Source organism: Hydractinia symbiolongicarpus, chromosome 5, assembly GCF_029227915.1.
Source record: "Hydractinia symbiolongicarpus strain clone_291-10 chromosome 5, HSymV2.1, whole genome shotgun sequence".
In the NCBI taxonomy this organism is placed as follows: domain Eukaryota; kingdom Metazoa; phylum Cnidaria; class Hydrozoa; order Anthoathecata; family Hydractiniidae; genus Hydractinia; species Hydractinia symbiolongicarpus.
The window spans coordinates 2,848,854-2,909,801 of NC_079879.1; the positions used below are offsets into that span (position 1 = coordinate 2,848,854).

The following is a 60,948-nucleotide window of genomic DNA, read 5'->3' on the forward strand; positions in this document are numbered from 1 at the left end:
CACAAAAGAATACTTTCTTTTAAAAAAATGTAAAAAGATAAAAATTGTTATATGTGCGGTGTCACTAAAATTGAACTCACAAGACCCTGGGGACGAGGTTGCTCGCAGTACTAATTTGCTGGCTAACAAAATTCTTGATTGTTGGCGCATCTCTTAGTCAAAGTAAATAGCTACCGATAAAAATACATGGGGTCCGCACACATGACCAGCCAGGTTCGGAGCTTTTTTCAGGTTCTGTCGGAATAGAAAAAAGGATTAACAAAACCTGAAGACGAGGCTGTTAGATAAACGCTTAATGATGCGCTTCTATTTTTGTTTTAACAGATGTTTTATGATGTCTCATGATGTGCACTTTTAATTAAATTTTTTGGCTTCAATTCAAAGTGAAACTGGAACAATGCCCATTTTTTTTAAAAAACAAACGTCAAAGACGTATATTTTTTAAAAAAGACTATGTTTTCACTATATCAGCGATTTTTCAACCTCGACCCCCGGGCTCGTTTTTTACACAAAGTTCACATATGGTTCTAGGAACGACGTTTGCAGCATGATTTTTGTGCCTGAGAGGATGTGGGCCGTTCGATTTTAAATGTGATACGAAACCTATCGGATAGTTTTCTGCAATGGAACGTCCTCTAGTGTGAATAATATTTCAACTTTATATTCCGAATATTTAGTTGGGTTACCCTTTCTTTGTATCTTGCTTGTGTAATGATAAAAGATTTACAAACATCCCAGAAGAATTAAAATTAGATTTGAGCTCTAGGGCAACCTCCAGAAGCAGCTACAACTCGCCGTTTGTCCACAGAAACTTTCTTCAATTTTTTGTCCACAGAAATTTTCTTTTGTAGATGTTTAGTTTTTACACTAATTTTCATCTTCATTTTTTTTATCATTTGTTTTTGATGATTTAGGAGGCATACTTTTAACTTTCTACTCGCTGAAAAACATTGTAAAGTATACACGTTTGAAAAGTGAGGCCATTTTAAAGTTCACTGCACTTTAAATGTGGAGTTATTAATTGTGTTCGTTTTTAAGCTCATATTTTATCCGTCGCTATTGGTGCATCCTTAGCACGAAGCGGTGATTTAACATCTAGGATGTGGCAATTTTTAAAAATTATAAAACTTAATGTGAACAGAGACGGTTTCAATCTATTAATTTGCTGATGTGAGAATAAGAACAGCTATCTATTGAAAGTTAATTATACCACGCATAAAATTTTGAATTCATTGTTTTTATAACTTTAATTAGGTATTAAATCTTGATTCTATAATTAATACTGCATTTACACTTAAGCAAATTTATCCGGAATCAGAGTCAAGTTAATAAAAATAGAATTCGATACGGATTGCGTTTACACTAAATTTGCAAATTTATACGGATTCAGCATAAAAACGATAAAAATACAGCAGTGGATAAGTTTTCGGAATGTTTTCCCGGATTATTTTAATACAGTTATAATTGCTTAATTGCATGTTAATTTTGTACAAATTTCAGTTTTAACGAATAAACCTAAAGAATTGCTATCTTCTACGATTTTTTTTCAACTAATTTGCTTACTATATGAACAGTAATCAATCGCTCAGCTTTTCATTCCGCATGGGGAAATGCACAGTCTGTAATATAATTTCAGAAACGTGCTCCGCAATATATAATAAAGATGAATGCATACGCACACCAAAATCTGAGAACGACTTGCTGAAAATTTCAGCTGAACTTGAAAATACATGGAATTTTCTTTTTTGTATTGGATCCTTAGATGGTAAACACATCCGAATTGAATGTCCACGAATGAGTGGAACCTTATAATATAACTATGAAGGTTTCTTTAGTATAGTATTGTTGGCTATTTGCGATGCAAGATAATCGTTTACCCTTTTTGATCTGGGGCAGTACGGAAGCAACAACTATAGTGGAATTTTGGGAGATTCGGAAATTGGAGATTTGATTGCCAGTAATTCTATAAAGATTCCACCGGCTTCATTACACAGCAACATAGATTCGCTCCTGTTTCATTTGATTGGCGATGAGATCTTTCCATTGAAGACCTGGCTTATGCGTCCATATCCGGGTAAATTGTCAGAAGACCAACGTATTTTCAACTACTCTCACGAGCAAGGCGCACTATTGAAAATCGTTTGGGATTCTCGCTGCTAGATGGCGTATTTTCTACAAACCAATTCGCAGCAATGTTTCTAATGTGGAAAAGTACACTTTGGCATGCATGTCCTTACATAATCACCTCTGTCTCACTGATAATGTCTCGTATTGCCCTGCTGGTTTTGTGGATTCAGTGGATGCAGGGCAGTTGAGGGAAGGAGATTGGCGTTCTGAAATCAATGACAACCGTTTGAATGGTTTAGTTGCCATTCGCTGTTCGAGGTTCTCGATACGTACAAGAAGCTGTTCAAATGAGGAAATATTTGAAAAGCTACTTTAACAGTGAAGAAGGCAGTGTGGAATGGCAAATAACGTATGTTCGTAGAACATCAAGAGTTACAAACAACTGAGTATGATTTTTTCACTCAAAACGTTGTATTTTTATAACTGATAAAAAATCTGTCCGTCGTTTGTCGGTGTAAAGTCTTGTCTATGTTGCATGTTAGCTGCCTGTGCATGTCCATGCATGGGAGTTGACGATACAGGACCATATGCTGTCATTTTGTAATTGAAGACTATTTTTTGTATCCCATGTTGTGCCATGCACCTACTTTGAGGCGGCAATGCTGCAAGTTCCTTTGCAATTTGTTTTTCAAACAGTTCCTCGATCGATTTTTCGCGGCCATTTTCTATTCTTGAATTAATTTTCTTCAATAAAGAAAGTTCTTCATCAGCAGATACAGAAGTGTTGTGGAATATCAATGCCAAAACAGATTCCTCTGGTGACACTATGTTGGTTTTCGTCTCGCGTATTCTGACAAAATCGTCTAACCATTTTAAAAACATATACGGTTGGAAATCTTTTTCCGCTTTTTCAACAGCCTGTCGAGAAGTTCCTGAACGTTGTGATTTTTTCAAATCATTTATCTTTTTTAGGTCACGTTTCTTCAGATTACTGAAGGCAGACTTGGCACGATCAACTAAATATAATATGTAATAATATGAATACATGTTTTGTGAAATCAAAACACAAAAAATATCAGAAAATCTCACAATCTCCTAAAAAATCCAATTGCCCAACCACGTCATTCCATTCTTATATTCCTTGCATGCCTTGTTATATAAACAAGGGTAGTTCCTGGTTACTTCAGCTAAGATGTTATCTGTTTGCTGCCATTTTCAAAACAAAGTTTGAAATGTTCTCTTTCCTCTTTTACAGCATGATAATTATCGGAAATCTTTGAAGTGAGCGTTGATTTTAGCTTTGATTTTAAAACGCTGGATTTATGAGCGTTTATCGATGTTTTAATAACGTTTAACAGGTACCAAAGTAAATTCTCACTAGGGTTTCAATGCTCAAATATTAACGCTCATAAACGCTGTTCGCTATAATCAATGTCACGTGACTAAAAGTTTTAAAAAAATTACAAACAATGAAAGTTTAAAGTAGAAAAAACGGCAGAAACATCAAAAGATAAAAGCAAAAATGATACAGGATATATGAGGCTAGTTACAACTCCTAAGATCATTTATTAGCCACATTTAATTTTCTTTCATACAGAAAACAGTATAGGAAAAAACATAGAGGGTATTCAGTGCTGGTTACCACTTTTACTCTACAATAGAAATATATGGAGAATTATATGCACGCTGTGTAGGCGAAGATGAAAATGGAAGGATTAACTAGTGGAAAAAAAATTAAATAACTCTTCCGATATCTTAAGTTGGTTTAAAGGCTGCAGAAAAAACTACTTCCTTAATTTATACTTTCCATGTAGCTTTGATAATCAAAGTGGTCAGTTGATGGATAATCAAAGTGGTCAGTTGATTATTTTAGTTTACCAAAAGACGATTAAGAGATGTTTTTCATATGCCTCGTAGAGAAAAGGATGGAGGATAGGCTAACAAAAAAAACCTTCCAAAGCCGAAATTTGTTGAGGTCAAAAAGCTACGAAATAAGAATGGTTTCGAAAAGGGTTTGTTGTATTGCATAAAAATGTCGCGGCATTAAAATTTTGCGGTTTGATTCCATATGAGCGAACAAAAACGATTTGATTAGCCACACCAGATATATTAATTATTACTTGTCCGTGATGTTAAATAGAGACCTTCGCCTGTGGAGGCCTTGGTCTGAAAGATGTTACTTAAACAGCAACATGATCCTGGACAACAACTGCAGTGGATGACACAGTTTATATCCTGCAATGCTGCCGGTGTCGTCATAATATAGTAGTCAGATTCAGTTGTTTGAATAACGAAAGGCTGCCGGTGTCGTTCTTTTATCAGCTCAGAACTTTCTACCTCGACCTGAAGGTAGTTTTTCAACTACTTTCTAAGAAAAGTGCAATATAAATAAAAGAGAAATGCAAATAATATGCATTGTAATCAAACACAAGTAAATAAAAACGGTACATTATACATCACGACTTTATATAAAAAACAGCTGCTCAATGCAAATAAACATGCATATAATGTGAAATATATGACAAATTGCAAATTATGCAAATTCCTCAGGTATTATGTATCAGGGTTAGGGCTATTTTTGTTATGCATAATAACCAGGTAATATACATAATTTTCAAATTTATTATAATCTCAACATACACGTGTACATAGAAACAAAACAAACTGCTACCAAATCCTTATAGAGAAAGGAGAAACACGTATACGATGTTATACAGAATAACGTAGAGTCAATCTTCCTCGTCTGAACTTTCTAAAAAATCACTATACATTCTCCACCAGACTCTCATATTTCCCTTTCTTGGATAATACACTAATTGCACTTTTTCAGCATTGCATGTCGCAAACCTGTTACCTCCTCGAATTTTTGTTTTTCCAAATATAGAACCAGCTGCCTCTTTCCCTCGAATTAATGCAACAACGTCAAGAGTGTTGTTAGTAAAATCAGCAGGTAGCTACAACAATGTCAGCATTTGGTAAAACCAGTTTGCAAAATACATCCATATCAATTTCTACTTTACAATGGCATCTAGCAGCTATAGCGTATTTTTCCATGCTAATTTTCGAAACGACCTTGTCGCCCATGCGTCGCCTGTGTTGTTCAAGGGTTAGTTTTTTCTTGTTGCCACATGACTTTAGTTTTCTACTTGTGTTACTGTTGATCGTGTTGGAGAAACTACTTTCTGTCTTTGATGGATCATTCATGTCCACATTTTCTTTTTCAGTCGAATCTTTAACGAATACAACTTTACTCAATCAAATTCTGTTTTTTGGAAATTTCTTTAGAAATTACTGCTTCATTTCTAATGTCAGTTTTGTTGAGATGAATTAGATATTTATCCCTGGTAACTAGAGAACATAAAGTTGTTTAATGAAGATTGGACATATAGTTTATGCTTTCATAAAAAAATATTATGGTAAAAAGATGATTCTTCTCTCCCCTTTTAAACTATAATGGCACATGCAATACAACACACAAGGCGGTCCTTACGATACATGTACACTGATGTTGTTATATGTTAAATAGAATATTTTTACAGCTGTGATAAATTTTTGTCTTTTTAAGTTTTCAACGTATATCTTTTACATGTCTTATTCTTTTGGAATTAAAATTAAACTTCTTCGACTTCTCCTATCCCTGAAAAACATCCCTGAATTTCAAAAGATTAATGATTTTTCTCAATAATTTTGAGTATTCACACCTTAAGATTTAAGCCAGACCGGAAGTTAATTTTTGTTATATGTGACTCCCTAGCAACGTAGCTAACAAAAAATTGATGATTTTTGAAATTGAATACCCTCTTTTTCTAAATGTGATTGAAAATTTTTACACGTAATAATTTTTTACCATTTCACCTATATATATATATGTTTTGTATTTTTTATATATCTTTTTTATTTATTTTAAACATAATAATTATCTTGGATAAAGAGAAAATCTAACCTTAAAAAAGTTAGTTCACTTTCTTTTTCTTTTAAAATTGGGGTGTATTCCTAATATTTTATTAAAGTTTTTTTAAGGGTGTTTTAAATGCTGCAATAATGCTGATCAAAGCAGAAGGTTTTATGAAAACATGCGAATAATTTTTGCGCTTTTTTTTGAAAGTTGATCATTAAATAATACTTTTTGTGTTTTTCAATTATGTTTTGATTTGCATCAAGAACAATAGACATGGCACGCATAGGCAAAAAATATAAACAACAGACTGCAACAATTATGTAAAAAAGAAAACTTGTAAAGTTTTTTAAACAGAGATAATGGCAAAGAAAAAACAATTCCAATGTATTTCAATTTTTATAGGAATATCCACTTTTGCCTTTTTGGTTCCTCTTTTCTTGCCTATCCAGGATGTGTGCGCATATACGGAACTTTGTAAACATTCGCAACTCATCAATATCTTATAAATATTTTTAGAATAACTTATATGGAAATGTGTAGAGGGTAAGCTGTAAATAAGACCATCTAACTACCAAGCTAATTGGTTATTTTGCTTCACTCATATTCAGCTTGACTTGTAGCAGAAATAAAAACGTCACGTAGATTCAACTTCTATACCCAATCACCATTGTTTCGACAAATATTTTGTAATAACTACATATTAAGAAATTTTTCACATGGAGAAACAATTCTTTTTAACCACGTGGTAACCGTGTTCCATTTTGTTTGCATAGCTATACGAGTTACTGGGGGTGCAACTTTGTATAACGGCATGTCTATTCAGTATATGTTAAAAAAATTAAATACACGGATCTTAAAATGAACGCCACAAAAGAATGGGCGCTTATTGAAGAAAATTTCAAAGCCAAATTAGCACAACACTAAGTTAGATTATAGGATTAAATTTTGTTTCTAAAATAGTGTTTTTTAGTACTCTAGAGTACTGAGGAGGAATAAATGAGGAGAATGGAAAATGTAATGAAGTAATTGGGCGAAGAGGGTGTGAGACAATTGAGAAGGAAGGTGAAAATCATTCTTGTCTTTAGAGCAGAGCCCTATGATCAAGAATGGGATAAAATGATAAGCCTGAATATTTCGAGGAAAAGCCTTTGTTGCTCTATCAAGTTAAGTATGACAAGCCAATGCAAAGCTACATTGTTCTTGGCGGTCTCAAAGTCATACGTACACTTTGCACAAATTTTAAAAAAACACAGGCCTAGCCTCGTCCCCAGGGCCTCTTGCATTTTTGATAAAATCGAAATGCGACACAGTCCTGGTTTTAAAAAAGAGACAACAGGCGCTTGGAACGAGGTTGACACATGGGGAGCAAGAGGTTGTAAAAAAGAGATATTTTTTCTAAATAGAATTTTGTCTTGTTTTCGCATTTCTTAACTAACGTCTTCTAGCTATAACACACTTTAAAGTCAGTTTCCAGAAACTACGTTTTCTTTAGACCGATGGAAGTTGTGGGTAAAGAAAAACTTCACAAACCTTAGGGACCGGTCGAGTTTCCAGTTTAAACATTCGAAACTCTCTGAAGTACACCATAGTAGTAAATGTTGACAACTTGACAACATGTGGGACGAAAAATTGTGATGTTAAACGCACTTGTTTTTCCATCAGAATCAGTTTGAAATTGTATTACATGAACAGAGTTGGGTTTGGTTATTCAACAGATAACGAGAACCAACTCCATCAGTTTGCCTGCATAGAAGTCGTCTATCCTGTTTTAGTTGGCCTTTTCCTTTTTACTACGTAAATCCATTTTTGTCTGAAGGCTATTTTCCACTTTAAGAAAAATTTCAGCGGAAAAAAATAGATAAGAGCAGAACAGAAAATTTTCTACTCGAAAGTTCCACTTCATTTTATTGCACACCTTTTAATATAGAAATACACTTTGCCCAATTCTCAGGAAATAAAATAATCTGATTGGCGAACGAATTTTCTACCTGTCGTTTGCGCACAGAAAGGAAAGAAGAAGTTGATATTTTATTCTAGCTTTTTACGTTGCTCAAGGGGCATATATATCGTACAATGATCATCAATGATGATATTGTGCATCTTTGTCTCCATGGATTATTTCTCTTTTCCATATGAGAAATGACGGCGAACAATTCATATCGAGAAAAGGCGTAAAACCATATTGTGATGAATCAACAAAATTCAAGAATATTTTGAAGTGGAAAATGGCTATTAGCTATTGCTTAAAAACTTGAAGTTTGAAGTTCACGATTTCGAATCCTACTCTATTCGAAAATTTAATTTCAATTACCTAACACTTTGTCGGCCATGATACATTAATAAAACCAAAATTATCAGTGCATTTAAAATTAGAATGCAATATATGAATTCGAATTGCAGAAAGAATTTTCTCCGATAGACCTAAAAATTTGTTCGAATTGAGTTTTCGAATTAGTTAGGGAACTTTGAAAAAGGGAAATGAAATAAAAAGATAGGAGATATATCGCAGTGAGCTAAAATTAGGGAGATGTTGGATTGCAGAGATTTTTCTTTTTGATTTTCTTAATAAAATTCGTTGACGGACTTGGTATAACCACACCAAACTCCGTATAGCAGTAAAACTCCATATAATTGACACACTTTGTTGTACGTTGTAGCCGCGTAATTCCGAGAAGTTAATTCTCCATCGTGGGTGTTGGCATAAAAAATGTATAGTTTTCTTCTTTATATCATTATGCCACGCCAGTAATACTCAGATAGCTTACATGGATAAATCAATTTAACTAAACTAATCTGTGATTTACAGTTAAATTAAAAGTTTTAAGTTGATAAATCATAAATTCAATATATTTTTCATATGGAAGGGAAGGTAAATAAACATCTTGCTTACAGGCTGGATAGGCAAGACAAGCGGTAAAACAATCAAAATGGCTTAAAATTAAATACACGATCGTTGATCAGAAGTTAAATTCCAGGGCATTTTCAACTTATTCGCAGTAAGAAAAGATGTTTTTTTATATTTTAATATTTTGTATAATTTAAGTTATTTATTTTCTTAAAATCTCATTTATATTTTTCCAGCTGCCCGTCTTCTAGCTAGAGAGTTTGCCATCCCTCCTACAAATGAATAATTCCAGCGTGACTAACGTTTTTTGTTTACTTTACTACTAGGATTTGGTGAAGAGATGTCTTCTCTTGTAGATTTTTTCTCACAGAAACATTGTTAAGGTTATAAACTATTGTCAAGTGTAGATTGATGACTTCCTTTTTATCTGAATTTGTTTAAAGCCCTAAAAAGAGTGCCTTGGTGTTAATGGACTGCAAATAATAACTTTGCTTCACCTCTAGTGTCCCTATCTTTTTTCCTGCCATGCAAATGCGAAATCCGAAAAAGCTTACTGCTGAAAATGTAAACAAAGAACTTCATCTATTCAGACCTATCAAGTTTAGTGCTTGCAACAAAAACAACTTTCATTACGTTTCGCAGACTTTCCACCAATGACTCGGGATTTAAGCAGATCCCAGAGTACTGTTTTACTTATTTCAATTAGAAAAGAGTTTCCACATAAAGCATTGTTGTTTGACTTTTTAAGACGTTTTATTGTGTGACGTTGTGATGTTTATAGTAGTGGGTATAACTCTCATACTTTGTGCGAGAGACTAGGATTCGATTCCCCTTGACGGTGATTCAATATGGGCATAATTGTAATCATAGCTCCGCGTTAACCCAAGTAATGTGAGGAAGTTGGGGGAGATGGCACAATGTTTAGGCCGTTGGATGTTGCAGGGAGTTGTCTCGTAAAGTGCAGACCCTACCAAAATAAGCGATATATAAATACTGTAGGACTCCCCATCTAAGCCATAGCCCCTTCTGGAAATAATAGACAGAGAATATCTCTCGATATTTGTGAGGCTAGCCATGTAAAATATGCATAAACATTTATAGTTGGTACCCTAATTAAAAAGTAAATGCACTTCAAAATGTAGCTAATTGGCAAAGATTAACCAGTATTTAAAACATATATATTAAAAAGATTTGAAGCCAGAAATCATATAATTTGCATGCTTGGGGCATGCTTACCCAAGTTCAAAATAGCGGTGTAATAAAAAATAACCTGCCTTCTGACCCTTGATTGGTTAAAACGGTATCACACACGATAACGCCTCAGTCAGAATAAGAAGTTTCTGGGTGGGTAGGTTTTGAAGTTTGACATTTCTTCTGTGGTGATTTGACTTTAAAGGACCATTTATAAAAAGATAAAAATATACAAAAAAAAGTTTCCTAATGTTTTCTTCTTTTGGTTGCAAATTTCATCTCCATTCTGAATTTTTGTACTTTCTATTGTACCACCGGTTTTGCATATTTTAGTGAGGGCTAGACACACAGCAAAAATTCAAATCAGAGACGAGCAACAAGGTTGAGGTAACAACATCATGAATGCCTTTGTGTCTGGTACTTCCAGAATAATAAAACTGTTGTGTTTTATTTGTCGCACATTGACATGTTTAGTTTGGGTGGGTTGTTTGGTTTAAGTGGGTGGATTTGAGAAAGAAACATCAAATTTATGTTTCTCATGTCAGCATGGGTATGGACGCTGCTCCTACCGCCAAACCTTCTTGTACAAGGTAAACAACCACAATAATGTGGTGATAAAGTCATCACAATTTTTTTGTTGCACTCTCCTCAGAGATGCCATTTTTCGATGTACATTGTTCTACACAGTATAAATAAAAGTATATTTGTGCCCATTGAGCTACTAATTATCATTTGGGATATATGTAGCGTGTAGGCTGGGTCAAAATCCACATTGTGTGCAGGCCTTGCCATGAGCAAATAACCTCCCGAGCAATTAATTGCTTGCGTCAGAGTGTCTACGCGAGCAATTTTGATCGCCATATTTTTCACTAAAAAAACTTTACATTTAGTCTTTCAGGGCACACACCTAAAACATCTGCCACATTTCCAGTTTGGTCGGACATGTCCGTAGCTCATTTTGAACTTTCGTCGGTTAAAACGTCCGATAGATTTTCGTTTTGGTCGGACCCTTTGATATCTCAGAATTATTGGATAGTCCTGGTCCTTTAAATCCACAAGCAAGCCTATTCATAACCAACCTGATCATTCTAGCTAATTCACTGACTCCTGACTTAGTTAAAAAACTACGTAGACATAAATCTCTTTTGCCCGGCCCCTTCGTCATTGGTAACCAGGTCTTACACAAGAAATTCAGCCATGCGGTTCTGAACTAATGCGGAGGTGAACGCTGACGGAGCACGGATGAGCAAGTCTGCAAAACTGCACTTACAGGCAGAACAGACAATTTATCATGCATTTATTTGTAGATAATTTCTTCATTTGACAAAACAATTGGAAACAAAAGCAGGTGCAAATTTAATAGATTATTTTCTTTATGCCGCAACTGTTATTCAAACAATTTTAAAAACGAAATTTATTAGTTTTATTTAAACCACATGGTTAAAATTTTTTTTAATTTGAAAACGAAGCATATTTTTTCCTATTTGCTTGTGATGACCTGAAAAATAAACAGTAAATTTATGAAAACGACAGTATAGTCATGCATACTATTTCGGTCATGTAGAAAAGGAAGTTAAGATTGAGAGAGTCGCTATACCAGTAGACGCTCGACCATCGTGTTTGGGGTTCACGATTAAAAACGTCCCTCCATTTTTCTACTGCAAAATGAATGCGCAACAAAGATTACCTTAATGCCTGTATCGCACACGTTTCATAAAATGGTGAATGAACTGTTTTGCACGATGGGTGGAAAATAATCACACCAAATATCTTTTCAGTTTCACTTAAAAGACCAATTAATTCTTGAGAAAAAGGATTACATTTATCTCAAAGGGTCTTCTTAAGAGACAAGAGAGGAGTTGAACGTCCTCCACCATACCTTAGTTTAAAGGGGCGATTGTGGAAGTCCCATGAAATGCCACATAGTGATGGTGTCACTTTAAAAAACACCCAATCCGGTCTGTGAACGGTTGGCGCTAGGAAGGGCATCCAGCTGTAAAACAATGCCAAAACTCTTTATTAATGGCCGTAAGAATAGTTAATCAGACAAACTGCGTAAACGGGGCTGGAACTCTAAGGAGTGAAGGTGTCGCGCATGGTAGGACAGATGTCAGATGTGAGCATCGTCAGACCGTTACCAAGCTATCACATCACAAGGTAGATAACACTAGGTTGAGGATGGCTAGTGTAAATGTTGGTACTCTGAGAGGTAGAGCAGGTGAAGTAGTTGAAATGTTAGAACGTAGATCTGTTGATATGTGTTGTGTTCAGGAAGTCAGGTGGAGAGGAGCTTCAGTGAGATTTGTGGAAGGTAGGAGGGCAAGGTATAAGCTTTTTTGGATTGGTAATAGTGATGGATATGGAGGAGTTGGCATATTCGTTGCAGAGAAGTGGGTAGAAAAAGTAATAGATGTTATGCGTGTTAATAGTCGTATTATAGTGATAAAGTTTTTGATAGGTAATAGGATTGTCACTTTTCTGTCAGTTTATGCTCCACAGTGTGGACTCAGTGAGGAAGATAAAGATAAGTTTTATGATGAGTTAATAGCAGTCACATCAAAGTTTGGAGACACTGAACTTGTCATGGTGGGCGGCGACTTTAATGGTCATGTTGGGAAGTCATCTGAAGGTTATAGAGGTGTGCATGGAGGCTATGGATTTGGGAGCAGAAATAAGGAAGGGGAGAGATTGCTTGAGTTTGGAATGGCAACGGACATGGTGGTTTGCAACACATCATTCAGTAAGAGACAGAGTAGGCTGATAACATATGAGTCAGGTGGTTGTAAGACACAGATAGATTACTTTTTGGTTAGAAAGTCAGACAAGAAAGTGGTGAAGGACGTGAAAGTTATATCGGGGGAAGAGTGTGTTTCCCAGCATAGGTTGCTGGTTTGTGATATTATCTTGAAGAGTGTCAGAGAAGCCAAGAGAAAGTACAGGCCCCGTCGAAAAGTCTGGAAGCTGAAGGAAGAGATTGTAGCAAGACAATTTAGTGCAAAAGTTCAGCAGTTAGCCTACAATAGTCAATGTGATAGTGACAATGTTGAAAGTACTTGGACTACTTTGAAGAATTGTCTTCTAGAAGCTTCTGATGATACCTGTGGGTGGACGAAAGGACCAGCTAGACATAGACAGACCTGGTGGTGGAATAATGAGGTTGACCAGTGTATAAAGGAAAAGAGGAAACTTTGGAAAGAGTGGAAGTCAGGTGGTAGTAAAAATATTTACTTAGAAGCTAAGCGTCGGGCTCGTACAGCAGTGTATAAGGCAAAATCAGAAGCAGAGAGAAACAGATTTGCAGATGTGTTAAGAAGGGAATACCAGCGCAATGAGGTATTCAAGATAGCAAAGCAAATGAAGAAGACTAATCAAGATATTGTAGGTGAGAAGTGTATACGTAATGATGAAGGTGTTTTGGCTAGCACAGAGGAGGAGAAAAGGGTAGCTTGGAAGAATCATTATCAGAGGTTGCTTAACACTGAGTTTGATTGGGACGAGGATAATTTGTCTGATGATGATGTCGTAGAAGGGCCAGCCATGCAGATCAAGACAGAATGGGTAGTGGAGGCTATTAGGAAAATGAAGATTGGCAAGGCTGCAGGAGTATCAGGTATTGTTGCAGAGATGGTAAAAGCATCTGGATATATTGGAGTTGAGCTTATTACAAGTCTTGCTAACCAGATTATAAAGGATGGTGCTATTCCGAGTGAGTGGCAGTCGAGTGTAATAGTGAATTGTTTCAAGGGCAAGGGTGATGCATTAGAAAGGGGTGACTATAGAGGTTTGAAGTTGGTTGATCAAGTAATGAAAGTTATTGAAAGAGTGATTGATAAGTTACTTAGAGAAAGAATTGATATAGATAAGATGCAATTTGGTTTTGTTCCAGGGCGTGGCACTACAGATGCAATATTTTTACTCAGACAGCTTCAGGAAAAGTATTTAGGAAAGAGAAAGAATCTCTATTTTGCCTTTGTTGATTTAGAGAAAGCTTTTGATAGAGTGCCACGTAAAGTTATTTGGTGGGCTATGAGAAAATTAGGTGTGGATGAGTGGCTAGTTACGATGGTTCAGTCTATGTACAGCAATGCTAGAAGTCGTGTCAGGATTAACGATTCACTTAGTGATGAATTTAGTGTAAATGTTGGTGTACATCAGGGTTCTGTACTTAGTCCTTTGTTGTTTATTCTAGTCTTAGAAGCGCTGTCGATGGAGTTCAGAACAGGTTGCCCATGGGAGTTATTGTATGCAGATGATTTGGTTCTCATAGCAGAGTCGATGGAAGAATTAGTTGAAAAGTTTAAGAAGTGGAAGAAAGGACTAGAAGAGAAAGGGCTGAAGGTAAACACAGCAAAGTCTAAAGTCATGATAAGTAGCATTACAGCCAAGTGTGACCTTGTAGTTGGAAAGTGGCCTTGTGGAGTTTGCAGGAAAGGGGTTGGTAGTAACTCAATTTTTTGTCAGACTTGCAAGCATTGGGTACATAAGAAGTGCAGTAGTATTAGTGGAAGGTTAAGAGCTGGAATACAGTTTGTATGCAAGCGTTGCAAAGGTGAGATTATAGAGAATGAAGTATTTCCAGCTTTAATGATGTACAACAGTGGCTCGTTAGAGATAGTTAAGAACTTCTGTTACTTAGGTGATATGTTGGACAGTGAAGGGGGTGTTGGAAGAAGTGTTACTTGCAGGATAGGTTCTGCTTGGAAAAAGTTTAGAGAGTTACTTCCTTTATTGACTAGCAGAGTCCTGTCAATTGAGGTAAAAGGTAGGTTGTATGAGGCCTGTGTAAGAAGTGTTATGTTGTACGGTAGTGAGACATGGGCAGTGAAGCAGGAAGATCTTGACCGTTTAGAAAGGAATGATATGAGAATGGTTAGGTGGATGTGTAATGCCAGTCTGAGAGACAGAAAGAGTTCAGATGAGCTAAGAAGCAGGCTAAGTCTCTGTAGAATTAAAGATGTTATCCAGATAAGAAGATTGAATTGGCTGGGGCACTTGGAAAGAATGGAGGAGGATAATTGGGTAAGAAAGTGTAGAGACTTGATAGTTCCTGGGGCAAAGCCCAGAGGCAGACCGAGAAAGACTTGGCAGGAGGTTATAAGGACAGACTTGATACAGAGGAAGTTGAGTTTAGATCTAACACAGTCTAGATCAGATTGGAAGAGGGCCATTAATATACCCCGTCCAACCCATGCTAGCATGGAAAACGGACGTTAAGCCGAGAATGATGATGATGATGATAATAATGCTCAGGTAACGAGCATTTACGCGAGCACTATGCGGGTGCGAGCAATTACTCGCGACTCATGGCAAGGCCTGGTGTGCCATCTCACCCATTTCCCTAACATGGCTGGGGTTACCCCAAGGCTATGGTGTTGTATTGAATCACCATCAAGGGGAATTGAACCCAGGTTTCCTGCACAAAGCGCGAAAGTTATAACGAATAAGCTATGGTGCCAAATTCTAAAAAAAATTATCTAGTACTGGACAAATTGCATGTTGGACTTATATACTTCATAAATTAAGTCCAACACACAATTTGAGCGGTACTATATATATGTATATATATGTCATTATACAGGATATATATGTGCGATATATTTGGATGGTACGTGTATGGTACTGTATTTACGGTATCGCTTAAATGTAACTTTACATGTACACAATAGTTATCACCTTCGCACAAGCTGAAATTTCATTGTCATTGTTAACCTATATATTGTTAAATACCGGAGCTATTTTGCTATGTCAAAAACATTAGAGTTCATGCCTCCAGGGTATTTCTTGAATAAAACTATGCCAGAGCTACAAAAAGCACCCGCTAAAAATATTAAGAGTGCTATGAGCTAAAAATCGCAATTGTTAGCAAAATCTAGTGTGATGTGAATATTTGCAAGTGTGATGCACACTTACTTTTTTTGATTACCACAACGTTAAGCTGTATAGAAATGATGTTTGAATACTAAGTCTTGAAAGAAAAATATAATTAAAGGAAATATTACAGGAAAATTTTGATTTGTCCACTCTCATTGTGTATTAACAAAAATTTTTTTATAAAACAACTTTTTTTAGTATTAATACAATTAATAAGATGCATGCAACTATATCCTACCCTTTGCCACAATTTATTTTATCATGTACACTGCGATTGCTGAGATATAAATGGATAACAAAATTGTATAAACATTAGAAAAGAATGTTGTGTACATCGCTGTTACACACATCATCATCATCATTTATCATTCTTGGCTTAAGGTCCGTTTTCCATGCTAGCATGGGTTGGACGGGGTATATTAATGACCCTCTTCCAATCTGATCTAGACTGTGTTAGATCTAAACTCAACTTCCTCTGTATCAAGTCTGTCCTTATAACCTCCTGCCAAGTCTTTTTCGGTCTGCCTCTGGGCTTTGCCCCAGGAACTATGAAGTCTCTACACTTTCTTACCCAATTATCCTCCTCCATTCTTTCCAAGTGCCCCAGCCAATTCAATCTTCTTATCTGGATAACATCTTTAGTTCTACGGAGACTTAGCCTGCTTCTTAGCTCATCTGAGCTTTTTCTGTCTATCAGACTGGCGTTACACATCCACCTAACCATTCTCATATCATTCCTTTCTAAATGGTCAAGATCTTCCTGCTTCACTGCCCATGTCTCACTACCGTACAACATAACACATCTTACACAGGCCTCATACAACCTACCTTTTACCTCAATTGACAGGACTCTGCTAGTCAACAAAGGAAGTAACTCTCTGAACTTTTTCCAATCAGTGATAATTATGTTGTTTCTTTTTATGCCAAAAAAACTTAAATATACATAAAAATTTTTAGGTTTAATAGCCTTTTTCATTGCTCAATAACATTTTAAAAAAAGAAAAAATTCACGACTGTAATTATATAGCTCATAAACATCGCAAAATCCATTGTTATATTATGGGATCAATAAAAGAAAATAAAAGAAAAAAAAGAAAACACATCTTACAAAGCTTAAAAATCCCTGTATTCCGTTCTAAAATGACAAGAAAGCAGATGTATGATTCTTAAAAATTGTTGTATTTAGTTCTTACATGACCAGAAAACGATCCTACAAAGCTTAAAGATCGCCGTATATCGTTATTAAATATAGCAATGGAAACTACTATTTTTAATTGTGGTAAAAAGTATCAAAACCAAGTTGCGTCCGTTTATTTAAAAACATACAAATTTACATAGCTTTCGTGATCGCTAGCGCTTTAAAAAAATAGCTTGCATGTTACAGTTAGAACAAAAGGCTTTATCATATCTTTTTGTTATGGTTTGCGCAGGATGATGATATAGAAAACATGTAAATATATTCACATACATGTAAAGTTACATTCTAGCGGTACTGTATGTGTATGATTTATTAGATATGTGGCCAGATATTTCTACTAATGTTTATTTTTTATTTTTTAGATGGACAGTGAGTTACGGAAACAGCTGGGACTTAGAAAATGTATCCTTTTTTCTGCTTAGTAAAAATTATGAATGTGAACTACTCATGTCGACATTTTACAAATTAATTTTCGTGGTTTGTTGATTTGCAGAAAAATTAGTTCTTGAACAGATTTAAACTGCTAAAGTGGTGGGTTTTTAAAACATCCTAACAAAAATGACTTTTTTAGTAAATATATTACACTTTCAAAAGCATCAAAGATACTTCGAGCATTACCCTAAAAATCTATGAATATTTGCAAATTTTATCTTTTGTTAGGATTTTTTTATGTTTTGAAACAGATAAAAAGCACAAAATTTACAAAAAAATGTACCTGTAAAAATTATACTTCCCTTAAGTTAATTTGTGTTTTGTGTGCGTAAAAAATATGCCCTGAAATATAGCTGCACAAAAAATTAATGCTTGGATATAAAATATATTAGCTGTTAAGGGAAAACCACTTAATTATTGAACCAAATGTTGCTGAAACTTGACTCAGCAAATTTTCATATTCCACAACATGATTAATTAGGGTTAATGCCTGGCATTGACCATTCGATATATTGTGACTTTTTGTCATAATGTTGTCCTTATTACCTATAAGCACACAGCCTATTGAACATTTAACACATGCAATAACCAAAGCCTTGGTAACATTTACTTTTCACTGGATACTCGCATTTGCCATTCAACAAAATGTGGCTGCTACTTGCTTTTTTGCTTTGATTGAAATAAAAACACAGGCTTTCATGCTGAACTCATGCTTCCTATAAACTATACCTTACACACGTACACAAGTCTACCTAGCCACATTTAGTATAAAGCATTAGAAGCACACATCTGTTGCTTGTTGATATGTTAGCTATACGTTCACCATTAATTAATTAAATTAATAAAATTATTTATTACAGTGACAAATTCGGGTTCTTTAATACCCCACTGTTGAACGTGTGATTTAAGTTCAAAGATTGTTATAGCTCAATTCTTCAAACACAGAGGTACAATATATACCAAAGAGTTCATAAATGTATTCCTGTTACTAAAGAAATATATACATGTTTTAAATTGTAAGCAGAAAACATGGTATTTTCTTAACATATAAATAAAGCTTTACAAATCCTTGAACAAAGTGCAAGCCCAGGGTATCGTTCTGCATCTCCTTTGAAAAAAGAGGCTGGTACACCAATGCCATTTCTACCAAAGAGCAGACTCAAAGAAAGTTTATGTAAGTATAAAGATGTAAGATGATTATTTGTAACCTGAAAGTAATTGCAAGAACATGAAATTTAAAGTGATTGTTTAATTGGAGAATATAAATGCTGTTCTTTTCATTGTTGTTTAGAATGGGGAACATTTAAAAACTGTTCTCACCTTTGTCACCTCTCTTGTTCACCAAATAAACTCCTCCCCTTCTCTAAACACAAAGACACATAGTTGCCACATCTCTTAAATAACCTAAAATTTGGACCGAAAAAATTAATTCCTCCTTTAATCTCCTAATATTGATTCTTGTTTCAAGTTATTTTATAATTAACCAATATTTATTTTATGAAAATCTTGGTTATAGTGTTTATTTCCTTCTAAAATCTTCTAAAATTACCTAACACGTTTTTATAGTGTGTTTGGTGTGCTCTCCAAAAATTTTGAATAAAAAGGCGATTAGTGTTTTATTTATGTATCTTATGATGATTTTACCAACTATATTAAATGAAAATCACCAATATCTTTCCCTCCCTCCATAATTTTTAGATGTCCCCATGTTAAACTCTCGACTCTCGTTTTAAGTAATATGAACAAGGATAGAGAGTTTAATAGTATTTTTATTAAAAAGTAAGATGTAATGTATAGTTCTGTCCTTTTTAATAATTTTATGGTTTTTATTTATTTTTATAGTTGATGATGAACCATCAACATTTCTAGTAAGTACTTTCATATTTGTCTAAAGGCCACTTTTCACCAGTCTCAATTATTTGTGTATAGGTGTTGTTTCTTAAATTTCCCTGTTCATTAAGTGCTTACTTAGGGTGTGGAGGTTTTTTTTAAAGATGTAGTTGCTTATATTTAATGGGTTTGTGGATACAAAAGTGTCAAAAGTTATTAGAGGTTTTACAGAGTTTAGAGAAACTAACTTATAGCTTTAAGAGTAACTCTAATCTTTTTTATATGATAGCGGAAGTGCAATGGCATGAAAGTTAAAAATTGTTTAAAAATAACAGAAGTTTTAATAATGTTCATTACAAAAATCCATGATTTCTTAAAAGAACCATAATGGAAGGAAGACAAAAACCCAACACAGGAATCAAATCTCATTCATTTTACCATATAATCCTATAGTACTGTTGAAATGGTTGTGTAACAGAGCAGTAATGCAATTTTTTAACAAAAGACTAAGGACAAATTTGTCAATAAAGTGGAATAATAGCCTAACAATTTGCATACTTGTAATTTAACAAATTTTTTTATTGATTGATCGACAAAGAATCAAAATACTAATTATAACTACAAATGGTAAACAATGTTTTGCTGTTGGTTTTTAGTTTCATCTCTGTAATAATACAGAGATTATGTGTGTCTGTGTGTCTGTAACAGGCAAAGTGTATGTGTTTATTTTCCTTTGATCTAGCTAAAAAAGTTATGTCTTAAATGTTAAATTTTCTGACGTTACGGCATGACGTCAATAACACTACTTTAACGTCAATATCCTATATTAAATTATTGAAGCCATTACAGTGCACCTAAACCTTTGAAGGCAAATAACTTGGAAACGAGATGGTGACGTCAATGATTTTTCACCGTGTGGGTAACTAGGGACTACCTGGGACCAATTTGGATAAGTTTCCTAAAACTGGGTCCCTAAATCTGTTTCGGAATGGACGGGTTGATGACGTCATCAAAAAACCTTCAAACTCTAATATCTCTGCAACCGTTTGTCAAAATTTAACAGGCCATTGCTGACGTCAACAAAATTTTTAAACTGTGTTATATCTCATTAACCGTTCGTCAAAAGTACATGATCATATTTTCCTAATCAGCAGTTTAAGCTCTACACAATAGAGCAATGCAAATAGAAGGTTCTAATTTCTTTTGTGGGTGAATTGCTGAGGTCATCAAAATTCAAATTACGCTTCTTTTTCATTTTTATCCTACCTTAGTGGATTTTTCCACGGGCTTTATCGACTAGTTGACAAATAATTCTTTCCTTGTTGTTTGTTCTAACAATAAAGTAAATCTAGTGTGGACTCCACAATGGAAAATTAAATTTCAATTGTGTAGACTATAATGGTAGTCTGTGATTGTTAAAAAAAATATGTCCTGTACCATGGACTATCGTGGTCCTTGTGTAATAATGAAAAGAAAAAGAAACACAATGTTAACTGAGCTAAACAGTGTATGCTCACTCGCATTTACCCAGATTCTATAGTTGATTTAGAGGTATGGTAAGATACAATTTTTCCAAAATCTGATTTGACAGTTTTAGTGTAACTATCAAGTTCTATAATTTGTCACCATTTAATTAGAATAAATAGGTTTAGGTGTTTCTGTTAAGCTTTAGTTCTGTGGAGAAAAAAATTATACCAGTTGCGTGCCAGTAATAAGGAAATTTGAAAGTCTTTATAGAGAACATATAGTTTCTGCTACCTTTATTGCTGTGTTATTTATATTCTTTTTTGAAGTAACTACCATTTTTTTGAAGATTTAGAGGAGAGACTATTACATTGTCATTAAAAAATGGCTTCATAACAATTTTTATATTTTGCATGCATATATAGAAGGGTGCGATGTTTGTTGCATGACATGTGATGTACCACGTGCCATTTTGTTTGTCGTTATGCTTAAAAAATATTTTTATGAGAACAATAAAAGTCTAAGTAACAGTCTCCTTGTTCCTAGAATTTTAAATATTTAATTATCTCTCTAGAGAAACACTTCTTTAAATGATTCTGCTAAACCACTTTACAATGACAGTCCAAGTAGCTTTGGGGTAAGTATTGTATTAAGTTTTTGTTTATTGATGTCATTGTCATTGTTCCTTATATAATTTGCCAGACAGTATCTCAGAATCAATTTGTAGCATAATAATGATATATAATTTACTATGTTAATTTATTTTAGAAGTCTTTCAATGTAACTTCACATCCCAATCAAAGTTTTAACAGTAAGAATGCATCCTTTGCAATGGAAAAAGATGCTGGCATTGAAGGTAAAACCTTTTAAATTTCTGCCATTGAAGTTTTTAAATTACTTTTTGTATCTTATTCTTTATGCTTGCAAAGAAGCTTTGTATTGCTGTGCAATGTCCTCTGAAGAAGCTAGCCAACAGTAAGAATTGCATGTGCTCAAGGATGGGTGCTATTTTTGATGCACATATTTCAGACGTGAAATGTTCAGACTAGGCTAGCTAACAAATCAAATTCTGGTGTCATCCTAACTGAAAAAAACTTCAATTTAAATAAAATGCAATTTTGTGTAAACCATCGAGATCATTGGATGGGAAATCTAATTAATTATCTCTGATAATCATGAAAAGTGATCTGGTGACCATTATTTTTTGTTATAGTTAATTCTTTTTCCTTCTATTTTAGGTTGTACTGATATGTTTTCAGATTTCATGCAACTTTATTGCAACCATCCTCATTCAGCAGATGTGTTTGAACTCATTGAACAGTATGAGGAGGTATTTTAATATACATGCATCATATCAGTCCTTAATAGGCCACCCTATCTTAATAGGCCACCCTATATGCATACTGTATTAAAAGTATCGTCAGACGTGATGTTGTATAAAATTGTAACACTTCAATCAATATTTAGCTCTGTAATAACTTTTTAGATTTGTCGAAAAAATATTAAAACTCTAGTATCATATATACACAAGAATGATCCTACAAGAAAAAGGTATGGTTAGTTTGTGTTAGGTGTGAAAAACTATGTTCTGCTTTAAGTGTGAGTATGAACATAAAAAAAAGTTCAAATGATCTCTTAAATTGATTTTACTGAAGTGATATTACACACTTACAAAGTGAGTTGCACTATAAAAAACTTATGTGAACGTTTTTAAAGATCACACTGGTCTGACATTCAACCTGCCTCTAGGTTTGATCAATTCTTACAGAAAAAGCGTAGTACTTACTTAATGTTACAAGGCGACACAATGATTTAATTTAGATTAAAGAAAGCAGTTAATTTGTTGAACCAATTGTACCAAGAGTGTTATACATGGCGCCTGCTTGGCTCCCTCTTCAGGTAGGAGCATATCATAAAAGAGTTCATGTTTAGGTTGCTAGTTTGTGTTTGATTAAAAGGTTTGACATTTTGAAGGCAGTTATGTTCAAAACATTCCAGTGTTTTTTAAACTTACCTCTCTAGCATTAGTGATGACTTGACTTGCATGATAAATTTTTAGAAATACGGTAATGAGTTAAGTTAACTTGCAAAAATATCTATTGTCACTTGGCTAAATTTTAATAATGATGTGGACTCTATAACCTTGGTTTCACTCTGGAAGTTTAATTTAAACATTTTTTTGACAAAACTTCCCATAATTTATTATTTTTTTGTTTATTAATTTTAAAAATGACATTGGTGAAAGAGTGCTTCTCCAAAATGCTGTGTCAATGCAATGAAAATATTGAAAACTGTAAACTAGAATCTTATGAGATTTAATTTAAGATATAGTGAATCCGAATCTAAAATTTCATAGGTGCTAACTTCCCTTAGAGACAAAAACCTTCATTCCAGTTAACTATAGGGCATGAAAAACAACCATCTTATAAAACCAGATAAATATTATCTTGTTTTAAGGTGTGTCACACCCAAATCGTGTAGTTTTTTATATTGCTAGTATTTTTCTTAAAATGTTAATTTTCTCAAAAAACTTGGTTCTAAGCTGTAGGCGGCCAAGATAATACCCAAACGCTCAAGGCCTTGCAAACTAATGTTTATTATAGAGATATTTCTGTCATATGTCTGTACATTGTTTGCTTTCAGTAAAGTTATTAAGTAAACCAGTTTATTGCTTTACTCATCTTATAGTTAAAGAATTATAAAAAATCGCAAATATGTATGCAATTTATTTTACCTTTTTTTTTAAATCATAGGGATCGAATATTGTCAGAAAGCATGGGAGTGGAAATGGAGTTAGAAGAAGCATCTATAGTATTCTTTTTATGTTATTTTTATTTTTATTGTCCCTTAAAATCAAAAAGTTCTAGAATTTCTAAGCCTTTCTGTAATGTTTAGGATTCTGCGAAAAGTGAGAAGTTAATTGTAGAACGGTTGTTTGAACACGAAGCATCAACAAGGCAATGCCAAATTATTGTTGACTGGCTGGAAAGAAACATGCAAGACAAGTTAGAAGACCTTCTTGCAACAGATAATCTACAGTTTCATTCTGATTCTATATATTGGTAGGTGGTCACTTATTTGTGACTATTGTAAATTTTGCTAAAATTTTGAAAATTAATACCAGCACAATGTTAACAATAATTATTGTCTGTGAACACACATAGGTTATGCAAATGGACAAAAGATTGCATTCATTTAATCTTTTTAATCCGTTATAAGTACACACTTAATGGAAGGATGTGATAGAAGCTGGTTATTGTAGAATTTATAAATTACAAGTTTCATCTCATTCTTTTATTGAAATTCATACACATTTCTTGGAAGCACAAAATCCAAAAAGCATTGAAATTAATAATTATTTTTTAAAAAAGGCTTCAGCAATTCTAGGCAAATGTTTCGTGTTTTAAATAGGTTTGTTTGACTTCAGTAGTCTGTTGTTTATACTTTCTACCTGCAGAAAAAAGTGTGCATGTAAATTGTTCTCAACACAAATCAATATATTACATCACATGGATAGTGGTTTTAAGCTGTATTATTATTTACATTTAAAAATTGCAGAATGTGAACGTACACATTGTTTTTCTATTTTGTCGTCAGATTATTTTAAACTTAGCAAGACAAAAAGAGTTTTTTTCATCTTTAGGGAACACACGGTTCATGACCTATCACAAATAAAAATGAGAAGCAGAGACCCTTCACTTGCCAGTAATCTTATCACTGAAGTGGTACGTTGAATTGTTTTATTTGTTTTTTCTAAATCAAACATCAGCCTTTTCAGATATCTTGGTGATTAGACCTTGGTATGAAAAATAACATGTTCTTATATAAAACTTTATTATATTATATTATATTATATTATATTATATTATATTATATTATATTATATTATATTATGTAACTACTAGGACCCGGATGCTCCCATGCGACAGCAGCGAAAACTGTCAACATTAGATCAGGTTTTTTGTAAATTTCATTTAACTCATGCCCAAGGTCACACTTACTATTTTTAACTTCTGTATTCGTTTTTATAACAGCAAGATGAAGAACAGCTGCTGCTCTACATGTTTCGTTATATTCGCGCGGGAAAGTTGGAAGAGGTACTATGTTAATCCCTTCAAGTTCAAAATGAAATTTGTGTTAAAATTCAATTTGTAAAAATCCTGTGGTGTCCTTTTTTTTAAATACTAATTTCACCAGGTCAGAAAAACAAAATATCCGCCTTGAAAAAGCGAGAAAAACTGAGATTTCTGGTGGCAAGCATTCTTTAGAACAGGTTAATAAATTGAAACTTGAATTGATTGAGAAAAAAATGAAGGAGTTTTTAATTACTGAAACAAAATTTGAACTGATCATTTTCAGGATTTTTTTAGTAACCCAAACACGTCTTTTGTGTAGTCCGAAAATAAAACTGTGTTTCCTATTATGGACATGAGGCTGACAACGTTGACAAATCCCTATACCCTGCACATTTCTGGCTATCCTGCTTGTTATCATGTTTTTTATTTGCATCCACCCATCTATTTAAAGAATGTCATCATTCTAATGATGAAAACAGAAACGTGAAAACAAGCTGCACAACGCTAAATTACTTCATTTTATATGCAACCATTTGTACTTTCCAGGCACAAAATCTCTGTTGTGAGCAAGGTCACTTTTGGAGAGCTGCAAGTTTGGATGGCTGGAGATTATGGCATGATCCGAATTATTTTACAAGTAGGATCAAATACTTATCTGTAGGAATAATAATATGTAGAACCTAATGAGCTGCTTTATGTACGCTTGGTAACCTAATTGTAGGGTATGGTTGTTAAAGGTCGACTTTTTAGGGTGGGTGGAAAAATAAAAATGAAGAAAATAACATGTTTGTTTTCCTTAAAATGTTCTGACAAAAGAAGACAGAATTAATTAAAACCATTGTGACCCCCTATTTTAAACGTCACCATTAAAATCCATCTATTCCAATTTATTAACCCTTTTATGAATTTGAAGAATATTTCCAACCACTCTCTCCTTAATAATCCTTTACAAGTTGATATCCAAACTTTAACATGACTGATTTTGTTTTAAATTTACATTTTCTATTCAACTTAAACCATGTCGATTTTGAATTATTTTACATTTTTTAAGAAGTCGATTTGAGAAATTATTTGTAACCCAATTTAAGGAAATATCTTTTCAAATCCTGCGCATTTATAATGAAGATTTTTTTTATCTTTTTGAACAATGAAGAATAGGTTCCTGACAATGTTAAAATATCTGCAAACGTCGCACTGACTTTTTGATTTCATCATACAACCAGCTCCAAAGTCTTTTGAATATTTGAAGACAGGGCGAAATAAATGGGTTCTTTAAATATACTTTGCATGATTTAATTTTTTCTCTTTTTTTGAAAATGCCCTCAAAAGGTGAAAATTGTAATTTCGGGGTACAAAATAATTAGCAGTGCAAAACTTCAACTTGGAAAATTTGTCAAGTAGTGTCTGTGTCATTTTTTTTAATTCATTCACAACTAGAAAATAAATACACTGGTGATAGAACGATTATTTTACACGGAGAATATTTGTTACCAGTTGTTTGCACAGTTGCCTTAATGCATTGTAAAAAAAAGATTTCGGAGATTTTTGTATTTTTCTGCCCAAAAATCACCCCCCCCCCCCCCCCCCCCATTACTGTGTTATCGTCACTTTGTTAAAAGCGTCAAATTTTTTCAGCTGAATCAGATGAAGATATTTTACCTGCAGAAGGGAATCCTGACCGAGACCTATGGAAGATCAATTGTTGGGCTCTGTCTAAGGAGGTAAAGTCCACTATAGGTTGATATTGTATATTGTCTTGCAGTTATCATTTTCTATTCAATTGATGTTAATTTAAAATTGATTTTTTTGTGCAGAAGTCGTATAACATGTATGAAAAAGCCATGTATGCTGCACTCAGTGGCAATCTCGAGCAGGTATGTGTTTTTTTACCATTTTATACTAAACGATATAGACAGAATTAGTGTACTGTCTTAACATTTGTTTCAATCTAATCAATGCGCGTTGTTTTTGTTTTTTTTAAGTTACTTACTGCGCCTCTTTTTTTCAGCTTCTACCAGCGTGTAACTCTTGGGAGGACTGTGTGTGGGCGTACTTCAAAGTACTTGTAGATGTGAATGTCGAACAGGTGAGCATTTTTATGTAAGCCAAAAGATGTCTATACAAATTTTAATTTTTTGGCGCCTTAGCACTACTTGGTTTTTTGCGATGAATAATTTTTGCAAATCGTAGGCAATAACAACAGAATTGAAAAAAACTGCAGAAGGGAACGGAGAGACTATATATATATACATATTTTATAGTTTATTTTAAATGTACCTTTTGCCAGCATATACATGTCATTATATTTTTATATATACCACAAATTTTGCGAATAATTTTATTTTCGCTAATAGTGTCCATTGTAATTTTTCGCGAAGAGTTGATTCGCAAAAATTAATATAATCTCACATATAATTAATTTTCGTTTTTTCAATGTGTACATAAATAAGTCTGTTTCTATTGTAGGAAATACGCAATCATCCTCGCACAAGCCGAAGTTTAGTGAAACTCCCAGAAAAGTACTGGGAACAAGTACAAACAAACGAGTAAGCAAATATTTATCTAGCTGAGTCTGTTTGCACGTTATATGGTATACAAACGTGGCCAGAGAATAATTTCTGATATCAAAACACATCGTTAATATGTCGGTAAATTGTGTATTGTGTACTACGTTTAGACGTCAAAAAGCTTTTTTACTAAAAAAATCAAAATACTGATGATTTTTTTATCTTTAAACCGTGCCGTGAAGAAAATTTATTTCACTTTCATAGATGCATGTATTTTGATATCTCGATGTTTCAAGTGGTCACGAGTTATGACTTCTAGATAAAGTGTCGGTATTTTGGGCTTGCTTTGACGCCAATGCGCGTCTTTTAAAATCTAAGGGATAATGTCCAATCAGATGTTAAATCAGACAAAATAGGTTTCTCAAGATTTACTTTCGCTAATTGTAACCATTTTTATTTTCAGATTAACGCCACAAGGTATAATAAAGCAAATTAAAGCTCACCCTAATATGGTGAGCATTTTACACTGCAAACACGTAGCATGTATAATTTGCAATCTGAATACAACCATTTACTCTTTTGTAGGACATTCGAAAACAATGCGGAGAATCATACAGAATATTTCAAACGAACATAATCTTGAATGAAATTGACGGTATGCAGTCTTGTGCAAAAACCATATTTCTTCTTATAAAATTTTGGAAATGAACGTTTGCGATTAGATCAACGCATTGGGCGAATAAACTATTTTTTTATATATCCTATTGCTTTTTTTAAAATTTTAAGTTTTGTGAATTTACGCAGTCAACTAACTCGTTAGTACTTGTGAAATTTTTACCTCTAAGATATGCTCATTCACTACCTTTAAATTGCTCGTGATGCTTAGCTGCTGTTTCATTTTAATGTAAACTAATTTTAAAGTCTGTAGGCTTGGAATAACGTTAGAACTTTTTATAACCCAAGCAGTGTATCATAAAGATACCCGCCCAGAGACTATTATATGTGATTATTTTGTATGAAACACTGTTATTATAAAGAAAATGAATATAAATACAGAAAGAAAAGCCTTCATCTTCTATATTTTTGCAATGCATATCTCACTTTTATTTAAAGATGTGTAGAAAATTAAGTTGTTTATATTTTTTAATGTTTTTTTTGTATTATTTCTTAGATTTGTTATTGGAGTTAAAAAAATACCTATCTATCAATAATGCACATTTAACAAGATGTATGGTAAGGAGAACTACTATAATGAAATTTTCTTCCTGAAGACTATTTTACATCTTTATACGTTTCCTTTTATGTTCCATGCTTGTTGAGTGTTTACATCCTTTTGTGAAAAGGAGAGTTGATAACAGAGAGAGAGATAACAGAAAATGTAACAATTGGACCTTTTTGATGGTCAACACCACGGCAGCGACTACTGTCACCACTATTAGTCAGTTTGTCTGCCTTGGTTTTTAAGTTTTTAATATTTTATTTATTTAGGCACATCTTGTCTTGTTCTTGCAAGCTGTTGGAATTCAAACTCAGGTGAGAAGTAACCTAAACATACTGATTATTGCTAGTCATGAGAGGTTGCGCGTGTAAAGACTAGTTTTTAGCATGTGCTAGTTTTTAGGATTTGCCTAAAAATAGCGAGAATAACCGTATTTAATAGAATAAGTGTCCAGGACGCTTTGTGAGTGACTTTGTGAAGGTTCGCTTATTGGAACGTTCACAGACGTTTTTTGAATATATTGGTTAAAAAAGCATCGAAATATTTTTAGCCCTGATCAAAGAAGAAAAAAAAGTACAAATACTAATTTAAAAAGTTCCAGTTTGTCATAGCAATAAGGCACGGCTATTTACAGAAATACATGCTAAAATTTCTCAAGAGTTTGCTATAAAGTAACGCGAAACATTGTTTTGTACTACCGCGCCTGGAACATTCTATTTTTGTTTTTTGTTTTAATTTTAGGAAGAAATATGCGTGGAAGTTTTGCGGCGATACGTAGAGGTGTGTTTCCGTTTTCAATGTTTTTTACTGCGACTTATTTAGATTTTCTTCTTCCCTCTTTAGAAACGTTTTTTTTTTTTTTTTTAATTTCAAAGCCAATCCTTTTCGTGTTTTTCATGCAGATTCTTATAGAAGACAAACACAACTCTCTTGTTGCTGTTTATACGGCTCGTTTACCGGCAGAAATGCAAGTTGATGTTTACGCTCGATTCTTGGAAGGTATTTCCTTTTGCGCTTTTTTATGCCCTTAGTCTACTATGCAAATTTAAACCCATTGTTTTGGCGTGTAAAATTCAACATTGTCTTATTGTGCAGGCATCGAGGACACGGAGGCTAGAGAAATGTACCTGGAACTAGCCGAAGAAGCAGGTACGTTTTGAAACCCTCCTTCTGAGGTGTCAAATTTGTCTTTGTTTTCGACGATACGTACTTACGTAATTAGGCCTCGTAAAATTATATATTGTCGATTTGCGAAAAATTATTATTAATATGTAGAATTATTTTAGGACTTGAACTAAAACATATCACAAAACAAATTGTAGAGAATATTCGTTCACATGTAAGTTTTTTTGGTGAGAAATTTTTATTTTTTGAAAATGCTGATAAACTATTTTTGTATTGGAATACAGTATTCTCTCTTATTAGGGGATGCCCTTGGTGCATGAACAAAGTGTCCGCTAATTAGAGGTGTCCGCTTTTTGGAAATTTTTACAATATAAGCTCAAAATTTAAAGAAAATGCGATTTTCTATACGAAATGTGTAACGTAAAAAATTAGCGGGTAAGGTACCCGCTAATTTTTTGGACTTAGACACACAAAAAAGAAGAAAACAACTAAATTGAACGTAATATAACTTTTTTTAAAATAACAAACAAATATCAACATCATAATATCCACTAAATTAACGAAAAGGTTGTTTAAAAAAAATTTATTTGGAGAAAAAATTTTTTAATAGATTGTTTTTTTTTTTGATACTTAGATTTAAAACTTTAAATTATTCCAGCATCGAGAGGTTGCAAGCGAGATGTGGTATTTTTCGGCAAAAATACGATCTTTATGTTGCTAAACTTGTCTACCAATGGCGGTAGATGGACAGTCGCGTTATCCAAAAACAAAATGACATTTCTTTTCTCTGTTTTCATTTGACGGCTTAGATTTTCGAGGATTCTCTCCATGATTTCCACCTGCATCCAAGACTTTGGGTCTGCAAAGTACATGACCTTACTAAGCTTATCTTCTGCACTAGCTAACCGAAAACATCTTGGTTTTCTTTTCTTTCTTAGGCAAACCTTTGTTGAGCAAAGCTTTAACAAAACACCCAATTTCATCCATCTTTAGTATATCTCAATCCGCATATCCTTTACACAGTTCTTGTATTCATTTCATCCAAGATTCAATATTAGTCGTGGAAACGTCGTGAGACTCGCCAGAAATTTGTTTTTCTTTTATACCATGACTCGATTTCCATTTATCCAACCAGCCTTCCGATGCCTTGAAGCTATCCAGTTCTGGAGATTGTTTGATATCCATTGCTTCTTCTTTGAGTAGAGGACCATTTACATAAATACCAGACGCTTTACATTTTTTAAACCACATGTAAAGAACTTCGTTGATGGCATTCTCTGTTAATGTTTGAAACCTTTGCCTCGAAAGTTTTCAAACTCTACTCTGAGCTTTTTCTCATTTTTTAAAAGGTTTGCTGCTTATGTCTTTTCAATATTATATGTTATAGAAATGTCTCTACAACTCATTTTTTTTTCTTTTTATTGTCATCTAATATTTTGATTTTCTCATCTAATGTCAGGCAGCGTTTGTTAAGTTTCCCAGCTTCACGTTTTTTCAAGTTAACAGGAGCCATGATGATGACGAAAATATTGTTCATTCCAAAAAAAATATTTCTTTTTCAAAGCATTAAAACATTCGAATCAACCCGTTCGATCGAATCAATGCATTCGATCATTTTTCATTCGATATTCGAGAATTAGCATTCAAAGGATTTTTTTGAAAAACAAGCAAATCTTAGTTCATTGTCCATAAAAAAAGTTATTCGGTAAAACCATGGTAAAACAAATATGATTACTGAGGTCGACATACCCATACTCATCGAAAAAGATTGGAATGAGTACCAGTACAAATCCTTTGCTAGAGGATATCATGTCTACATGGAGCCCCTTGGTGGGGGAATTAAAATGCAGGCATGAGCCAACTAACGAGGTGGACGGAAATGCGATAGCAATAATAAGAACTGATTCTTTACAAAACGAAAGCATTGCTGGACACATGCCACAAAACATATCAAAAATATGTTTCATGTTCTTGAAAGTCCCGAACAGTTCGATTACGGCTGAGGTTTGAGGAAAGAGGGTTAATCGTGGGGGTGGATATGGTCCGAAAATACCAGTTGTATATGAGTTTTATGGACAAAAAAAGTTGATTGAATGGTTTGCGAAGAAAATTGAGGCCGACATTTCTTGTTAAGTTTTAAAGTGTTTAATTTTTCATTATTTTTGAATGCTGCTCCCTAATTTTTTGGATTGTCCGCTAATTGGAGAGAAAAAAAGCCTATAGTTGCCATTTCGTGCAAAAAAACTTGTCCGTTAATTGAGTGTCCGCTATTTAGAAAGTTTTTTATCAGACTTCGACCAAAAAACGGCCAGTGCATGGACAAAGTGTCCGCTAATCAGAGATGTCCGCCTTTTAAAGTGTCCGATAATTTGAGAGAATACTGTAGTATATGTTTCACTTGGTTTTGCAGAGGTTAGCAAATTGACTTGTTTTCGAAGTAGTTACCAACCTTTTCGTTTTATTTCAGGATTTTGAAGATCAAAAGAAAAACACAGAGGTAGCTGCTTGTTGAAGAGTTGTTTAATTTTCGCCGTATTTCGCAGAGACCTTGCAAATGGAATATTTTTGCAATTTTGGAATTTTATTTTATTCAGGCTTAAATAATTTGCAAATTCGCAAAAATTAACATATATACCCAAAATAGACAAAAAGAATTTTGGAGTTTGATAAAAATTTTGTCGGACTAACAATTTTGCCCAACAGAAAATATTTATTTCGTTTTTTTGTCTGATCAAATCTTAAATCTTTATGTGAATTTTAATCTTCATGTGTTCACTTTCAGAGCGACAACAAAAAGATTAACTCAATCGATTGGTTAGTTTTTGATCCATCTCAACGAGCTGAAGCGATCAAGCAAGCAAACGCCATAATGAGAGGGTTTTTAGGTAACTAACAACTTTCTCTCTTTGACTAACTTAACAGACTAATTTTCTTGAAAATGCGGATTTTTTATATTCACGATAAATAATGCTAACTCTGTTTAATCTCAATACAATACACTCGAAAAGGTCATTTTATTAGTTTCTTAAGCGTCTGACAAGAATATTTATGAAGAATTTTTTTTCTTAGCTGAAAGAAAACATGAGGAAGCGCTGGCGGTGTTTAATAAAATACCGACTGATTCTATTGACGTCATTCATAAACAATGGAGAATGAGGGTAAGTCATTAAATTAAATTATAAATTATATAAATTTGATTTTTTTGCATGAAGTGTGCTGAGTTTTTATAATACCGGCATGCATCAGAGGCAGAGGAGTTGTAACAAAAAGCTACCCTAAGGTAAGAATTTAATTTTCGCAAAATCAGGTCGATTTTGCGAAAATTAATTTCGCGAAACCAAACAAAAGGTGACAATTCGCTAAAATATCTTTCTAAAATATCTAAATTTTTTCTACCCCTAATTTGCGAAAATCACGTGGAAGGCTGCGGAAAATGATATACCTCTCGACTACTTCACTTTGTGTATCCGTTATATATAAAAAAAAATGGTATTGTAATTTCTTTTTAAAGACCACCTCTTCATACTAATTTTCACGCAGCGAAAAAATTTCTCCCAAAAACAACTAGTCAAAAATATTTAGCAACAAAATATAGTGTTTTAGAACAATGCATGCATTTTTTTCTGTAAACTAAAAGGGTAATTTTGCGCAACAACGACCTTTTTTGCAAATATGCGAAAGGTAAATTCATGTCCGCACACAGCCTACGAAAACGTACATTCCTCGAAATTGTGACGCTGTGAAAATCTTTACCTTCAAACGCAAACAATTTTCTGTTCAAACCTATTTCTATTCCTTTCCTTGCGCCTTCATTTGTTGTTTTTTTTGTTTTTTTTTTTTGTTTCTATTGACAAATTTTTATTTTTATTTTGCAGGCTGGTGAAAAAGTGCTTCCTGCTGAGGTGGATGATGGGATTCGTGAATATCTTTGCATCAAAGCGTACCTTGTAATTTTTTTTTAAAAAAAGTTATTAAGACGCTACTGACTATTCATAAAAATATTTTTATAAGAAATTATTATTAAAAATTAAAGCAGCGTTGTAGTGTTCACTGGTTGAAAATCTTAAAGAGTTGTTGCAGCCTGATGAGATTGTTCTCTTTGTCATCGTCCAGCCCTTTTGTTTTGGACTACCAAAAGAGGTTTGATTGGACCAAAAACATAATATTTGCTTCGAAAATGTTGGTAAAGAAAGTGGAAATCTGATTTTTAAATACTAAAGATTTTTTAACTCTCTTTTTCTTTTCAGCATGCGCATGATTCTTTTAATGCATGGTTTGATCATTTTTACCACCAAGCCCCAGTAAGTTGACGCTCTCTGCAGGTTGTTATACAGACACACATATATTTGTATATCTTCGCGTTTTTTGTTTTGTTTTCCTGAAGTCCTTTTTAAAATAATTTACTTAAGCCCATAAATTATATCCTAAATATAATTATTGGTAAACCTGTGTTTTAGGTCGAACCTAAAAAGGCCACACATCAAACGTTTAAAGATCAGATTGTGTATGAAGAAAGTTCCAAAGAATATCAGGTATCTGCTATGTATCCATTTGTCCTATTAACAAAAAAATCTTTAACAGCAAACACACACATGTACTTTAGGTCTCCGATATTTGGAGGCATAGGACAGGGATACGTACTCGTCTTTAAAGAAGATACACGACTTCTGGAGTTCACCCTGGGTATTTCTTAACTTCAAAGAAGCTTTTTTAAACATTAACCTTTTTAGTACATATAACCTCAGCGTAAAGTAAAGAAACATTGTGTTTCTTTATAACAAAAAGACGCGTAATTCGTAAAAATATACCCAGCATACCGTAATCTCGCATTGCAGTACCGTTTATTGCCCAAGAATAGCTCAAAACAAATTTCATTTTGTTAGCAAATGCATTTTTGTGCACTTATTTCGGTAGAGTGTTAGCACCAGTATCCGCTATACACTTTTACCAAATACTCCGATTGTTCTTAAATTAAACCTGAATGAAAAAAGAGTCGTCATAACACTATAGTTATGTTTCCAATACATTGACACGAAAAGGCATGTTTTATCAAGCGAAAAACTTCACTTGATAAGATTAATTCTGATACTTCGTACTGTTCTAGTAATGTTCTAGCTTTTGTTTGTTTGTTTTGTCCTGAACATTGATGTAATAAATTGTCCTGGAGTTTAAATCTTAAGTATGTTTCACCCTGTAACATTGTGGCATGCTTATTTTTTTAGGCTGATTTTGAAAGATGGCATAAAACTTTGTCTTCCCATGTTAAAGTGAGTGAGAATACGAACGACTTTGTTATTGCAACCCGTTACGATTATGCTCGTTATACTATACATATTATACTATATTTGGTTTGTCTTTGAGATTCTGGTTTTTGGTTTACCGTAGGGAGATTATTATTCGTGTAAACTTCTTACCAAACGTTTTTGTGCTTTAGTTCGTATGCTGTTTATCAAAGTACAGTTGACTTTCGTAAACACCAACTGCCATGAGAATAACCATTTCTGTCCTTTTTGTTTAAAACTTCGGTGCACACAGATTTTTGTGAGTGTCGTGACAGAGTGTGTGACGAGAGCAGTTCTCGTTTTTAGAATAATTTAATTTTCATAGGTTTCAATGTTCAGTACAGTTTCCCTTTTGTTTGTGTGCTTTAAAGCCCATAACTGGGGAAGGTGTTAATAAGTTAAAGTGGCTCGATTTTCATTCTAAATGAGGGTCAACAATAGATAGAGAGGGGTATGGGTATTCTTTAATTGTCTGTTGGAATTTTATCTGACCTTCATCGTACACATTTGCATTAAATTAATTCTGACTTCTGTTGTGAGAAAGTTAGACTTTTTTAATATTGGAATTGTCCTCTCCCCGTTCTAATTAGGTTGCCAAGAGTGTTTAGTAAACAACTTTAAACAAGTTAACAAACCACTGCATATTGATCCATAAATATCTAATCTTAAAATATTTACTTGTAACATTATATTTCGAAGATATTTCGTGAAACTTCTATTGACCTTTAAAATTTGAGTCATGTTCATTCTTTAGTCAACTTCAGATTGCATATACAATGTATTATTATTTCCTGGTGGCTGGATGGTCGACAAGAGACAGGTCAGTGTGACTACATATTTATATAGCTTGCTAAACTTATGATGATTTACAAACTTAATGCTTATTACTTTTTACAAATTTTGTATGGCTTCCAAACTAGTTTCTGATTGTTAACATTTTTATGTTCATAGGATGGTAAAACTGGCGAAAATACGCGTGGTCAGCAGTTACATTCTTTACGTCAACTATGCATCCCTTATTTAACATTCCTTTTGCATTCTGTTCTTCAAAATAATATGCAATATAGAGACGTAAGTAATATGTGCCGATTTAGAACTTTATTGTTTTAATATTGGTTTTGAGATTATACAACTACATGTTATAGTGATAAGAGATATATCATAATTCTTTTTCTTCTAGTGTCTTGAACTTGCGACAGTTATTCAATCAAAACGACATAATTTGTATCAGGTATGCAGCAGAATATATTTCTTTCTTCATTTTTAACATGTAAAGTTATGCGAAACTTACATTTGAACAGTGGCGAAATCATCAAGAAATTTAAAATGTTCTGCTGAAACACGAGCCATTAAAAATACGCAACTTACACATCACCAAGTTAATACTTCTTCTTTTAATAAGGTCTTTCAGAAGCAAGAGCTTCAAAGATTTTTGCACCTAATGCGCGAGTCATCTATCGGATTGTTGGATGAAGGATGTGATGCATTTGGATATGACCGATCGAACTCGAAATAAAAGAAGAAAACGAAAAAAAAACGCAGCAGAGAAGCATGTCAATTCAGTTAGTGAACATTTTTTAAAATGATGACAAAATCAACAGCACCATGCAGGCTAAGAAACATTGCTGGAGTCCGTTTCAAATCCGGCAAAGTGAAGTTGATATTTCTAAAACTGATGTTAAATTTTGTATCGTTGTCTTTTTACGGTGAAATAATATCAATCATGCAGAAAATATAGTCTTGTTTCGTTTATCTAGATAAGTGATTCGCACCAACACACGCTCAAAATAGCTGTTACATATATAATTTCATATATAAAGAATCTAGGGTTTCAGGATAGGCAGCATGGCAAAAAAAAATTCGTTTTTAGATGTTATTTCGCAAAAATTTCTACCCACTGAAATTTCTCTCCGACGGAAGCTATTTGATTACTTTTAACACAATAATAACAAATAAGGCATCAAGTGATTCGAAATATTCGCGACACATACATTGGCCCCCAGTTACAACATTCAGAAGGTAACACTAAAATTCCATGGCGCGTTTTTAAATAATTAAACGTTCCCTCCGCTAGTTGGTTTATGGTACTGTCAATAAGAGAGCACGTATCATCGACAGCAAAAAGTATGTCTTTTTGTTGACAAGTAATTTGTACTACCTTGTTTATGACTTCGTCGTTTTCAAGAGGTGATATCGAACAAGTTGAATAAACCACTATACCTCCAGGCTTGACTGTTTTTAAAGCAGACAACAACAATTTAACTTGGAGCTTTGCATTCTCGTTCATTTTCTTTACACTCCACCCTCCATACTGGAAATGCTTTTGAATCACGTGTCTCTCTGATGAACATGGCGCATCGACTAGAACCTTATCAAACGTTTGTACTTCCTCTGTACCAAATTGTTGACCGTCCCAATTTGTGATTGTCACGTTGCTTTTGTGTGTATTGTGGAGAGGTAGGTACTCCTTTATCACCTTTGAGGAAGAAAGAATAAATTGTATCACTGAAATTTAATTTTTGCTCGACGTGATGGCGTTTTTGTAACTAAATTTTTTATTCTCGTCTTCTCTTGAACATTTATTTTGGCTTTAAGACCGAATACCTTAAATCAGTTCTTCTATCTTTTGTGTAAAAAAAAGAATTCAAAGGAACCGGGCGCAGACTGAAGAAGAAAAACATGACTAGATTGTAGTTTTGCCGTTTCATTTCGCGAAGATAAACAGTATCATGAAATACTGTTTATCTTCGCAATAAACTCTCGTCTTACGCACCTTTTTCAGTCTGTTAAATCTTCCCTTTGTGACGTCGTTGCTTACAAGTTGTCCTTTCAAAGATAAAAACTGCATGATAGCTACTGTTTTTCCACCAGGCGCTGCGCACATATCTAACACCCTGTCATCTGGTTGAATTTCCAAACCAAGTACGGGTAGCAGAGAGGACAGATCAAGAAGGTAATACGGAAGAATCTTATTTTTGCTGAAAACGTATGGAGATTTAAAGAAATCAGAAAAAAGTAGTCTCGCATTGTTAAGTTTTCTACCACACGTGTTTTTGACAATTCTTTGGAGAGTGAGAATCCCCTCGTTACTTTCAACATCACTTTTAAGAACCCAATATGGTTTGGAAGAACTTTCTAGTGAAGGTAAAATAATATGACCTTCAGTGAGAAAATACTTGGCAATTGATTCATCCTCTCTTATTTTAATTTCGTGTTTTGATGTAGCCGTACTTCTCAAATGAAATTGAGAAGTATTTTCAGTGTTAAGAAACGTCTCGGTATCAAATGGATAGTATTTATTTAACACTGCGCAATGTCGATTAGAAAGTTTTAAGTCTTCGTATAATCGGTTCCATTCTGCAAATCTGGTTTGGTAGAATGTTTCCATTTGTTTTAAAATTTTGACACAGTGATTCTAAAAAACAATAAAATGTTATGGATGTGATTATTTCAAAAAGAATAAAAAAACATGCTTATAAGAACATCAGGTCTATTGTTTTCCTATTGTCTGTTTAAAATAACGAGAAACTCGAATAATACCACTCTGGTTAGAAAGTTAGAATTCTTAAAAAAAAGCGTGTGGAATAAAAGCATTAAATATGTCAAGTAATGCATGAGAAATTGACCATTCGCGAAAATACATTTTGGCCAAATTTATTGAAACTATCGATTTGCGAAATCAAAAAAAAAAATTTTTTTTCTCGCAAAATCGCATAATTAAATTCTCGCGAAATTTAATTCTTACAAAATATATTCCAGCTAGCTACCTTATTTCACGATTTTTCCACGAGATCCACAATCGCTAAAGCTAGGCTTCGCCATAGAAAAAGCTTAATCACAAAAGTTCGAAAAATCGAAACTTCATTCTCGTATACTTTTTTTTTGCTCTGTAGCTACTTTCTTTTAGCTTCTAGCAACAATCGTTAACCAACTCTTTGAATTGATCCATAATGATGTGGGTTTTTTATCTTTTCTGGCATTCTATTGTAATTTCACACGCTCTTTTAAAACCTTTTCAAACAAATAATATTCATTATTTTATTTTGCCAAAAGTATTTTTGCGAATATTATTTACCACGATTTCGCGAATATACTGTATCGTGAAAGTTTTTTCCTTTGAAGTTGCTATTACAATATTATATTTTTTTTTGGTCGTTGTTTTCTTGCAGCCGTTTTCGCGTATATAAAAACAAGATGGTGACGACAGTCACATAATTTTTTTGTACAATTTTCGTAAACATTGAAAAAGGATAAAAATCAAATCTAACTTCTATTTTGGTTGCTTCTATTAACAAAATATTTTATTTTATTTTATTTACAGGCTCGAGATGCAAAGGAACTTAAGGTAACCAAGACTTTTGCATTAAAAGAACGCCATAAAGATGTAACGGCACTATAATTAGCGCAGTTTTAATATTTAGTACGTTAATTGAGTGGACGTTAATTTGTTACTGGTAGAGGGGTTCTTCGTAGTTTATATCATCGACGTGATCCGTTATGGATTGTATTTCGTACGATTAATGCTTGTTGTATACTTACATTTTATATTTTACATTTTTAAAAAATTCTGTTACATTGTTTTCCCGTTATACTTTGTTTTTGGATTACATCCGCATTCATTTAATCGGTGTTCTCCTTAGTTTATAAACACAGCGTTATTCATTCTGGCGGGCATGGAGACGTAGGCAGAAAACAAAAAGGGTACATGTCCCGGATAGCGTTGGATCCCATTACATCGTTTCCCGAAAGCGCACAAAATCCAAATTCTGTTTTTAACTCCGTTTCGACTTCAACATGCGAAAAAGCTCCTGAATATTTTTGCCGACTCTCAAGATAAATTTAACTTTTTGTCGTAATAAGACTTTGCGCATTGCCTATGACACCTATGATGGCACTCATCTTTCTGCATTTTTTAGTTAAACCCACAAGACATAATTCTTCTTATCTTCGGTTTGCCCCAAGATTCCAACGAGGAATACAATTTTCATCAGACAAAAATTGAGTCTCCAAATCAATAAAATCTTGTTTCTGCACCAATCGCAGTTTTGTCTTACTTGTAGCTAACTAGCGCTAGCTAGCGAGCTAGCTATACCAGGGGCGGCGCCACAATTTCCAGACTGGGTGGGGGGGGGCTGAGGCATAGTGGGAGATTTTGAGATTTTATTGGCAATCAACGAGCGAAGCGAGTTGCAGAAACAACAAACAACAACCTATTTTTAGAGTCCTAAAACACCTAAAACGGCTATGCCTTGGACTTCAGAAAAGCTTTGTTTATTGGCACCACCCCTCTTGTCAAGCTAACTCATCTGCAGCCCTTCAACTGCTATTGAGATAGAAAACAAAGAGCATTACCTTACTCATGACGCACTCCTAAAACACATTAATATCTGTAGCTAGCTAGCTAGCGTTCTCCTTTTTTTTATTTTCCTTTCTTCACTTTTTTAAATTATAATTGAATTCCACGCAGCTTGAGGTTCCATGTTGAAATTTTGACTAATAAATATATTACGGACTGAGTAAATATACATTAAAAATACAAGGAATCTTAACTTTATGGATTTAACAGGGTTTTCTTATATACTACTTCATTATTGTATCTTCATTTAACATTTTCACACAATTTCAGATTTTTACTCAAAAAAATGTTTACTTATGTTTGGTCTATTTTTTTAGTCTTTGAAATTACGTCATTGTTTTTCTAACCCGATACAAATCGGAATCAATATAAACATCACACACTCAGCAGCGACCGACAAACTGTCAAAGAATCCAATCGAAGAAAGGGAAGCATTTCATAGTGGATTGATTCTTTTGCCTACAATGAATAGTAATAGCTTTCCTATGCCTGCCATAGATCTCACTGGGAAATTGATTATAAAAGCCCAGTTGGGAAATGATATTAGGAAAATTCCAATCCACAATGAAGAAATCACTTACGATGAACTTCTTTTAATGATGCAGAGATTATTTCGTGGAAGGATAAAGGGATCCGATGAAATAACAATTAAATATAAAGATGAAGGTAGCTCGCTAATACCCCATTTTTTGTTAAAATCTGCCTATTAATATAAAGCAGCTGCCTAGCTAGCTATATGTTTTTTTTCTCTGTCGTCTTCCTGTCCTAGATGGTTTCCTGTTTGAGCATTAGTAAAACAATTTTAATATAGCTCGCTAGTTTAACATGTTAAAAAAACATATTTAATGTAACATTAGCCACGATTATTACAATGGTATGATTGCTACATTTCTACACATATTCGCCAATTCGGTTCAGCTTTGTTGCCGTAGTGATGATTGACATTTTGCCTAATTAACGAATCACATTTGTGCTACATCTGCCATTATTAAAATTTTGCAGGGTGATAACAAACCTAGTTCGTAGGGGGGAAATAAAAAAAATGTTAAAATGGAAGAATAAAATTAGCTAACGTAAGGTAATCACAATAAAAATCTGTCTGGAACTGATGCTTAGCTATCTAGATTTTGCTCTAAAAAATTGCCTTTGCTCAAACTTCCTAACATCGTTCTTAAAACTCCACAATGTGTCTAGCACTGCACTCTCTTCACCTAAAATACAGAAACTTTTCACCTCCAAAAAAATTTATGATGTCAAACCGAATCACCGTATAGCTTACATGAAGAACTAAAATTTTCAAGCGGAAAAACTTTCGGACACAATTTTTATTTCAGCAGAAAAATTTTTGGGCAAGATTGATAAAGTCAAAAAAATATATACGTAAGTCTTTTGAACGAATTTTATCAAATTTCAAAATTATATATAATGATAAGAAGTAGTTAGGTAGCTGCGCGGTAGATTAGTAGTTATAGCTCTCGTACTCTGTGTGAGAGACCAGGGTTCGACTCCTCTAGATGGTGATTCAACATAAGTGAATGTTACCATAGCCCCGGGTTAAAGGCATGTGAGGGAAATTGGGGAGATGGCACACTGTGTGGGCCGTTGGATGTTGCTGGGATTTATCTAGTAGAGCGGGGACCTAATCGGGTCTGCGTAGCTCAAAATGAGCATTAAATACTCTAGGACTCTCCATCTAAGCCATGGCTCCTCCTGGAAACAATAGACAGGGTATATGCCTTGATATTTGTGAGACTAGCCATGTAAAATATGCACATCTAACTACAATTGTTACGATTGATATGATACTGCAACTGCTTACTGCTGATTGTTTTATGTGTTAAAAGAATGGGGACATTGTTAATTGTAGCATTGTAGCATATGTATACCATTCTTATTACATGATTACTAAAACACACAACTCTGCAGCCAATAGACGAGTTGCAGTGTGATGTGTTGCTTTGATTTTGCATAGAGAACAATAGAACAGAGAGAACACTCATATGAACAGGCAAACAATGTAAACAACAGACCACAATGATCAAAGATATTATAATGATCAAAGATATTATATTAAGTTTTGTTAATGTTTGTATATTACTCGTTCGCAAGTTGAGGCAATTTTATATATACATAAAGTTGCCATTGCCAGGGAAAATATTCAGCCACTTTTTGAGTGTCTGTAAGATTGTTTTTGTCACCAAATGAAAATGACCTATTTCATATCGATGTGCATATTTTACATGGCTAGCCTCACAAATATTAAGGGATATACCCTGTCTGTTATTTTCAGAAGGGGCCATGGATTAAATGAGGAGAGTATTAAATGCTCATTTTGAGCTACGCAGACCCAATTAGGGTCTGCACTCTACCAGTTGTGGGTGTGGGTTAACCCAGGGCTATAGTAACATTCACTCAGCCATTATGGAAATGCCGCTAAGAGAAAACACTGGTTTCCCAGACAAAGTTATAACTACTTAGCTACAGCGCCATAACTAAGATATCTAAAAGTATGAAACATTATTAAAATTTACTTGCCATAGTTCTTTAAATGGATATCATCTTTAATTCTTCAATGTTATTAACACTGAGTTATATTCTTTAGTTTTGTTTACCTTATACTCCTGATGTCTTTTCAACGTATATTTCCATCGACCTATCAGAGAAAATCATTGGATTTGCTTGGCAAAATTTGTTAGAAACCATGTTTCTTTTGGGGTGTGATTTCATGAAATAATAAAATAAGAATCATGATTCCCACCTTCTATTTAAAGCTGTGACCAAAACATTTTGTTTTAAATACTATCTTACCTTTGATAATCTTTCAGTCTTCTGACTTCGTCTAAGTCGATGACGCCTGCAACTTCTGCTTCAAGTGTACCATTAGCCATATCTTATAATCACATTTGAAGAGACCATACTGTTCTCTGTATATTTTTTGTGTTCTTTTCTGTTCTAGATGGCGACCTAATCACCATATTTGATAGTTCCGATTTGATGTTTGCAAAATCTTTAAACCGTTACTTGAAGTTAACACTATTTGGTGAGCAGAAATTTTATTTGGCAAGTTAAAATATTTAGAATATTCAAAATATTTAAAAATGACACCTCGCAACTCTCATCATTTTTATTTATTTTGATAAATGATTGCCTTATATCTGTTTTGTTTAATTTTTACTTTAAATTTCATCTTTTCTATAGTGAATGGAAAGCCGCAACCTTTAGAACATGATCAAATAAAAGAAATCAAAAACGAACTTTTGGATATGAGGGAAAATATTAACAATCTGTTATTGAGACTGGACACTTTTTCTGACGAACGTTCGTTCCATGATCAGTTTAATGCACCTTCTCAAAATACTGGCAGTAGCAAAAATACCAGTAAGTTAAAAACCTTTATTCTTCACTTTCATTATTTTCCAATTCATGAACAATTCGGTTGCTGGATTCCAGGGTGTCTGCCGGATCTTTAAAAACATGGAAATCAACTGAGTGACATTAGTCCTTAACACTCATCATTCTCCAGGGAAAAAACCTAAAATATCATATTATTTTTGCAAAAAATGCGTTGTATATAATAGTTATATAAGTTGTGTCACTGGGTTAAGTTTGCACCCTTTTAAATCATATCCCTTGTTTTGAAGGTTTGTAAATGTAAGTATCCCCTAGGGATAATCCTTGTGTGTATGCTTAAAGATCAGCAAAAATTAGAGCAAAATTTTTGCAACAAAAAAATTAGGGAAGGCTTAAATTGTGAAAAAGAAATCGAAAACATGGTGTTAACATGTGAATTAAAATCAAGAGGATATAATGACGTTATAGTCATAAACTTGAGGGAATACAAAACAAAGAAAGTCTTTAAAAATATTACTATATTTTTATAATAAATAATTTTAATTTTTTTAAAAGGACTTTCTTTGTTTTGTTTCAGGGTGGGAACGTACTCGTTGTGACTGCCATACTTTCGAAAGACCTTTTAAGAAAAAACAACCACCGTCAATTTACAAACAGCAACTGGATTCAACGTGTGAACCTTCTGCGTCAGTCGATCCTCAATATTTACATTTCCCCTCAAATAAACCAGTCTTTAATGCGCCTATGGTTTCTCCGTCAAACCCAGTTCAGGTTGTTGGTGGGTTTCCTAATCGAATTACACCACAAACTGTCCCTAAGTCGTTTCCTAAAGCCTTTCCACAACCTGAATTTGGGCATGCACAGCCAAAGCTTTCTCCCATGGATCAGAACTCGAAGCAGAGAGCACATTTTACAGATTCTATGAGATTAGTTATGAGCGAGTATTATAAAAGTCATAGTGTTGGAGAGGTTGGGTATAAACGATTTCCTAAATCGGCAGTTCTGAAACTTTCCAGAGAGTTGGGACTCACGAAAGTACAGGTGAAGCAGTGGTGTCGCAATCGCAATAAAAGGGAACGAGCTAATTTGGAATTGAAAAACCGTTCACTCGATACTCCGTCATTTATAAACGTACATTCAGAAGACAATACAACCGCATCGGAGCCAAGTGTTTCGAATCGGGATAAAAATAACGACTCGCAAACGACAGACACGATGGAACAATCAACAGACATTTTCAAGACAGAGCCTCAGGACGAAGATGAAAATCAAAATCCTGCCGTTTTTGTTTTATCGGGTCTCTAGAGCTGTTGTTTCCAAAATTATTTATTTTTATAGCTTTCAAATGTCGTTTGGAAAAGCGAATTTAACCACACACGTTTTTCACAGCTCGCAAAACTGTTAAGGCAAAATAAAATTCTAGTTTCTGGAACACTCCTTAGTAAAAATTGTTTATCCAGGAAAAATAAAAGACTGTTTACAAGTTGCGAATAGAGATCATTTTGATACAAATTCGAACGTCTGTTAAAATAATTTTGCTCCGGTGCTGGAACTGCATCGTATGAACAGAAAAAACGAAACAAAATGGCGACCTTCAAAATAAATAAGCGTTTGCTTTTACTAATGAATAAGCTGGCTATCTTTTGTAGCCAGTCTTTCTACTTATCATGTAAACTTTATACTACAGGTGTTTCTCCGCTACATTTGAACACGGTCGGAGCAATCTCACATCAATAGAAAACTTTGCTGAAATTTTAACCCAATTAAGTTTTAATAAAAGCGTTTTTGCTGGCTCCGTCACAAGAGTCGATCTAGCGCTTTGATGCGATCTTATAATTGTGACTAAGCATTATATTATTAGTAAAGAAGGATTACAAGAAAAAAAATTTTCGAAGGTTCCTCAGATTATTTGAATTCAATTTACTCCACCGCATCGCATAAGCATGGAAGTCAGTCTTAATCAAGATTCTTTGTTTTAATTTTTTAAAAGATTTTAGAAACGAAGTGTTGTAAATATGCTGAAAAGGATATTTGACATTAAACTAATGTAGTGTAATAATATACAAAAACGTATTTAATATGCCAAATGTAAATCTTAAATGCCAAATATATGTTTTAAAGATTGCTTGATTACACAATGTCCACTGGTTTTATGTGTAATTGGATTTTTTCCCTGATATTATTTCATTTATCATATTTTCGCCTCCCTGTTTTTTCTTTAACTATTGTATGTAAATATTTAAGTAAGGTTTTAAGTCAACTTCTGACAAGAATTGTTTTATATCATCCACTGTTAGGGGTGTCCGCTTTAAAAAGGTCAATTCTAGGGGTAATGTTAAATGGAATCTTAAAAAGGCGTCCGCTATGGACGTCCGTTTCATAGATGTTTTTATAATAAATTGACTGTCATTTCGCCCGTTCCTAAGAAACCTTTCCGTTGTAAAAAAGCTCCGCTATGATATCACTGCATGTAAACCTTATAAGCTTGTAATAACTTAAACTTATTGACCAATTTTCAGAAAAACCTGCTTTTTTACCATAGGTCAAACACAGAACACAGTACCAAAACAGCTGGTACCACCACCTGACAGCAAAGTGAATGCATTGTTTGATCCATTGACGAAAAAACTGGAAGCTGACAGTACAACAAATGACCCCTTTGATGCCATAGGTCAGACGTTTGTGCACATTTTATAATTTAAATTTGTGAATTAGAGTAATCTAGCTTTATTTATTTCCGCAGGTCAAAATCCATCGTCCGGGTCGTATTCACAACCTCCATCCAATCTGCAGTCGCTAAGCTACAACGAAAATCAAAATTTCCCACAGCAACAGCACCAACAGAATGGGTACCCAACGCAAGGTAGCCAACAGTATGCTGCCTCTGCCCCTGTAAACGATCAAACCTTCGTGGCACCTTCCTCTTATCCCAATCAGAGTCAAGGTAATCAGATCTACCAAACACAGCAGCAGAAACAGCCGGCGCAACAACAACAACCACAAAGCATGTACCCTACACAGAACTACCAGCAACAACCACCACTATCACAGCAACAACCACCTCAAACCAGCCAAGGATTTGCGCAACAACAACAACAGCAGCCAGGTTTCAATACTGGTTACCAACAAACTGATCCGTCCACGTCAAATCCATACAGAACGTTGTCGCCTGGAGCTGGGCGTTACCCTCAAGCTAGCCAGGCTTATCCTGTGTACGACACACCACCAGCGCACCAGATGCCTCAAGCCACTGGCCTACCGACGCTAGGCTATCCTGGTTCTGGATATCAATAAAAATTAGGCTACTTTGTATTGTTTCGTAATGATTTCTTTAGTTGATATTTTATGTTGTTGGGTTGAACAAGAATCACTGGAAACCAAAATCTTGTCCTAAACTTTAAACCAAATTTCAAACCGAAGTCGATATGTGTTTTATAACAGGCTTTCTTATTTTTTTTAAAATTTGGTTTTATACATAGTATATATAATGTAAAAAAAATTGAATTTTGCGTCTTTTTTTTCGGCTGCATGAAAAAACTTTTCATCTCTATAAGCTTTGTTTCTTATGTTTCGCGTGACCCTCCAGAAAGAAAACCACAAATGTATATACATAATTTCCTGTTGTTAAAATTTTAGGGATTTTGTTTTCATTTTCACCATTCACCAATACCTTAAATGTTAATGAACGCCCTGGGTGTTGATATAATTTTCGCGGACTTAGGCGGCGTTTATTGGAGACAGGCGTTTATTCATTAAAAATAAAAGGCAAGGAAAAAACAAAAAATACAAGTATGTAACGCTTGAATTTGTGTATTAAAAATAAGATTAAGCTCTGTTACCATTGACCTAAATATCCGTTGAGATGATAATAGTCGTAGTTATCATAATTTTTTGGAAACACGTACAGCAATGTTGTCCAGCAAATGTTGTAGAAATGCACAGCGTGTTGTGATTAATCGTTTCGGAGGCCATTTTAATTTATCTGTGAGTTGTTTACCAAGCTTGGCCACATCTTACTATGGTAAAAACTTTAATAATTTACTAATGTTTGTTAGGGTGAGTGAAACCACTCGCTGGAATATTCGGATGAAAAGGGCTTTCCCCGGCATGAATCACGTGAGCAAAGAACAATAGAATTAGCCAATAAAAAAGCGCGGCCAGATTTTGGCCGCAGAAAAAACGTTTGAGACCCCAGCGTAATTTTTCCACCTTAACTGCTCCGATTTCCCGGTGGTAAGAAAAATTACGCTGGGTCTCCTGGCTAGCACAATTGTAGACTTTAATAAAAACCGACCTCCTAAGACACACCCTGTTTTAATCGAAAGTCTAATTTCTCAGGATTTCATCCAGTTTTAAGCACATAGAGATAAAATTTATATATCTGGCTTGCAAGCATGATAAAGTAATAGTATCTAAAGAGTTTCAATCAAAGACTGGAATAGCAACGATACAAGCTAGATTTCGGTGAATTGAGATGAAGTTTTTTAGTTCAAATCCGCCTCTCTTATGTGAAACATTATGCCTTCTTTGCAATGTGAGCTTGTTGCGTGAAAAACTGCAAAAGGTGTCGCACGATAAAAAAAGATTGCCTGAATAAAAAGATAACAGAAGTTAGGTGCAGTAGCTAAGAAACAGAAATTTTGCACGTAAAAGTAGCCAATTATTAATATCCATTTTGTCTTATATGCAATTATTTCATATGCTAACAACAGGTCTGCTTGTGAGCCAAAATGATAGATGCGACTAGCCGACAAACGAATTCCTGTGATCCAATCCGAGCTCTTTTTTTTATACGGGGACGGTGACGATATCAAAAAGAGAAAAAAGCCCTGGTGGCGAGTTTGTTGGCAACAGGTCAAAAGGCATTTTTGAGTTCACTGTTTATAACCATTTAGGCAAAAGAAATCTTATGCAAAACACCTACGCGGAAAAACGGGTATTAGAACAACAGAGTAAATAAGGTCCAACTCCGATTTCGCAGTAATAGAAGGGAAGGAAATTATGATAGTAGTGAATGTTACCATACCCATAGTGGGCTAACCCAAATCATGTGAGAGAAATTGAGGGGGGGTTGCACAATTGGTCTGCCGTTGGATGTTGCAGGGAGTTGTCTGGTAGAGCACGGACCCTACTTAATTAGGCCTGCGTAGCTCGAAATGAATATTAAGTACTCCAGGACTCCCCATCTAAGCCTGGCCTCTCCTTGGAAGTAAGTACAAAGTAAAGAAAATTATTTTTTCGAAATTTGTATACCCGTTGCCTTCATGTTATAGCTCTTGAAACGCTGATCAAGAAAATGTATAAGATCATGCGCTTTTGATTAACGGTTACGGAAATATTGTGGTTTAAAGGTTTTTTCATGACGTCATAAACCCGTTCATCCCGAAACGGATTTGGGGACCCAGGTTTGGAAAATTACCCAAATTGGCCCTAGGTGCTCCCTAGTTACCCCACGCGGTGAAAAATCATAAAATTGTTCTGTAATGTACCAAACTTTAACGTTTAAATAGTATTGACGCGTGGGTAACTAGGGACCACTTGGGACCAATTTGGGTAAGTTTCCTAAACCTAGGCGCCAAATCCGTTTCGGAATGGACGGGTTGATGACGTCATCCAAAAACCTTCAAACTCTAATATCTCTGCAACCGTTTGTCAAAAGTACATGATCCTATACATTTTCTTGATCAGCGTTTCAAGATCTATACGACGAAGGCAACAGGTACATAGATTTCTAAAAAAAATGTTTTGTGTTTTCACGGGCCTTTGCTGACGTCAGCACAATTTTTAAACCCTTATTATATCTGCTTTTGCGTTCCTCGAAAACATATCATCCTATACATTATTTTAATCAGCGTTTCAACCTCTACACATTACAATAAAAGAATAAATAAATCTATCTAATTGTTTGGGATTTTCGCAAACAAACAAAATCTCTGTATTATTATAAAAGATATATTTAAGCCCTTTTTCAACCAGTAATTTTTAGGTTTTTTTCCACGGTAACTCAACCGCCTCGCACTTCGCGCCTTTCTCCCATAACTGCTACGAACGCATAATCCATAATGCTAGCCCAGCTCCATGCGGGTTTCGTTTATCTCAGTTTTGTCTGAAGAAGATGTATTCGTTCTTGCTAATTTCTTTTTCTATTTTCGTCCTAAGTAACTGTATCAAGGATGAAGAATCTTGCAGAACTTACGCTGAAGGCCAAGTATATCCTAATGAACGTAAACTAGGTCTGGAACATGCACTTCATTGGAGTAAAGCTCAAAGTAAGTCCTTTGCTGTGTAGCTAAATCAGCTTTTTGATAGATTTTTTGAAATACCTCGCAGTTTAAAACTAGCTAACTAGCTATATGTTTTGTTAAAATTTACATAGAAGCATAAGGATTATTAAACATAAAGCCGGTTAACGTAACAACAATGACTTTGAAAGGTTTTTTGAAGTATTAGCTTTCAAAACGATTGGATGTTTTTACTTTCTACGATCCAGATAGTAATTTTTTTTCTCCCATGTTTGCCTACCTAGCTAGCTAGCTGGTGAGCTGACTCTATTTTTAGACTGCAATTTTTGACATTTGGAATACAGTCAGGGTAGCTAGCTATTATGGATTTTCGAAGCCTGGTTGTGCAAGTTGAACTTTGAACCCTATATGCTGTAGTAGAAAACTCTCGTAAAACACACAAAAAGAAACAAGTTTTGTATACACTCTTAGCGTGTTTAGGTCTTCGTAATGTTTCTACCTAAGTAACAGGGGATAACACCAGACAACATTTATTTAAGCGTATTGCTTTGATCTAGTAATGAATTATAAATAGCAATTAAATACACATGGTTGGACGTAGGGATACTGAGTTTGTTTTATTATTTTTGACTTAATACATTTAAAATTTAACGCTAAAGTGGATATTTAATCAACTTTAAACATACTTTTACGATCGAATTATGCCTCTTACAACGTATGAGGATTTTTTAGAACTTATTGTGAGGCAGCTGACTCACTTATTGTGGACTGAGTAATAGTTGAGTTAATCGCCAGAGCTTTTTCTGCAATGGAAATTATGTCTATAATTTAAACAAGCTTCACAGAGTAATTTATTTATTTATCATAAATATTTACACTTTAGTAATAAATTACTGCCATAATTACATGTCCTGATAAAGAAACTGATAAAGACATACGTATATATAACAAAACATCATGTAAAATATACATTGTGACTAAAACAAATAACATAGAAAGGAGTGTTTAAGTAGACAGATCAAGGGTCTAACATACACCGAGAAACAAAATTATAAAAATATCAAAATAATAAAAATTATTTGCAATTAAAATGACTCATGACTCTATTCCTAAAATCTGCGACTGAACCTGACCGTATCTCTATGGGCAGTGTATTGAAGAATTTTACATCCATTATGAAGAAGCCAGATTATTTTGCGAGCTTAAGTTTCACTTTAGGAATAAATAACATTATAGAGTTTTGACAAGTATTTTGACAATGGATTATAACTCTCTAGATCTTTACAAATATTACAACCTAAATATTTCTTTACAAATCCAAAAACAAAGTTCAAGTCCAAATCCAGTAAGGTATTTCCAAAATCAAAAATTCGTGGCGCCGTAGATTAGTGGTTATAGCTCTCGTACTATGTGCGGGAGACCGGGGTTAGATTCCTCTTGACGGCGATTCAACATGGGCGAGTGAATGTTACCATAGCCCCGGGTTAACCCAAGCCATGTGAGGGAAATTGGGAAGATGGCACACTGTGTGGGCCGTTGGATGTTGCCGGGAGTTGTCTAGTAGAGCGCGGGCTCTAATTGGGTCTGCGTAGCTCAAAATGAGCATTAAATACTCTAGGACTCTCCATCTACGCCATGGCCCCTCCTGGAAATAATAGACAGGGTATATCCCTCGATATTTGTGAGGCTAGCCATGTAAAATATGCACATCTATCTATCTATCTAAAATTTCTCTCTAAAGTAAAGTATAATCCAAGTTTAAAATCCAATGTCAATATCTTTATAATGCACAAAGCAGCTACACAATTTTAAATATCCAAATATAAATTGAAAAATACCTTTAATTAAGCATTAATTACTAATTACAGCCTTATAGCTAGCTACCATACAGTGTCCTAAAAGCATTTTTGGGAGACCTCTAGCTAGCTAGCTAGTTTAAAGGCTTTTAGGATATATTAAGTTGCCTTTATTGTACAAAAAGAAATTAAAAGTACAAATCTAATAAAAGTATTTTTCAAAATATATCATAAAATTGTATCACAAAGATAAAAACAGATAACAAAAATCAAAACTATCCTGCCGCCAGCAGTTCCGCAAGGCAAATGACTGAATAAACATGAAGTCCAAAGTTCAACTTGCACCACTGAGTTACGCAAATTCATAATGGCGCATAATCTCCGAAATGGTCTATTTAGGCGACGGTAGGCTAATTAGGGCATACCACCTATTGAGGTGACTCATTGTAGCCTAGTTAGGCCATATGTAACCTAGTTAAGACATTACAATATTTAATGGCTTTTCACACATTCCTAGCTAAGAAAAAATCGCAAAAAATCTTTGTTCAGAATGGATAGTCTACGCGACCATGATTCCAAAATTGTCACTCGTGCCTTGATATGTTCGCGTGCAAGTAAGAATTATGTTAAAATAAGTTATATAACCTAATTAGGTTAAGTGTCGCCTATTTAGGTGAACACTGCCACGCTTTCGTCAGCCATATTTATTTTTTCCCTGCGGCTGAAATCCATTATTTAAAACAACAAATAGTGCCACACAAGGTTTGGGCCATAAGTTACCAATGCGCGATGCAAATAAGACGATAATTGGTCAAAATTATCTGCAAAGTGGACAGATTCACATAAATATTGTATTGCGAAACGCAATGATTTCGACGTATTTACAACAGAAAGTTTGTGTTCGCCTAGTTAGACTACGAGTAGCCTAATTAAACTACATCACGTGGCCTAACTAAACGACTCGCCTAAGTAGGTCATGCCGCCTAATTAGGTGTTTAACCTGACTGGAATATATATGCGAGTTCACAGTATCAGGTACGCCACCATCAAAAATATGTTGTGTTCTCGTCCTGAAGACCCTGCAGAAATGAGTCGATCGGGCGTATTTTTTTCCAGGATTTTCAGATCAGAGCAAACAAATTCGTTCCCAGGGCCAAAACAGTATAGCGCCACTCGACATCGTTTGTAGACCATTCTTCGCCGTCCTGTAAACTGTCAGTAGCCACAGGAGTGCCCTAAAGGAATTAAGTTTTACGGAAATCTATTTTCGTGAGTTTTTCTTAATTTTGCATAAATTATTTCTGGCGAAAAAAAAAATTATTTTTAAAAAATATCTTGCGAAATTTTTTTCCGGTTCTTTTCCGACTTACCGACTCAGGTTTTCATTACCAAAAGTGAGTCGGTCGGAGGACGCGAACACAACATGTTTTTGATGACGGCCTTAACCATTGTTTAAATGAATTTTTCTTTTGTTACAGCAAATTGAAAAAGGAAGTAACCTGTTATGGTTAAAAAGGCTCTGAATAAAAGTGAAATAATTTTTTTGTAAAGTATTTTGAAAAGAAAAGTTAAAAATCCTTCACATATGTTTTAGGAGGTAGGGTTACTGGCAATAGAATACTAAATTTCCATGCCATGAGACTGATTATTTCTTCAGAAAGTAAGAAATATTCATAAAGCTCATGGTCAAAGCCTTATTAAATTTACTCGGATCAATTCCTTTTTTAAATACAGAAAATGAGCGAAAAACTTAAACTGTGAAGAGGTTTATTGAGAAATGGAGGGACAAAAAAAAATTTCAAATTACAGCATATACCGTCTGACCAGTCTAGTAACGATCAGGCAACTTTGCTTGCCACATAACTTGCCAGTGAACAAGGTGGGGGTTTGCGCAGGGTAAAACGGGAAAAGAATTAACTAAACTGTCCTATTTCCGTGATTTGCAGTATATATATAATAGCATATACTGACCAAATTACGTGAACGTCTTAATTCCGTGATTTCACCTTTTTCAGTAACTTTCTCTTTTTACTGGCAACAATGAATGGCTATGACATGATATCCAGAACCTTACGTCTGTGATGTACCATATTACCATTTTTACTGGCATGAAACTTGTGCACTTTATAGAACAGACAGTCTAAACATGGCTGGGGTAGGTTATAGATTACATGTCATTTTATTCTATGTAGGCCTTTTTAAATGTTTACATTTTTCGCCGTATGCCCTTTTGACTTTAACAATTGCGTGGCAGGCAAAAAATTGCAAGTGCTAGGTGAAGTAAGGTCCTTTTCGGTCAGTTTCTTTGAACGAAATTATTATTACGACTTTATATGAATATATATATGTCAATCCAAAGTTATTCATCTATACACTTGATTATAGTTTAAAGCCTCAAATATGTTTCCATAGAAATAAATGAGCTAAAAAAGACCTTTCTTCAGCAAGCTCCCAAATCTTTCTGCCTGCCTCACAGTTGGTAGAGCCAGAAGGGCGTTACTGCAAAAATGTGAACATTCAAAAAGGTTTATTGGTATCTCTGTAATCATTCATTAAATACCAAATATATAAACCTATATTATTATGAAACTAGACAGGCTGGAGAATATTTTAAAGAAAAATGTTTTAATACCACATTTGCTCTCCTCCATAGATCCCCTGTGGTAATTCACTTCGCCAAGTTTTCTTAATGTCACGTCTGTTTTTTGAGCATCAGAATAAGGTATATACATGGCAATTTTCTAAGCAGCTACTAGCTCCATCTGAGGCAAGTTGCCAAGTATGGCAACCATTTTAATCATAAAATAGACTTTAGAAATAATTCTAGTGGATCACATTGGAAAGAACACATCAGAGAATTAAGTCGTTATGCTCGTAGTGTCCTAACTGCATTTATTATTGTGCTTTAATTTGAAAATTACAGCCGTGAATGCCAAGGATCGCGCAAAATCTCTAATTAAACAAGCCTCAAAAGTTATCACCAAATATTTGTATGATGTCGTGCTGGATAGTTGAACTTGCAATTTTTTAGTTTTTACCAACTGACCCCATATTTCTGCACTCGTGTAATTTATAGACTTTTAAGAATATATATAAGTTTGAAAATGCATTGGAATTGTTTTTCCTCAGGTATTATCTTCTCTGTATAATATAAGAGCAGACTTTACCAATTTTAGCATCATCATGTTTTTTTTAATTTGATATTTTTGATCGTTGTGGTAAAAATGGTGTCCCACCCAAATTGGAACCCTTTCAGTATAACATTGTATATGAAAGGTACCTCATGATAATATGAACAATTTCACTCTTTTGAATGAAAAAGGGCTAGATCTTGAATTGTTTTACTGTTGTCAAGGTGTTCGATTTTTAAGTCTTCGTTTAATCTGGTTTTATGTTCTTTTTTCTTTTACATCTATCTAGTTTCGAAGCCAGCTCCACTATGGGAAGGGCAAGCTGTTGTTGATGGTGCGTTCAAAGATTTAAAGTTGAGTGACTACAAAGGTAAGTTTAAAGAAAGTTGATCTAAAAAAAAGTTGCTGGTATAAAACCACAGTCAGTCAAACAAGATGTTCACTGGAACTGAAAATAAATAAAACAATTTTTTTTCTTGCATATTATCTTAATCAAATAATCTAATACCGTGGAAATGAAAAAAGTTGTGGTATTATCAACAAACATTTCTAGATCAACACAAATTCATTGTAAAAAGTTTACCAACCACAACTCACGTCATTCACATTGTCAAAGTGTGTGTTTATTAGTGTTGTGTGACGTGATACCTGTCTTCTTTTGTAACAGCGTGTAAAGTATGTTAGCTAGTAAACACTGATTTTTGCAAGCTTTTTTTACGCTTAAGATTCTATATTCTCTTTTTAACACTAAAGTTGTAATTCTACTCTTCATTCTTCCTTTAGGAAAATATTTGGTGTTCTTTTTTTATCCCTTGGATTTGTAAGTGTTTTAACTTTAGTCTGACGAGCAAGCAGTGTATATATGTTTGTAAGTTATGTGTCTGTTTTTATTCAGTTTTCTTCTTCTCTTAGCACATTTGTGTGTCCCACTGAAATAATTGCATTCAGTGATCGAATTGATGAATTTAAGAAGTTGAACACAGAAGTTGTTGCTGTTTCTGTCGATTCAGTGTTCACACATTTGGCTTGGTAAGAACCTTAAATTTTTTTGATCATTATGTTTTAAAAAAATAGGCAAAATACCTATTTTGTATACTACAATAAGGTACAAAAGCTTCAAGATTGTAATATTTTTCAGAAATACTTGCATTCCAGTGGTGTGTTTAGTGGCATTTTGATACTCATACACTGGTATTGGCGCCCCAACTCAGATACCTAAAAAATAAACTTTAAATTTAATATGATCTTACTCTCCCTTGTGTTTATAAGACAAAAGAAGCATGAATAAGCTAACATGTTTTTGCGAGGTTTTGGTGGTACTAAGTGTTAAAATAACATCGCTCAATCGCTTTCTCGTAGATTCTATGCAACCGTGTGTAGATTAATTGAATATTCTGCATATTGACGTTTAATAGGCGATATCAACGTAATGGAACAGTACATGTTCACTCTAGCATCTTTGAAATAGAAAGTTTTATCATAAATTAGTCGTCACAGTTCATTTGTTTCTTCTTTTAAAAATTTCGGTAGTGACAATGACTAGTATTGATGCTTAGGATCAACACACCGCGTAAACAAGGTGGACTGGGAAAGATGAGAATACCATTGTTGGCAGACTTGACGAAACAGATTTCGAAAGACTATGGTGTCTTGCTGGAAGATGCTGGTCACACATTAAGGTTTGTAGTGGAAATCAAAAGTCGTCCTCTTTCCAAGTGGTGTGCATTTTTGTTTAATTGTTTAATTAAATGTGTTGTTTATAATTTCACTTGCGTTCTCTTAAAAGCTTTTCATTGCTTCTTTTGTTTTACTTTGTTGTCTGCTTGATTACCTTTTTTACTTACGATGGAGTTAATCGAGACGTGTTGCATTGTGTGCCTTTTATACTTTACTCTTGAATTTTTTAAAAATGACCTGCCAAACCTCAAAAGGCAAAAACTTGTCAATCTTTCTCTTAATTAACTCTGCTTGGAATTTTTGGAGGCATAAATCCATCTCTTCAAAATTTTCAGTATATAAATCTGCAAAATTTTGTTTGAAAAAAGAAATGGAAATAGACGTCTATTTGATGGCGTACACCAAAAGAGATTTCTGAACACTTACTATTTTTTCTTCAATTCTGAGAGAGCATTTGTATCAATTTGTGTGTTTTGGTTTTGTTTAGAGGATTGTTTATCATTGATGATAAAGGAATTTTGAGACAGATTACAATGAACGACTTACCGGTAATTCATATTTGCTTACTTATAACTAATTTATACAATTTTCGCGCAAGTTTTCGTCCAGGTGCGAGGCTAAGTTCGCCCTTCCCCGACCCACTTTCTACACCACTATCCAAGAATTTGACGTTGAAAAGTATTTTTGCACTAGGTTGGTCGATCAGTAGATGAAACACTTAGATTAGTGCAAGCATTTCAGTATACAGACAAACATGGAGAAGGTATTTATTTGTTTTTTGTACAGCACTATACCATTTTCTTGCAAATAATTCTGATGCCCATGTACCAAAAATCTTACTCTTGACAGTAATCGTCGAATCATAACCTTGTATATCTCAGTCAGATTGATTGGTTGTTTTGTTTATAAGTCATGTTAAAATGTATACGTGATTCTTTTTAGTTTGTCCAGCAGGGTGGAAACCTGGAGCAGATACGGTACGTATGTCAACTAACTTTAAATTTACCTGCGTTTGTGTATGCCTGTTTCTCCTGGAAATAGATCCTTCCCGAATTTGTTCACGCATTCGGTGGAAATGTGTGTTTAGTTTCGTTTGCATTCGTGGTGGTTGTGGTGGTGAATACACCGTCTACAAGTGTATTGATAAATTTAAAAGGGTAATCTTAAGGTAATTTGAGTTGTTCTCACAGCTTCTCAAAGCGTTTTCTGATGATAAACTATTATGAAGGTGGAACCTCCCCTTGGACATTTTTAAAAACAACGTACAAAAAACACAAGATTTTTATGTTCACATTTTTGATAAAATTGATTAAAATGACCTACTTCCAACTCGTTTATTAAATGATTTATTTTTTCTTTGAGGTTTGTAATTATTTATTTATTTATATATTATAGATTGTCCCTGATCCTAAAGAAAAATTGAATTACTTTAATAAAGTGAAAGAAGAAATGTAAAATAAATGTTTTTATCGAATTATAATTTCATTTATAACGAAATGGTGTAATTATTTCAACTCACTATTTCTGGACACGTCTTAAACGTCTACATTTTGCGCAAATTTTATCTTAACGAGAGCGAAAAACATTTTAAAAAGGATTTTGAATTCGCGAATCCTGAATTAAAAAACATTTAGAGTTTTCCAAATTAATTTTCTTCTGGTGCAGTGTTCGCTCTCAATGTGCTTCGGTACAAAATCCGTCGAACCATGTTAGAGATTACAAACGCGTGAATCCATACGAGCTTTTGGTATGGGAGTAGTCTTTACTGAGAACAAAGTAAAGTTTTACACCGCAGTGAAAAGTGCAACTAAATAATGTTTTACTTCAGGATATGGTTTCGGGGTAGCCCATAAAGTGCCTACTTTTATACTCGTCATTCAGATGACCGTTTCAGATGACCGTGCACCGATTTATAATTAAAAAAAAAAAGAAAGTGTAATGTTACTCGAAGTAAGTGCACCTCGTCCAAGATGATTTGGATGATGGCTGACGTAACACGCAAAAATATTTAATGTTGTTAAAAAGTAGTATACCAAGTTGGTTCATGGAGATAAGCTGATATTTTATTTAGAGGGACTTTGATCCTTTTCGCCAGTTTTCCTACTTGAAATATAAAATAACTTTTTAGTGGATCATTCTTTCTCCTCTTTTTCTATATCTGGGTTTGGAAGAAACGGGTTGATGACGTTAACAAAAAACATTTAAATTACAATATTTTCGCAACCGTCAAAAGTACACGATCCTACACATTTTTTTTTATTAACGTGTCAAAATCAATACGATGAATGCAACATGTATAAGCATTTCTTAAATAAAAAATTTATACTTGTGGTGACACTTTGCTGACATCATGGAAATTCAAGTGACGATTCTCTTTTCCATTGTTCTCTTGTGGATTTTTCCACGGGCCACACTGATTAGTTTTTCAATAAACAAGTACAGAATATAAAATGTACGTTCTAGCGCAGTCGCGTACGCGCACGCAGTCACAACAAATCCCTGAATATCCAGCACCATGCGGTACCATACCATGTTGAGTAGCGGGAATTCCCTAATAATCAATGACATCATAAAATTATACAAAAAGGAGTGAAATTCTAGTGCAGGGGGGGATTCCCTGATATTCATCAAAAAATCAACGCATGCGAAGTAAAAAGGGGAATAACTGTGTTAGCATTTTTGACCGTTATGAAATCTTCCGACAAAGTAAAATTTTCTATAATAAAGAATGAACACACATACCGTGAAACAATTACGTGATATTGCAAAAAGCCGTGGTTTAAACGGCTATTATAAGCTACGCAAGGCTGAATTGATTTCCTTATTGAATGTAGCACAATACGGCTCCAGACCACCAGTTAAACCAACGGAGGATGTACCGCAGTATGCTTGGAGGCCACCTAAAAGGCTTACAGTTAAACCAACGGAGGACGTACCACCGGTCAGAAATGCTGGACACCGAAATCCGGTAAGGCCCGTAACTATACTTGAGAAACGGGAGCTGTCGAAAAATCGTTCCATAGTAATTGATAGAATTATGGGATTTTATAATTGGCTTGTAGATGCTGTCCCCAAACCTATAAAAGAGGGTGTCAAGAGTACATATGCGACCATCAAACGCACGATTATGAATCTCTAAATGGGACACCCAACACAAAACCTACACTACATGACGAGATGGAAAAAGAGGCTGAGGAAGACTATCTATATGAACAGCCAGAGCAAGATTTCATACCTCAAGAACATAAGCATGCCCATGGTAGGACATTCCGAAGTTTTCGCATTCCCGGATAGGAGGAGCAGACGTCGACGGGTATATAGGGATGTTAAGGCCCAGCGTGAAAACCTTGGTTGAAGGACAGGTGGAATATATGGGCTCAGCGAAGGTACGGATATTCCTATGGATCATGTAGAAGAAGAAGAAGACAAACCCGGAGGAGGCCAACGATGAGAAGTAATCCAGGGTAACGACGTAGATGACATGCTGGATAGGATCTTTTCTCAGGTTAAAACACATGCTGAAAATCCAGCACTACCCCAGAGTGGCTTTACAATCTCTCAAATCCTATACCTCGACGTAGACTTTCACAAATTGAGGCTAACGAGGGGTTCATCGTATATACAAGCACCTAAGTGGATAGCCTCAAAGAAGGCCATTACTAGCCCGAAAAATGATGATGAGGAGTGTTTCAAATGGGGCATCATTGCCTAGATCATGGGGAGATTAAAAGAGATCCACAAGGAATCACCAAGCTGAGACCCTACGTGGACCACTACAATTGGCAGGGTATAGAGTTCCCCACAAGCACCAAGACCATATGCAAGTTTGAAGAGAATAACCCGGGCATTGCGGTAAACGTCCTGTATGTGACGGGAAAGAAGATCAATATCCTGAGGCGATCATTGAGACCTCGAGAAACACGGCAAAAGTGCACTTCTGCCTGAACTGCCTGCAGGCTTTTCCCAAAATTGAATCGAGAGATAAGCACCGTGGCTACTGCAATGACCACGAGGCAGTCAATATCACAATGCCAACGGAAGCTTAAAAATGGCTATACCATAGGGATGGACAACAGCAATTTAAGGTACCCTTTGCCATCTATGCAGACATCGAGAGCCTATTAGTCCCAGTGGAAGATGCAAGGGGTAAAAAGACTAAAAGGCAAGACAATAGAGATCAGGTTCATAGATTCCTGTCGATTTATGACATCATCGCTAGACAAATTGGCAAACAACCTCAACGATGAGCAGTGTAAAAATCTTCGTTCGTTTTTCAATGAGGATGACACGTTTCGGCTCATGCGCAGAAAAGGCGTCTATCCGTATGAGTACATGGATGGATGGCAGCGATTTGAGGAGGTGGAGTTACCTCCCAGAGAGGCGTTTTACA

General features: G+C 34.4%; 4 protein-coding genes across 4 annotated transcripts; 3 read left to right on the plus strand and 1 right to left on the minus strand.

Annotated features, from left to right (window-relative positions):
• Positions 1-8,723: 8,723 nt before the first annotated feature.
• Positions 8,724-36,738, plus strand: LOC130644172 (nuclear pore complex protein Nup107-like). Its single transcript, XM_057449672.1, has 38 exons — positions 8,724-8,961; positions 17,433-17,472; positions 18,560-18,676; positions 19,345-19,370; positions 21,371-21,433; positions 21,565-21,652; positions 22,035-22,126; positions 22,283-22,347; positions 22,618-22,695; positions 23,550-23,607; positions 23,692-23,858; positions 24,440-24,521; positions 24,702-24,752; positions 24,831-24,893; positions 25,419-25,509; positions 26,508-26,593; positions 26,687-26,746; positions 26,881-26,958; positions 27,339-27,418; positions 27,843-27,891; positions 27,965-28,034; positions 28,551-28,612; positions 28,868-28,912; positions 29,340-29,378; positions 29,501-29,597; positions 29,694-29,747; positions 29,885-29,937; positions 32,191-32,220; positions 32,506-32,608; positions 32,793-32,881; positions 33,599-33,670; positions 33,971-34,024; positions 34,181-34,255; positions 34,946-34,990; positions 35,760-35,825; positions 35,957-36,076; positions 36,186-36,236; positions 36,408-36,738. Exons 2-38 carry the CDS (start codon positions 17,433-17,435, stop codon positions 36,519-36,521), a joined length of 2,673 nt encoding a protein of 890 aa, XP_057305655.1. The 5' UTR covers positions 8,724-8,961; the 3' UTR covers positions 36,522-36,738.
• Positions 18,460-40,485, minus strand: LOC130644174 (5-methylcytosine rRNA methyltransferase NSUN4-like). The gene is made up of 5 exons (XM_057449673.1): positions 40,358-40,485; positions 37,779-38,420; positions 36,374-37,481; positions 18,823-18,865; positions 18,460-18,710 (listed from the first exon to the last, which is right to left on the minus strand). Exons 1-3 carry the CDS (start codon positions 40,364-40,366, stop codon positions 36,966-36,968), a joined length of 1,167 nt encoding a protein of 388 aa, XP_057305656.1. The 5' UTR covers positions 40,367-40,485; the 3' UTR covers positions 18,460-18,710; positions 18,823-18,865; positions 36,374-36,965.
• Positions 40,486-40,733: 248 nt separating this feature from the next.
• Positions 40,734-47,215, plus strand: LOC130644175 (protein TFG-like). Its single transcript, XM_057449674.1, has 5 exons — positions 40,734-41,027; positions 43,318-43,401; positions 43,560-43,739; positions 46,255-46,383; positions 46,456-47,215. Exons 1-5 carry the CDS (start codon positions 40,826-40,828, stop codon positions 47,004-47,006), a joined length of 1,146 nt encoding a protein of 381 aa, XP_057305657.1. The 5' UTR covers positions 40,734-40,825; the 3' UTR covers positions 47,007-47,215.
• Positions 47,216-49,764: 2,549 nt separating this feature from the next.
• On the plus strand, positions 49,765-58,055 carry LOC130644177 (peroxiredoxin-2-like). The gene is made up of 9 exons (XM_057449677.1): positions 49,765-49,981; positions 55,171-55,251; positions 55,665-55,701; positions 55,794-55,910; positions 56,438-56,560; positions 57,046-57,106; positions 57,252-57,321; positions 57,501-57,535; positions 57,954-58,055. Exons 1-9 carry the CDS (start codon positions 49,828-49,830, stop codon positions 58,011-58,013), a joined length of 738 nt encoding a protein of 245 aa, XP_057305660.1. The 5' UTR covers positions 49,765-49,827; the 3' UTR covers positions 58,014-58,055.
• The last annotated feature ends 2,893 nt before the right edge of the window (positions 58,056-60,948 follow it).

Coding starts and splice junctions, on each gene's coding strand:
- LOC130644172 (XM_057449672.1), top strand. CDS start 17,433: ATGGACAGTGAGTTACGGAAACAGCTGGGACTTAGAAAAT. Junction 21,434..21,564: donor ACAGTCCAAGTAGCTTTGGG/GTAAGTATTGTA, acceptor AATTTATTTTAG/AAGTCTTTCAATGTAACTTC. Junction 28,035..28,550: donor AATCTTGAATGAAATTGACG/GTATGCAGTCTT, acceptor ATTATTTCTTAG/ATTTGTTATTGGAGTTAAAA.
- LOC130644175 (XM_057449674.1), top strand. CDS start 40,826: ATGAATAGTAATAGCTTTCCTATGCCTGCCATAGATCTCACTGGGAAA. Junction 41,028..43,317: donor AATTAAATATAAAGATGAAG/GTAGCTCGCTAA, acceptor TTTCTGTTCTAG/ATGGCGACCTAATCACCATA. Junction 43,402..43,559: donor CTTGAAGTTAACACTATTTG/GTGAGCAGAAAT, acceptor TCTTTTCTATAG/TGAATGGAAAGCCGCAACCT.
- LOC130644174 (XM_057449673.1), bottom strand. Junction 37,482..37,778: donor GATTTAACAGACTGAAAAAG/GTGCGTAAGACG, acceptor TCTTCCTCAAAG/GTGATAAAGGAGTACCTACC.
- LOC130644177 (XM_057449677.1), top strand. CDS start 49,828: ATGTATTCGTTCTTGCTAATTTCTTTTTCTATTTTCGTCCTAAGTAAC. Junction 55,911..56,437: donor GTGTTCACACATTTGGCTTG/GTAAGAACCTTA, acceptor ATTGATGCTTAG/GATCAACACACCGCGTAAAC. Junction 56,561..57,045: donor GATGCTGGTCACACATTAAG/GTTTGTAGTGGA, acceptor GGTTTTGTTTAG/AGGATTGTTTATCATTGATG.